Source organism: Oncorhynchus mykiss, chromosome 4 (assembly GCF_013265735.2).
Source record: "Oncorhynchus mykiss isolate Arlee chromosome 4, USDA_OmykA_1.1, whole genome shotgun sequence".
NCBI classification, from domain to species: domain Eukaryota; kingdom Metazoa; phylum Chordata; class Actinopteri; order Salmoniformes; family Salmonidae; genus Oncorhynchus; species Oncorhynchus mykiss.
The window spans coordinates 41,517,127-41,589,215 of NC_048568.1; the positions used below are offsets into that span (position 1 = coordinate 41,517,127).

The following is a 72,089-nucleotide window of genomic DNA, read 5'->3' on the forward strand; positions in this document are numbered from 1 at the left end:
GGCCTCCTCATCACCCTGCTGGGTTAACAAGACCTCCTCATCACCATGCTGGTCTAACAGGACCTCCTCATCAAACACACACAGCCAGCCACCCCTCTCCCCCTCACAACACACACAGCCAGCCACCCCTCTCCCCCTCACAACACACACAGCCAGCCACCCCTCTCCCACTCACAACACACACAGCCAGCCACCCCTCTCCCCCTTACAACACAAACAGCCAGCCACCCCTCTCCCCCTCACAACACACACAGCCAGCCACCCCTCTCCCCCTCTCAACACACACAGCCAGCCAGCCCTCTCCCTCTCACAACACACACAGCCAGCCAGCCCTCTCCCCCTCACAACACACACCCCTCTCCCCCTCACAACACACACAGCCAGCCACCCCTCGCCCAACAAACACCACACAACCGTCAGTAACTTCTTTAAAGATACACCTGTGGAGGGGTCAGACTACTTTAAAAGGCAGGGAGGGTCACCATGGACAGAGTAAGCCTGGTCAACGTCAACGTCATGTTTGAAGCTCGCGTACAAAACCTAAAGCAAAACGAAACATAAGAATAGAAATAGCATAAATAGAACAAATCTACCACTTTTTAAAACTTCCTTTAAAAAGGACAATGGACGAATCTACAGCACACAATTTCTTTGTGAATTTGGTTGGGTCGCCCTAAAAAAAGTTGAATACTGCAGCTAGTTTAGCCTAATCAAAACACCCGGCTCAAAACAGAAAGGGATGCTATGTTAGCTAGCTGACTATAGCTATCCAAAACTGGAACTCTGCCAAGTAACAAAATAAAGCTTTTGGTTTTATTCATTTATTGCAACCAGGGCCTGCATGTGTTAGTGCTAAATTGCTTTCTGTACACTGTAATGCTGTGATTGTAGCGGGTTTAGCAACACGTTAGTTCTAGTAGCTATGTTGACTATGACATTAGCTAATATCGTGACAAAGATGCAGGCTGTGTGTGGCGGTTAGCGGTTAGCGGTTAGCGGTTGTGGAATGAAGGTTTGGCTTGGAAAGTTTTTTTTTCCACCTGGTCACAGAATAGCGCTTAGATGCGAGAAGGAATGATAAAACGAGCAAAGATCATGCTGTGACACGCCCTTAGTATTTTGTGTTTTCTTTATTATTTTGGTCAGGCCAGGGTGTGACATTTGTTTTTTATGTGGTGTGTTTTGTCTTGGGGTTTTTGTAGGTATTGGGATTGTGGCTTAGTGGAGTTTTCTAGCATAGTCTATGGCTGTCTGGAGTGGCTCTCAATCAGAGGCAGGTGTTTATCGTTGTCTCTGATTGGGAACCATATTTAGGCAGCCATGTTCTTTGAGTGTTTCGTCGGTGATTGTTCCTGTCTCTGTTTTCACCAGATAGGCTGTATAGGTTCGCTCACGTTTATTGTTTTGTTAGTTTGTTCATGTGTAGAGTCTTTATTAAAGAACCATGAATAGAAACCACGCTGCGTTTTGGTCCGCCTCTCCTTCATCGGAAGAAAACCGTAACATTCTGTTTCTATGTGGCTGCTATGAACGGGAACAGTTTTTTTTGGGGGGGGGGGGGGGGGGGGGTGATCAGGTCTATTCATTCTGCCGATTCTGTTAAAATATTTCTTAAAACGGGAGCAAACGGAAACAAAAACCGAGGATAGACCTGCCTACATTTGTCCAATAGAAACTCTCATTAGCAACTGTTTGGTCTAATGATTACACACTTGGTCAGCTAGATGCAGGCAAGAGGTGATACTGTTGGTCTGATGATTACACCCTAGATCAGCTAGATGCAGGCAAGAGGTGATACTGTTGGTCTAATGATTACACCCTAGATCAGCTAGATGCAGGCAAGAGGTGATACTGTTGGTCTAATGATTACACACTTGGTCAGCTAGATGCAGGCAAGAGGTGATACTGTTGGACTAATGATTACACCCTAGATCAGCTAGATGCAGGCAAGAGGTGATACTGTTGGTCTAATGATTACACACTTGGTCAGCTAGATGCAGGCAAGAGGTGATACTGTTGGACTAATGATTACACACTAGATCAGCTAGATGCAGGCAAGAGGTGATACTGTTGGACTAATGATTACACCCTAGATCAGCTAGATGCAGGCAAGAGGTGATACTGTTGGTCTAATGATTACACACATGGTCAGCTAGATGCAGGCAAGAGGTGATACTGTTGGACTAATGATTACACCCTAGATCAGCTAGATGCAGGCAAGAGGTGATACTGTTGGTCTAATGATTACACCCTAGATCAGCTAGATGCAGGCAAGAGGTGATACTGTTGGACTAATGATTACACCCTAGATCAGCTAGATGCAGGCAAGAGGTGATACTGTTGGTCTAATGATTACACCCTAGATCAGCTAGATGCAGGCAAGAGGTGATACTGTTGGACTAATGATTACACCCTAGATCAGCTAGATGCAGGCAAGAGGTGATACTGTTGGTCTAATGATTACACACTTGGTCAGCTAGATGCAGGCAAGAGGTGATACTGTTGGTCTAATGATTACACACTTGGTCAGCTAGATGCAGGCAAGAGGTGATACTGTTGGTCTAATGATTACACACTTGGTCAGCTAGATGCAGGCAAGAGGTGATACTGTTGGTCTAATGATTACACACTTGGTCAGCTAGATGCAGGCAAGAGGTGATACTGTTGGTCGAATGATTACACCCTAGATCAGCTAGATGCAGGCAAGAGGTGATACTGTTGGTCTAACGATTACACCCTAGATCAGCTAGATGCAGGCAAGAGGTGATACTGTTGGTCTGATGATTACACCCTAGATCAGCTAGATGCAGGCAAGAGGTGATACTGTTGGTCTAATGATTACACCCTAGATCAGCTAGATGCAGGCAAGAGGTGATACTGTTGGTCTAATGATTACACCCTAGATCAGCTAGATGCAGGCAAGAGGTGATACTGTTGGTCTAATGATTACACCCTAGATCAGCTAGATGCAGGCAAGAGGTGATACTGTTGGACTAATGATTACACACTTGGTCAGCAAGATGCAGGCAAGAGGTGATACTGTTGGACTAATGATTACACACTTGGTCAGCAAGATGCAGGCAAGAGGTGATACTGTTGGACTAATGATTACACCCTAGATCAGCTAGATGCAGGCAAGAGGTGATACTGTTGGTCTAATGATTACACCCTAGATCAGCTAGATGCAGGCAAGAGGTGATACTGTTGGTCTAATGATTACACCCTAGATCAGCTAGATGCAGGCAAGAGGTGATACTGTTGGACTAATGATTACACACTTGGTCAGCAAGATGCAGGCAAGAGGTGATACTGTTGGTCTAATGATTACACCCTAGATCAGCTAGATGCAGGCAAGAGGTGATACTGTTGGACTAATGATTACACACTTGGTCAGCAAGATGCAGGCAAGAGGTGATACTGTTGGACTAATGATTACACCCTAGATCAGCTAGATGCAGGCAAGAGGTGATACTGTTGGTCTAATGATTACACCCTAGATCAGCTAGATGCAGGCAAGAGGTGATACTGTTGGTCTAATGATTACACCCTAGATCAGCTAGATGCAGGCAAGAGGTGATACTGTTGGACTAATGATTACACACTTGGTCAGCAAGATGCAGGCAAGAGGTGATACTGTTGGTCTAATGATTACACCCTAGATCAGCTAGATGCAGGCAAGAGGTGATACTGTTGGACTAATGATTACACACTTGGTCAGCAAGATGCAGGCAAGAGGTGATACTGTTGGACTAATGATTACACCCTAGATCAGCTAGATGCAGGCAAGAGGTGATACTGTTGGTCTAATGATTACACCCTAGATCAGCTAGATGCAGGCAAGAGGTGATACTGTTGGTCTAATGATTACACCCTAGATCAGCTAGATGCAGGCAAGAGGTGATACTGTTGGTCTAATGATTACACCCTAGATCAGCTAGATGCAGGCAAGAGGTGATACTGTTGGACTAATGATTACACACTTGGTCAGCAAGATGCAGGCAAGAGGTGATACTGTTGGACTAATGATTACACCCTAGATCAGCTAGATGCAGGCAAGAGGTGATACTGTTGGTCTAATGATTACACCCTAGATCAGCTAGATGCAGGCAAGAGGTGATACTGTTGGTCTAATGATTACACACTTGGTCAGCAAGATGCAGGCAAGAGTGTGCAAGGCGGTATTGAATGTGTCACTGTCTGTCACCTTGATTACAAAAACAAAAATAATGTATCTCGACCTGTGTGCACCTACGTTTTAAACTTTCATTCATAGGCTGTGTTGTAGAAACCTCAATGATGGGTTTTTAAGGAAGATTTAAGTATCATGTAGTAACCTAAACCTGTCACTGTTACATTGAACTGGGTGAATATGAATGACAGTAACCTAAACCTGTCACTGTTACATTGAACTGGGTGAATGTGAATGACAGTAACCTAAACCTGTCACTGTTACACTGAACTGGGTGAATGACAGTAACCTAAACCCATCACTGTTACATTGAACTGGGTGAATATGAATGACAGTAACCTAAACCTGTCACTGTTACATTGAACTGGGTGAATATAAATGACAGTAACCTAAACCTGTCACTGTTACATTGAACTGGGTGAATGTGAATGAGTCATCCAATATGATGTAATAGAAATAAGGCCGCGCTCATAAATTTTAAAACGGCACCGACCGCCACTGCCAGAAACCAAACATTGGAAAGGAGTGTCTAGGAGAGGGTCAAAGGTTGTCATACTAAAAAAAAGAAGCTCACGGAGGGACAGGACCAGGAAGGAAAATGCTCAGAAATATAAAGGAATAATGATGTGATGGCCAGTTCACACGGTTCTCTTGGTTAGAAACACTTTATCTGGCATACAGGCACAGTACACAGGATTCAGACAGGTTTCAGGCCATCATTTTCCTTCCTGTTGCATCATGGGACGCGGCGGGCCACGTGATCAAATCAAACTCGATCACAGAAAAGTAGCAGCTAGCAGGCTGACAGATTAACTGTTTATTCCTGTAAAAGTAGCAGCTAGCAGGCTGACAGATTAACTGTATATTCCTGTAAAAGTAGCAGCTAGCAGGCTGACAGATTAACTGTATATTCCTGTAAAAGTAGCAGCTAGCAGGCTGACAGATTAACTGTTTGTTCCTGTAAAAGTAGCAGCCAGCAGGCTGACAGATTAACTGTTTGTTCCTGTAAAAGTAGCAGCCAGCAGGCTGACAGATTAACTGTTTGTTCCTGTAAAAGTAGCAGCTAGCAGGCTGACAGATTAACGGTTTGTTCCTGTAAAAGTAGCAGCTAGCAGGCTGACAGATTAACTGTTTATTCATGTAAAAGTAGAAGCTAGCAGGCTGACAGATTAACTGTTTGTTCCTGTAAAAGTAGCAGCTAGCAGGCTGAAAGATTAACTGTTTGTTCCTGTAAAAGTAGCAGCTAGCAGGCTGACAGATTAACTGTTTGTTCCTGTAAAAGTAGCAGCTAGCAGGCTGACAGATTAACTGTTTGTTCCTGTAAAAGTAGCAGCTAGCAGCCTGACAGATTAACTGTTTGTTCCTGTAAAAGTAGCAGCTAGCAGCCTGACAGATTAACTGTTTATTCCTGTAAAAGTAGCAGCTAGCAGGCTGACAGATTAACTGTTTGTTCCTGTAAAAGTAGCAGCTAGCAGGCTGACAGATTAACTGTTTATTCCTGTAAAAGTAGCAGCTAGCAGGCTGACAGATTAACTGTTTGTTCCTGTAAAAGTAGCAGCTAGCAGGCTGACAGATTAACTGTTTGTTCCTGTAAAAGTAGCAGCTTTTAGGCTGACAGATTAAATGTATATATTCCTGTAAAAGTAGCAGCTAGCAGGCTGAAAGATTAATTGTTTATTCATGCGGCAGGCTGTACATTTGGCTGTGTGTGTGTGTTTATTTAAACTACGAAGCACGTTCCTCTAGTGCCTCAAAGGGTCTTCAGTCTGGGGCTTCAGAACCGCTGCACCGCTCGCTGCCAAGTCCCACAGACCTTCTCTTGCTCGCAGCTCTGATCGCACGGCCAGCTTTGAAACCTGAGAAATGTGGACTGAAGGTATAGGGTCGTGTCCAAACTTGAACCCTGTTCCCTAGATATGCACTTACGTAGGGAATAGGGCGTCATTTGGGACACGTGTCATAGGCCAGGCGCTCGCTTTCACAAGAAAAGCAGGTTGTTAAATCAAAGGCTTTTTCTGCTTCAACTTCTTTAAAAAAAAATACCTTTTTCTTGCCACTGTAAAGTGTGTATTTTGAAGAAGCTCAAATCTTCTTCAAAGTTCCAGTGTGTTCTCGACAAGGGGAGTATGAGCCCGGGGGGGGGGGGGGGGGGGGTTAGGGGGAAATGGCCCCCGTCTCCCAATCTGATTATTTTTTAAATCGATTACTTTTATTTAGAAAAACATCTCCCCGGATTTGTTGAGGGACTTTTATTTTGAAAAGGCCTCTGCTGCTGGAACGAGAGTCACTTCCCTGCCCCCACTGACAGACCTCATCCTTCTCCCTCTGGGTTGTTTCAAGCTGTGTGGCAGTGTGTGAGTAAGACAAGAAGTTGTGTGCAGCACCACCATCACTACTCACCACACCAGAGGAAAGTCATTGTTGTTGTCAACAACAAAGTACGTTTCATTAAAAAAAAGTGTATGAATTTGAATAAGCTCCGATATGCTAGAAAAAAACATGAGCAACTATAAGCTTTCTCCTGGCTAGTAACTAGTTAGCTTTACATTCACACTTGAGTCATTATTAGCTGTGTCAGGTTTTTTTTCTAACTAGCTAACGCTGGGTAATTCTGGCTGTGTGAAAATCTGATAGTGAATATTTTGAAGAATACTAGCTAGCTATAGAATTACTTGCACAATCACTGTCTGTCTTCATCATAGGGTCAGCAAGTTAGCAAGGCATGTTGCACAAGTCAAGTTTGGGGTGATATCCATGTCCCTGTTCAGTATGGGGTGATGCCCCCCGTTCAGTGTGGGGTGATGTCTATTCAGTGTGGGGTGTTATGTGTTCAGTGTGGTTAAGTGGAGGTCATAGGGGATAAAAGACAATAGAACACATTTTATATAACCTAATCCTAACCTAATCCTAAAACCTCAGTTTCCATCACACCTGTAAAGGGTACATACTGAACTAAATCGATCAATCTCTAGATGTGTGTGTGTAACAGCATCACAGTCTGTTTCCATAACGTGTACAGGATACAGGCTCCACAAATCGCTTAATGGAGAGACCGATCGACAGACCAGTCTCTAAATGGGTGGGAGTTAGCGCCCAACTAAAAGCCAAAACAGTAGCTTAGCCTCAGAACATTAAGTGGGTCGTCGTCGTCCCCCCCCTCCCTTTTACAAAGGGAGGCTCCCGTTTGTTTCTCACCATAAAAGAAAACCCCAGAAAACAACACGCGGTAAACCTTGCCACAACGCTGGAACAAATTAGGCCCCAACTGCAGTAGCTAATCAACGCGGCCACAATTTTACAGGAGAAAGAGAGACACTTAATAAAGCCACAATCTGTAGTTTGTGTTCCTAAACCAAACGGCTCTCAATCTCAACACACGAGACGACTGGATGGCTTTGGAAAGACCCCGATCTGGGATATTTTATTTGAGAGTGTGGGTACATTTCACCAGACCGGTTGAGACCAGGGTTTGAGAAATGTAACTACTCTCAAATTAAAAAATGTCAACAAAAAATATCCCAGATTGTGCCTTTAAAGCCACTGAGCTGTTTCGTGTGTTGAGAGATTTATTTTGTAATCATTTTTTTTAAGGGTGAAGGGCTGTTGGTACTACAGTATTACACTCACAGGCTGCTGGGAGACAGACACCGTGTAGTCGAGTGTGACGAAGCGCTGTCATACTGAAAAAAAACACACCACATGAACAGACCGTGCTGAGTCCTAAATGGTTTCCTCTACATAATGCTCTAGTTTAGACCAGGATCCAAGGGGTTAAAGTAGTGCATTATAAGTGACACTACTACAGGGTGCCACTCGAGGCACCGTGTAGCTTAGCAACAAACTTGTCACACTGGAAAGCAGACTACATGAACAACACTACAGATCAGGCCTGGGCAACTCCAGTCCTCTGGGGGGCCTGATTGTTGTCATACTTCTACCCCCACAGTCCCAGTTAACACACCTGACTCCCAACAATCGAACTAATCATGATCTTCAGTTTAGAATGCGATTAGTTTAAATCAGGTGTGTTTGCTAGGGATGATGGGGGAAGTGTGTGACACCAATCATGACCCCAGAGGACTGGAGTTACCCAGGACTGCTATAGATAGAAGGGGATTATGAAAGCTAAGGACAAGTGAAAGGGAGGGAGGATTTCCTTCAAGATGGCAATGGCTCTGCTCGGTCCAACAGAACAGAGTGGTAGGATATGCTACATCAAATTAAAATCTGGACCTTGAAGGGACGAGCCAGTTCCACTTCCTCTCTAGTCGGGGACGAGCCAGTTCCATTTCCTCTCTAGTCGGGGACAAGCCTCTTCCCCTCTAGTCGGGGACTGATTTAGACCTGGGATACCATGTTGGTGCAATTAATGATCAGGTAGAACAGAAAAGCAGCAATATTTTTTTACCTTTATTTAACTAGGCAAGTCAGTTAAGAACAAATTCTTATTTTCAATGACGGCCTCGGAACAGTGGGTTAACTTCCTGTTCAGGGGCAGAACGACAGATTTGTACCTTGTCAGCTCGGGGATTTGAACTCGTAACCTAAAGTTACTAGTCCAACGCTCTAACCACTAGGCTACCCTGCCGCCCCAGTGGTCCAGACCTCAGTAACAGCCGCGTCCCATGATGCAACAGGAAGGAAAATGATGGCCTGAAACCTGTCAGACCTCATCTCGTCTCTCATGTGTCACACCCCCCCCCTCTCTGTCATGTTTATGTCCAGCCCAGCACTAGGGCAGGCGTGTACAGTACAGCTCTCAGCCAGCACCATCAAATCCCTGCCCTGCCGCTGTTTGAACAGGCAACGCAAACAAAGCTCCCTCCGGGCTCCATGATATGCTGGTTCAGCCCAGCTCCTCTACCCTACCACAGAGCTCCTCTACCCTACCACAGAGCTCCTCTCCCTGAGTATATTCTCTCACGGTCTCCCCCTAACCTGGGGATAACTGCCTAACTGCTCATTTGATGTAACCAGCTGACATGGCTTTGTTCTTAAATACAAGGCACCTGCATCTAACAGCGCTGTTGATGGGGGGAAAAAAAACACACACACACACACACACACTGTGCTTTTACTGTCTCCAATAGACAAACAGGCCCCTGACCGGTCAATGTCATGACTAGAGATGGGGCGCGATCAGGGAGGGAGGGGCTGGATCAGGGAGGGAGGGGGCTGGATCAGGGAGGGAGGGGGCTGGATCAGGGAGGGAGGGGGCTGGATCAGGGAGGGAGGGGAGTGGGATGGATCCGGATCCGGGAGGGGAGTGGGATGGATCCGGGAGGGAGGGGCTGGATCCGGGAGGGGGGGCTGGATCAGGGAGGTGCTTGATCATGGAGGGAGGGGGCTGGATCAGGGAGGTGCTTGATCATGGTGGGAGGGGTGTGGGATGGGGCTGGATCAGGGAGGGAGGTGGGTGTGGGATGGGGCTGGATCAGGGAGGGAGGTGGGTGTGGGATGGGGCTGGATCAGGTAGGGAGGGGGGGTGGATCAGGGAGGGAGGGGGGTGGATGAGGGGTGTGGGAGATGGGGCGTGTGTGAATCAGTCCTGAGGCAGCTGGACTCAACCAAAATACACCACTGCACAGAAAGACAAAATCAGATGTGTTCTTAGCAACACCCGAATCCAAACCTACTGCATGTCTACCGTCACAGTACTGCGGAGGAAGATGTCTAGCAACCCTCCTTGCCTTACCTAATATAGAATGTTAGTGATGCGATTTCACCATCATCAGTCCCCGGAGATTTTATTTTTTACCATTAGATCACAGAATTACAATGTCGCCACCTAGTGTTCATGAGGTACATATGCGGTCTGTAAAGGGCCTGTCTGGCAGCAGGCTTGTTACTCCTGCAGGGTGTGATGATAAAGACGTATCTTACAGATTCAACATTGAAGGCTCTCAAATACTTTAGGAAACCAATCTTTATGACAACATAAAGGGTCAGACATGTCACATCTACTCAACAGGTAAATAAATACTGCATGTTTACTCAACAACAACTGTTATAAACAACTATAAATCAGTTATTTGTGTTACTTTTATAGTAACAGATGTTTTAAAAAATAAAAAAAGACTGAACACTACTATTCATTAAGTTAACAATAATGCACCTTAGAAAAATAATTATTTTATTATGTCGAGATATATATATAAATGTATATTTTTTACAAGCAATCAGCATTTGTAAAAACATTTCTCCAAGGAGAGATTCACTTTTTTTTATTAAAGACTAAGAACAGAAAAAACAAAAAGCTCAATGGATACATCTTGAAAAGTGTTCCACGTCTTTAGGATAGTTTTAGTAATACTTCAATGCAACGGAAACCTTGAAAAGAGAAAAATATATACTTTATGTCGCTAAAAAAACACACAGGTACCAGTCAGAAGGTTGGAAACACCTACTCATTCAAGGGTTTTTTCTTTATTTTTACTATTTTCTACATTGTAGAATAATAGAAAACATCAAAACTAAGAAATAACACATATGGAATCATGTAGTAACCAAAAAAAAATTAATTTTTTTAAAATCAAAATATATTTTAAATCTGAGATTCTTCAAAGTAGCCACCCTTTGCCTTGATGACAGCTTTGCACACTCTTGGCATTCTCTCAACCAGCTTTGAGGTAGTCACCTGGAATGCATTTCAATTAACAGGTGTGAATTTTTTAAAGTTAATATGTGGAATTTCTTTCCTTCTTAATGCATTTGAACCAATCAGTTATATTATGACAAGGAAGGGGTGGTATACAGAAGACAGCCCTATTTGGTAAAAGACCAAATCTATATTATGTCAAGAACAGCTCAAATAAGCAAAGAGAAACGACAGTCCATTCCTTTGAAGGCAAGTCAATACGGAATTATTTTACAATGTTGACAGTTTCAAGTGCAGTTGGAAAAACCATCAAGCACTATGATAAACTGGCTCTCATGAGGACCGCCACAGGAAAGGGAGACCCAGAGTTACCTCTGCTGCAAAGGATAAGTGTTCATTAGAGTTACTAGCCTCAGAAATTGCAGCCCAAATAAATGCTTTAGAGTTTAAGAGACATCTCACCATCAACTGTTCTGAGGACACTGCAGCAATTCGACCATGAAGGCCTGATTCATGCAAAGAAACCACAACTAAAGGACACCAATAAGACGAGGAGACTTGCTTGGGCCAAGAAACACGAGCAACGGCCATTAGACCGGTGAAAATCTGTCTTTTGGTCTGATTTTTGGTTCCAACCGCCATGTCTTTGTGAGACGCAGAGAAGGTGAACGGATGATCTCCGCATGTGTATTTCCCACTGTGAAGCATGGAGGAGGAGGTGTTATGGCGTGACGGTGCTTTGCTGGTGACACTGTCAGTGATATATTTAAAATTAAAAGGCACACTTAATCAGAATGGCTGCCACAGCATCCTGCAGCGATACATCATTACATCTGGTCTGAACTTTGTGGGACTATCATTTGTTTTTCAACAGGACAATGATCCAAAACACACCGCCACCATGTGTAAGCGCTATTTGAGAGTGATGGAGTGCTGCATCAGATGACCTGGCCTCCACAATCACCCGACAGCAACCCAATTGAAGTGGTTTGTATGAGTCGGACTGCAGAGTGAAGGAATTGCTGTAAACAAGTGCTCAGCATATGTGGGAACTCCTTCAAGACTGTTGAAAAAGCATTCCTCATGAAGCTGGTTGAGAGAATGCCAAGAGTGTGCAAAGCAGTCATCAAGGCAAAGCGTGGCTGCTTTGAAGAATCTCAAATATATTTTCATTTGTTTAACACTTTTTTGGTTACTACATGATTCCATAAGTGTTATTTCATAGTTTTGATGTTTTCACTATTATTCTACAATGTAGAAAATAGTAACAAATAAAGAAAACCCTGTTGAATGTCCAAACTTTTGACTGGCACTGCATTTCAACTTTGACATTATGACCAAAAATCCAAATGTAATCCATTTTAAATGCAGGCTGTAACGCAACAAAATGTGGACAAAGGGGTCTGAATACTTTAAGCCAAGCCACTGTGTGTGTGTGTGCGTACATACATACATACACACATTTCTCTATAAATAATAAAGAAATGGTATTTGTACAATTAGGCTGCATGGAAGACTTAGGCTGCGTTTCCACAGGCAGCCCAATTGATTTGTTTTTTCCTCACTAATTGGTCTTTTGACCAATCATGTCAGATCTTTTTCAGAGCTGATCTGATTGGTCAAAAGACCAATTAGTGAAAAAAAGATGGACTGCCTGTATTAAATGGAAGTGGTCATAAACTGGTGATTTACTGTGTGTGTGTGTGTGTGTGTGTGTGTGTGTAGCAGATCATCCGTCTCTAGAACCTGGTTTCGTCGAGGACTGCGGGGGCAGAGATGTTCCCATCCTCTGGGTCTGACGGGACCTGTCAATCAAAAAAAAATCCACCAATCACAGTCCAACTAAAGACTATTCTGATTAAGGTTGCAAAATTCTAATAACTTTCCCAGAATCCCCAGGTTTTCCAGAGATCTCAGCTGGAGGATTCTCTGCTTATTTATTCCCTTCTGATTCCTAGGCATCTTTACAACCAGGATTTCTGGAAATCTGGGAATTTGGAGAAGTTAACAAAATTGTAAAAAATCCTGATGCAAAACAGTATTAGTCTGAAATACAAGTAGACCAACTGTTTGAGTATCCATAGCAACAACAGATAACTAAAATAACAAAAAACATAACACGCTACATAAATACACACATATATACAGGTACTAGGCACAACACGAGGTTAAAAGGTTAAAAGGTTATCCCATACATCTTATTCAACATTCTGTAGGTGAAAAGAACTTGTGTCTAATCATGTAATCTGGAGCGTGGAGAGGTTTAGAGGGAAGTGAAAATGGAACAGCGGGATTGAGATGAGGGGTTGAGGGTTACGTTTTTAATTTCCCCCCAAAACTTCCTAGCACTTAGATCATCAAAAGTCCATTTTTAGCCAATGGGAGCAAAAATTTTAAAGATTATTTTTTTGCACTACAAAGCTTCCAGGAAGTTCTTGGTTAAAAGCGAAAGGTGTACAGGAGAGTGAATCCTAACTTAAAACTTGGTCATGCACTGATGTCGAATGGGAAAAGCGGAAAGTTAGGATTCACTCCTAAGAGAAGAATGACAGGGAAGCGTGTGGTGATTATTGGTTGGCTGTGCCCCTACCTTGGCCCGTCTGATGTTCGAGCTAAGAGTGTAGGGGTTATAGGGTATAGGAGTTAGTGATCAAGCCTGAAGAGAAGCAGAAGGGCAGTCTGGCTTGTTGATTAGAGCCGTGGCCCCGTAGTCCTGCTGCTGACCAGAGAGCTCTCCATCCGCCTGGAACAGAGTCTGTTTTTTAAAATTCACATCAGGGGTTAATGGAAGTACTATCATGTTATCATTGCTGTCGGGAAGAAAACTTTGCATCGCTCCCCAAAAAAATTTTACTTCTCAGGGGGAAAAAAAACAAAACAATAATGACAATAACAAGCATCCATGTACGCCGTTACTTGACACTTTAACGACACGTTAACGACACGATCATAATCATGACATAACAGCTGTCATAACCCCTGTCATAATCATGACATAACAGCTGTCATAACCCCTGTCATAATCATGACATAACAGCTGTCATAACCCCTGTCAGGACCCATATATTTATAGTTGTTCTGACATATATTGTGTTATTTTAAGGCTGCTTACATATTTGGTATTTTATTAGGATCCTCATTAGCTGTTGCAAAAGCAGCAGGGCTTCCAACACGACACATTATAATACAGAATGACATTGTTGATTTAAATCAAATCATTTGTTTCCTGCCAAGAAGTTTCCTTAGTCATGTTTTTGTTTATCATATTTGAAATACAACTGTAGAAAACACACTGAAGCATTATGACCATCTTGCGTCACTTTATTTGGACTAAATAAATAACCTTTATTTTACTAGGCAAGGCAGTTAAGAACAAATTCTTATTTTCAATGACGGCCTAGGAACAGTGGGTTAACTGCCTGTTCAGGGGCAGAACGACAGATGTGTACCTTGTCAGCTCGGGGATTTGAACTTGCAACCTTTTGGTTACTAGTCCAACGCTCTAACCACTAGGCTTACCCTGCCGCCCCTTGACACTGTCAAGAAGCATTATAACCATATAAGCCAGATTGGCCTATCACGTACATGTCCTTATATGAGTCAAAGAGAATGTCTTGTCCTGCTCCTGCATTCATCCCAGACATCAGCAACAGAGCATTGGGATAGATGCATGTCTGACATCAATGTGTGCTCAATAATGATCATTTAATATGGTCAATTTCAGAAAATGTTATGTAACATAAACATGCTGTTGAAGAGTAGACTATGGTGTAATGGAAGGTTCTGCCTTGTGTGGAAGGTTCTGCCTTGTGTGGAAGGTTCTGCCTTGTGTGGAAGGTTCTGCCTTGTGTGGAAGGTTCTGCCTTGTGTGGAAGGTTCTGCCTTGTGTGGAAGGTTCTGCCTTGTGTGGAAGGTTTTGTGGGTTTTGACACTTTTGTCGGTGTCATAACCAGCCATAAAATAAAGCAATATACATTCTGAAAGCATTCAGGCCCCTTCTCTTTTTCTACATTTTGTTACAGCCTTATTCTAAAATTGATAACTTTCTTTTTTTCCCCCTCATCAATCTACACACAATACCAATTAACGACAAAGCAAAAAACAGAAATAACTTAAATTACATAAGTATTCAGAATCTGTGCTGAGATTTGAAATTGAGCTCAGGTACATCCTGTTTCCATTGATCATCCTTGATGTTTCTACAACTTGTGGTCATTTCAATTGATGGAACATGATTTGGAAAGGCACACACCTGTCTATATAAGGTCTCACAGTTGACAGTGCATATCAGAGTAAAAATCAAGCCATGAGGTTTAAGGAATTGTCCGTAGAGCTCCGAGACAAGGTTGTGTCGAGGCACAGATCTGGGGAAGGGTACCAAAACATTTCTGCAGCATTGAAGGTCCCCAAGTACACAGTGGCCTCCATCATTCTTAAATGGAAGAAGTTTGGAACCGCCAAGACTCTTCCTAGAGCTGGTCACCAGGCCAAACTGAGGAATCAGGAGAGAAGGGCTTTGGTCAGGGAGGTGACCAAGAACCCAATGGTCACTGACAGAGCCCCAGAGTTCCTCTGTGGAGATGGGTCAACCATCTCTGCAGCGCTCCACCATTCAGGCCTTTATGATATAATGGCCAGACAGAAGCCACTCCTCAGTAAAAGTCACATGACAGCCCATTTGGAATTTGCCAAACGGCACTTAAAGGACTCTCAGACCATGAGAAATAAGATTCTCTGGTCTGATGAAACCAAGATTTGGTCTGAATGCCACACGTCACATCTGGAGGAAACCAGGCACCATTCCTACAGTGAAACATGGGTGGCAGCATCATGCATGGAGACTACTCAGGATCGATTGAAAAATGAACAGAGCAAAGTAGAGAGAGAGATCTTTGATGAAAACCTGCTCCAGAGCTCTCAGGACCTCAGACTGGGGCGACAGTTCACCTTCCAACAGGACAACAATGCCAAGCACACAGCTAAGACAAAGCAGGAGTGGCTTCGTGACAAGTCTCTGAATGTCCTTGAGTGGCCCAGCCAGAGCCCGAACTTGAACCCGATCAAACATCTCTGGAGAGACCTGAAAATAGCTGTGCAGCGACGCTCCTCATCCAACCTGACAGATCTTGAGAGGATCTGCAGAGAAGAATGGGAGAAACTCCCCAAATACAGGTGTGCCAAGCTTGTAGCGTCATACCCAAGAAGACTTGAGGCTGCAATCGCTGCTGTAAATGTGATATTTCCATTTTTGTAAAGAAAATTCTGCAAACCTGTTATTGCTTTGTCATTATGGGTAAATTGATTAAAAAAAATAACTATTTCATCAATTTTAGAATAACGATTTAAAGTAACAAAATGTGGAAAAAGTCAAGGGGCCTGAATACTTTTGGAATGAACTGTGTCACAATAGGTTTAAATATATGTCATGACAGTGTTACGACATGTTACGACAGTTGGGTCAGCTGTTATAACCGTGTTATAACGTTTTGTCAAGTGTTACCAAAACAAACATACATTTACAAAACTTCAGAAGTTATTTTGAATTGAGGGGAGTTACTGCTCTCAATAAATGGAAAATGGAGTTACTAAGTTGTCTGAGAGCGACCTGATCTGATCAGGTTGTCCTATTGAGGTCAAAACATCTATCAAAGTGGTCAAATTTGACGACTTCTGACTTACTGGAAAAAACGTGTCCGATAGAGATAGTAAGGGGTTATAAACAGACACACAGAGAGAACACATTAGACAGACAGACAGAGGAAACACATTAGACAGACAGACAGAGGAAACACATTAGACAGACAGACAGAGGAAACACATTAGACAGACAGACAGAGGAAACACATTAGACAGACAGACAGAGGAAACACATTAGACAGACAGACAGAGGAAACACATTAGACAGACAGACAGAGGAAACACATTAGACAGACAGACAGAGGAAACACATTAGACAGACAGACAGAGGAAACACATTAGACAGACAGACAGAGGAAACACATTAGACAGACAGACAGAGGAAACACATTAGACAGACAGACAGAGGAAACACATTAGACAGACAGACAGAGGAAACACATTAGACAGACAGAGGAAACACATTAGACAGACAGAGGAAACACATTAGACAGACAGAGGAAACACATTAGACAGACAGAGGAAACACATTAGACAGACAGAGGAAACATTACACACACAGAGAGAGAGAGAACACATTAGACAGACAGACACACACAGAGAGAGAGAGAGAGTATTAGACAGACAGACACACAGAGAGAGCATTAGACAGACAGACACACAGAGAGAACATTAGACAGGCAGACATACAGAGAGAACATTAGACAGACAGACACACAGAGAGAACATTAGACAGACAGACACACAGAGAACATTAAACAGACAGACACACAGAGAACATTAAACAGACAGACATGCAACTCAGCATGAGACAAGTAATTCTAGGAGCAACAGCAAAATACTGTAAGGTGACTTTCGGAGCAGACTGCACCAGACATGCATAGCTACACAGAAACGGATTTAACACACACACTTCCCCCCTCAGCCAGCCCCCCACACTTACAGCTGCCTTGGCTAACTGGTTGGCCTTCTGTCTCTGCAGGTCTGACTTGATGAAGCCTGGAGAGAGAAAAACATTTCTTAAAAAGCGGACATGCATGTTTAGGGTTTACGTAAGACTAGTGAGGTGTGTGCCAGCCATTTTGATGCCTGCAACACATGACCTTTCAGCAGATCCCTCTATACAATTCCATTATCAGGTTTTTTACGGTTCAGGTCAGTGGTGTCCAATTAAGACCCAGACAACCAGGTGAGGGTGGGAGTTCCTAACTAAATGAATTAAGACCTAGACAACCAGGTGAGTGTGGGAGTTCCTAACTAAATCAACTAAGACCCAGACAACCAGGTGAGGGTGGAAGTTCCTAACTAAATCAATTAAGACCTAGACAACCAGGTGAGGGTGAAAGTTCCTAACTAAATAAATTAAGACCTAGACAACCAGTTGAGGGTGGAAGTTCCTAACTAAATCAATTAAGACCTAGACAACCAGGTGAGGGTGGGAGTTCCTAACTAAATCAATTAAGACCTAGACAACCAGGTGAGGGTGGGAGTTCCTAACTAAATCAATTAAGACCTAGACAACCAGGTGAGGGTGAAAGTTCCAAACTAAATCAATTAAGACCTAGACAACCAGGTGAGGGTGAAAGTTCCTAACTAAATCAATTAAGACCTAGACAACCAGGTGAGGGTGGGAGTTCCTAACTAAATCAATTAAGACCTAGACAACCAGGTGAGGGTGAAAGTTCCTAACTAAATCAATTAAGACCTAGACAACCAGGTGAGTGTGGGAGTTCCTAACTAAATCAACTAAGACCCAGACAACCAGGTGAGGGTGGAAGTTCCTAACTAAATCAACTAAGACCCAGACAACCAGGTGAGGGTGGAAGTTCCTAACTAAATCAATTAAGACCTAGACAACCAGGTGAGGGTGAAAGTTCCTAACCAATCTGTGGAGTGAAAACCCACAGACTCCGCTCTCGAGGAGAGGAGTCTGATAAGTGGATCAGGTAAATACATTATTTGTTGTTTCACTGTGTTGCTTGTCAAATAGCATGAAAGAATGTTCCCTATAGCAAAGACAGTAAGGTACAGCTTCCACTAGAGGGCACTCAATACAAAAAAGAATTACACCATACTACGACGCGCACAATACATAAATCCTTCAATAAAAAAGCTGGAAGGACTAATTCATAAGAGGTTTATAACTTTGTTAATATTACAACATGACCTAGTTCATTATCTATACTATGGCTCAGATTGTAAATAATTGGTGGTCATGAGTTGCCGATGTTTAATTTAACTATAGTTTACCATAAATACTGCCCATGCAGTAACGCTCTGTTGCTGACCCTTAACCCTTCCCAGTCATACAATAAATCATTAACATAAATGAACTTGGGACTTTAGCCCTGGCCAACAACAACCAGTATGTACTTTCAAGAGGAGTTTAGGGCTCATTGATTTATTACTTCAATTGATTTATAGTTCTCCCCTAAATACTGCCCCTCTGGACTGATCTTTAACCCTTCACATCGTTAACATAATCTAGCGCAGTGTTTCTCAAACTGGGTCCTGGGGCCCCCACTGGGTACACGTTTTGGTTTTTGCCCTAGCACTACACATCAGATTCAAATAAAATCAAATTTGATCATTTGAAAATCAGCTGTGTAGTTTAAGGTTAAAACATTATTATTTTTTTAAATGTGCATCCCTTGGTGTCCAGAGGAACAAGTTTAGGGTCTATTGTCATGTTGGTGAACTTGGACTTCAGCCCTGATGTTCTCCAGTAGTCAGTATGGATGTATTTAAGGAATTACACAGCAGCTCTCTGGAGTTAACCCTTCAAGGGCCAATCAGTAGCCTCACTTTCCTCTCATGTGGGTGAATGTGGACTTGAACTACAGTAGCCAATGGCACCCTATTCCCTATGTAGTGCACTACTTTAGACCAGAGCCCTATGGCACCCTATTCCCTATGTAGTGCACTACTTTAGACCACAGCCCTACGGCACTCTATTCCCTATGTAGAGCACTACTTTAGACCAGAGCCCTATGGCACCCTATTCCCTACATAGTGCACTACTATAGACCAGAGCCCTATTCCCTATGTAGTGCACTACTTTAGACCACCACCATCATCAGAAAAAGGTCTTTACCTGTGAGGACCGATCCAATGAAGAGGAAGACGCAGAGGAAGATGTTTCCTGCCAGCGTCCCGTAGTTATCTATGATCTTCCCCTGGCAGATAGTGAACATGATACCAAACACCTGTGCGTGTATATATAGAGAGAGAGCGAGACAGAAAGTGAATTATCAATTATCTTTCCTTGACAGATAGTGAACATGATACCAAACACCTGTCGGGGGAAGTGGCCCTCTACACCAGTAGATCCCAAACTGTGGAGCGCACCAAATGTAACACTGACCTACTTAAACTGTTTAACAGTGTTGGGTATAGGCCATTTCCCTGACATCTGGAACCAGGGACTAATAATACCAATTTTACATAAAAAATTTAATTTAAAAAATACAAATTTGACCCGAACAATTATCGTGGCATTTGTGTCAACAGCAACCTGGGGGAAAATATTCAGCACCATCATGAACAGCAGATCACTGCATGTTCTGAGTGAACACAACATCCTGAGCAAAAGTCCAATTGTATACCAAATTATCAAAACATATTTACTTCTTACACACCATAATTGATAAACACGTAAAAATATATATATATATTCTCATGCTTTGTAAACTTCCAAAAAAGGTTATGATTAAATTTGACATTAACTCTTTTTACTGAAATTAAATGTAAAAAGTGGTGTGGGAGGAAAAACATATAATCAAATCAATGTACACTAATAAATGCAGTCAACATGATGAACATAAGATTTATTTTCCCAAGGGTGAGGAGTAAAACAGCGGGAACAAATTCAGCTCAAGTCTATTTAATATAAATGAAATGGCAAGAAGACGCTTGAGCAATCAACAGCGCCCGATCTGACTCTTAACGACACACCCGCTTCCTGTAGTCAGACGACCTGGTGCTGCTGTCCCACACAAAAGACGGTTACAACAACCATTAGATCATCTGCTAATAGTTCTGTCAGACCTGGACCCGGACGGTCAAATCTCAACGAGACAAACATTCTGACGTTCCAGAACAAGGTCCAGATATCAGGGAAACTGATATAGAACACACGTACGCATAACGGGACAAAACCTGTGGCGCCACCGGGAGCGTCAACCTAGCGGCGCCACCGGGAGCGTCAACCTAGCGGCGCCACCGGGAGCGTCAACCTAGCGGCGCCACCGGGAGCGTCAACCTAGCGGCGCCACCGGGAGCGTCAACCTAGCGGCGCCACCGGGAGCGTCAACCTAGCGGCGCCACCGGGAGCGTCAACCTAGCGGCGCCACCGGGAGCGTCAACCTAGCGGCGCCACCGGGAGCGTCAACCTAGCGGCGCCACCGGGAACGTCAACCTAGCGGCGCCACCGGGAGCGTCAACCTAGCGGCGCCACCGGGAGCGTCAACCTAGCGGCGCCACCGGGAGCGTCAACCTAGCGGCGCCACCGGGAGCGTCAACCTAGCGGCGCCACCGGGAGCGTCAACCTAGCGGCGCCACCGGGAGCGTCAACCTAGCGGCGCCACCGGGAACGTCAACCTAGCGGCGCCACCGGGAGCGTCAACCTAGCGGCGCCACCGGGAGCGTCAACCTAGCGGCGCCACCGGGAGCGTCAACCTAGCGGCGCCACCGGGAGCGTCAACCTAGCGGCGCCACAGGGAGCGTCAACCTAGCGTCGCCACAGGGAACGTCAACCTGCGGCGCCACAGGGAACGTCAACCTGCGGCGCCACAGGGAACGTCAACCTGCGGCGCCACCGGGAACGTCAACCTGCAGCGCCACAGGGAGCGTCAACCTAGCCGTGAATGAACTGAAAGACAAAGCAAGCAGGGCTTTCTATGCCATTAAACAAAATGTATTAAACTAGATGCACAAATTAGGATCTGGCTCATAATATTCTAAATCAATAATAGCACCAATAGCACTATATGGCAGTGAAGTGTGGGGTCCACTATACGGCAGTGAAGTGTGGGGTCCACTATACGGCAATGAAGTGTGGGGTCCACTATATGGCAGTGAAGTGTGGGGTCCACTATATGGCAGTGAAGTGTGGGGTCCACTATACGGCAGTGAAGTGTGGGGTCCACTATACGAAGCAAGAATGACAAACGGGACAAATGAAACCCTGCAAGAGCTTCCTCGGAGGACAGAAAACAAATCCAAACAAACGTATGCAGAGTAGAATGACAATTCCCTTAATATCCAAAAAAAGAGCCACCAAATTGTATAATCTTTAAACTACTGACCCCCACTCCTACCATTGAAACTAAGTCCTCAAATGTCAAGAGGCGACCATAGAGAAGAGTCATCTGGTTCTGAGGCTTAGTTTACTAACCGCTACCAATCCAACAAAGCCACAGGACAGCACTCAAATATCACCTATTGGAAAGACACCACAAAAAAAAAATTAAGTAACCTTCAATGCTATTAGTCTCTAAACAGACAGTACCTGGTGGCAGACTATCTGACCACCGTGACTGATAGAAAACAGAGAAACAATGACAAAATGTACAGACTCATTGAGCACAGCCTGGCCATAGAAACTGTTCGTCACAGACAGATCTGACAACCCAGAGGACAGCCTGGCCATAGAAACCATCCGTTACAGACAGATCTAACAACCCAGAGAGGACAACCTGGCCATAGAAACCATCAGAGAAAGATCTAACAACCCAGAGAGGACAACCTGGCCATAGAAACCATCAGAGAAAGATCTAACAACCCAGAGAGGACAACCTGGCCATAGAAACCATCAGAGAAAGATCTAACAACCCAGAGGACAGCCTGGCCATAGAAACCATCCGTTACAGACAGATCTAACAACCCAGAGAGGACAACCTGGCCATAGAAACCGTCACAGAAAGATCTAACAACCCAGAGGACAGCCTGGCCATAGAAACCGTCACAGAAAGATCTAACCACCCAGAGGACAGCCTGGCCATAGAAACCATCCGTTACAGACAGATCTAACAACCCAGAGAGGACAACCTGGCCATAGAAACCATCAGAGAAAGATCTAACAACCCAGAGAGGACAGCCTGGCCATAGAAACCGTCCATCACAGACAGATCTAACAACCCAGAGAGGACAACCTGGCCATAGAAACCATCCGTTACAGACAGATCTAACCCTCAGAGAGGTCCTGACAGAGATGTACTTTCTCCTACAATGACAGAACGATGCAGACTTACAGGCAATTTGCTTTGCTAAAATGTTCAACTACAAAAATGTTGAAACTAAAAACAGAAAAGGAAAAAAAAATATGTATTTGGAGAAAAACACCTTTGTGCAAAATATGTAGCTTCCCGCCACACCCGTAGGGACAGCCAGTGGAACAACCAACCAGGCCAATGCTACCCTGTCTATTTCATCATTGTCCTCATTCATGTCTTACTGTAGGGTCCTGTTAAATTGTTACTACTCACTTAGTATTATTTTTCTTACTATTATCATCCATCCGTCATCATTGATTTGATACATGTCTATAAGTAAACGCTTTGGCAATGTGGTAACACTATCCATGCCAATAAAGCCTTTCGAATTTGAATTGAAAGGAGGTACAGAGAGCGAGAGCGAGCGCGCACGAGACAGAGAGCGAGAGCGAGCGAGCGCGCACGAGACCGAGAGCGAGACAGAGAGCGAGAAAGCGACAGAGCGAGAGAAAGCGACAGCGCGAGGGACCGAAAGAGATAAGTTTCGGAATTCAGAGCAGCAGGAAAGATCGTGATTAAATTTGTTTAATAATATAATATTTGTCTAATATGTCTAAAGCTGTCTAAAGCTCGCCATCTTTATTTGGGAGATTCGTGGGTATCGTGTTGTATTGTTTGGTATTACTGCACTGTTGGAGCTATAAGGAAACATACGCATTTCCCTGCACCTCTGATAGCATCTGCAAAATATGTTTAAAAGTGATGTCAAAATTTGATGTCAAAGTGCTTTATAGGCAGATGCATATCAGATCCAGGGGATGAGCTTCTTTACTGACCGACTGATTCAGATCCAATAGCAGCCTCGGAGGCTGATGTCAGGATGCTGCCTTGTATGCCGTTTCATATAGAAAGGCTCCTTGCAGACAGCCTATAAAAAAGGCCTCACTCTTACATATCAGCCTCTGAGGCAGTTATTGAATCTGATCAAGCCTGTCAGGAATGGAGTTCACCCAACTCTGTAAATATCATCCATAAAACTTGAAGTGTCCCTTACACAGTTATACACAAGCTAACAACCAGCATAGATAACAAGATGACCCAGCTAGCTAGCTTGTCCATGTAAAGTGACACGATATGGTCATAATGCTTCATGACGGTGTCATAGCGTCACACACACACACACAGGGGCAAAAAACGTATTTAGCCACCAATTGTGCAAGTTCTCCCACTTAAAAAGATGAGATGCCTGTAATTTTCATCATAGGTACACTTCAACTATGACAGACACAATGAGAAACAAAAAAAAAATCAGCATCATGCATTGGGAATGTCTTTCAGCAGCAGGGACTGGGAGACTATTCAGGATTGAGGAAAAGAGGAACAGAGCAAAATACAGAGATCCTTGATGAAAACCTTCTCCAGAGCGCTCAGACTGGGGCGAAGGGTCACCTTCCAACAGGACCACGACCCTAAGCACACAGCCAAGACAACGCAAGAGTGGCTTCGGGACAAGTCTCAACGTCCTTGAGCTGCCCAGCCAGAGCCCGGGACTTGAACCTGATCAAACATCTCTGGAGAGACCTGAAAATAGCTGTGCAGCAACGCTCCTCATCCAACCTGACAGAGCTTGAGAGGATCTGCAGAGAACAAATGGGAGAAACTCCCCAAATCCAGGTGTGCCAAGCTTGTAGTGTCACACCCAAGAAGACTGGTGGCTGTAATCGCTGCCAAAGGTGCTTCAACAACATTCTGAGTAAAAGGGTGTGAACACGCTGGTATTTCAGTTTTTTTTAAATATAAATTAGCGAACATTTAAAAAAATGAAAACATGTGCTTTGTCATTATGGGGTATTGTTTGTAGATTGGTGAAGAAGAAAAAATGCAATTTAATTCATTTTAAAATAAGACTAAAGTAACAAAATAAGGAAAAAGTCGAGGTCTGAATATTTTCAGAATGCACTGTATTTCCATGGATACCAAACACTTTGATCTGCCCGCTGTCTGCAGCAGCTGTGTGTGTGTGTGTGTGTGTGTGTGTGTGTGTGTGTGTGTGTGTGTTCACCTGTGCAGAGCAGTTGAGCAGGCCTGAAGAGGTTCCTTCACACTCGGGGTAGGTCAGCTCCACTCCAAACTCAAAGCCCAGGGGCAGGTAGCCTGTCATGAAGAACCTACACACACACACACACACCTTATAATAAAGCGCTATATAGACAGATGTAAATATTATAACACTTATTAGAGCTTTATGTACAGTACCAGTCAAAAGTTTGGACACACCTACTCATTCAAGGGTTTTTCTTTATTTGTACTATTTTCTACATTGTAGAATAATAGTGAAGACATCAACGCCATGAAATGACACATATGGAATCATGTAACCAAAAAAAAAAAAAAAAAAAAAAACTGTTAAGCAAATCCAAATGTATTGAGTTTACTGGGTCTGAAGTTCAAATGTATGCAGATGACAGTGATATATGTGCATGCAAAGAGCAAACAACAAGCTGCACAAGAACTCACTACTGTAATGGTCCAGGTTACAAAGTGGCTCAGTGACTCGTGTTTGCATCTCAATGTGGGAAAAAACTGTTTGCATGTTCTTCACAAAGAGGGCAACAGATGCTACTGAGCCATATGTCTGTGTCAGGGGAGAAGCTGCAGGTGGTACCTGATTTTAAGTACCTTGGCATCATAATTGATTACAACCTCTTTTAAAAAGCATGTGAAAAAGGTAATTCAGAAAGCCAAATTCAACCTAGCTAATTTCCGATTTATACGAAATTGTTTGACTACAGAGGTAGCAAAACAGTACTTCAAAGCTTGATATTCCCCCACTTAACATACTGCTTGACTAGTTGGGCCCAAGCTGATACGTCTTACTTTTTTTTTTTTTTTTTTAAATTTTTACCCCTTTTTCTCCCCAATTTCGTGGTATCCAATTGTTGTAGTAGCTACTATCTTGTCTCATTGCTACAACTCCCGTACGGGCTCGGGAGAGACGAAGGCTGAATGTCATGCGTCCTCCGATACACAACCCAACCAGCCGCACTGCTTCTTAACACAGCGCTCATCCAACCCGGAAGCCCCAATGTGTCGGAGGCTACACCGTGCACCTGGCAACCTTGGCTAGCGCACACTGCGCCCGGCCCGCCACAGGAGTCGCTGGTGCGCGATGAGACAAGGACATCCCTACCGACCAATCCCTCCCTAACCCGGACGACGCTAGGCCAATTGTGCGTCGCCCCACGGACCTCCCGGTCGCGGCCGGTTACGACAGAGCCTGGGCGCGAACCCAGGGACTCTGATGGCACAGCTGGCGCTGCAGTACAGCGCCCTTAACCACTGCGCCACCCGGGAGGCCCGATGCGTCTGTTACTTGAAGCATTTATTTGGGCTGCAATCCGAGGTGCAGTTAACTCTGGGTCTTCCTTTCCTGTGGCGGTCCTCATGAGAGCTAGTTTCATCATAGCGCTTGATGATTTTTTAAACTGCACTGCAAAGTTCATGAAATTTTCCAGATTAAGACATGAAAGTCAGTCAAAGTAATGGACTGTCATTTAATTTAGCTTATTTGAGCTGTTCTTGCTTTAATATGGACTTGGTCATTCACCAAATAGGGCTATCTTCTGTATACCAACCCTACCTTGTCACATCACAACTGATTGGCTCAAACACATTGAGAAGGAAAGAGATTACACAAATTAACTTTTGACAAGGCACAACTGTTAATTGAAATGCATTCCAGGTGACTACCTCATGAAGCTGGTTGAGAGAATGCCAAGAGTGTGCAAAGCTGTCATCAAGGCAACGGGTGGCTACTTTAAAGAATCTCAAATATGATTTGTTTAACACTATTGGTTACTACGTGATTCCATAGTTTTGATGTCTTTACTATTACTCTACAATGTAGAAAATAAAGAAACGTTTGACTGATAATTTATGTATACACAGAGATCCTATTTTTTGGTATTTAGAATACATTTTTTCCTGACCAAGATGTCAGATGTTTCAGTCCTGTTGCTAGGATGCTAATGTCCACTCTTGTGTTCTATTTCATTCAGTGGTTGTCACACAGATTCAACAAGGAGACACGTCACAAAAAATGCAATAGAACAGGACATAATGACTGGGGAACACCTCAATCATTATCAGAATAGCCTGGGTTGACAGACAGCTTTAGGACTTAATACTTTCTACTCTGTCGCAAGTCACTGTACATTCATAGCTAAATAACATAATGACAAGTCTTGCCCCTCTCCTGCTTAATTTATAGAACAGGGGTTGCATCTTAGGTGTTGAGAGGGAGAGAGCAAGAGAGGGGGGAGGCCAGAGAGTGAGAAAGAGAGGGGGGTTAAGAGATTTTATATTTATTCAGGGGAACCCATTGAGACCAGGGGTTAAAGGGAGCCTAGTGGTTAGAGCGTTGGGCCATGTCTTTCAGCTAGTTCGAATCCCCGAGCTGACAAGGTAAAAATCTGTTGTTCTGCCCATGAACAAGGCAGTTAACCCACTGTTCCTAGGCCGTAGTTGTAAATAAGAATGTTCTTAACTGACTTGCCTAATAAAAAATAATTTTTATTTTAATTTTAATAATGGTACCCTGAGAACAATACATTTTTTTTATTGATCAATTTGAATTTGTAACTAAAAATGACAGAATCAACACTACAGCTTCAAACACCACAAATACAATTATTTGCATTCAATCCAAACAGTTGAAATTCTCATAAAATGAATTCACCATTGAAGTCCTAAACGCACCTGAGAATCAAGGAGTTTTGTCGGCTATTCCAAAAAATGTGTTGCACTAAAACTGAAGTTGGATTTACCTAGATGGGAAGACCCTCATGGAACCTCCAGAGTTAACCATCCCTGTGAACGGTTTTGGCGTCTCGTAAACAAAGAGTGAGTAATGAAGAAAATAAGAATTTGTTCTTAACTGACTTGCCTAGTTAAATAAAGGTCAAATAAATAAAAAATATATATAAAAAAATCTGCATGAATGTTACAGGTTTTTGCAGATAGACCAAAATTATTTATATAAATAGTAAAGAGGACAGGTCCCAAAATCAACCCCTTTGGGATACCTTTAGTAATAGACACACCATCAGAAAGCACACATTGTGTCCTGTCTGAGAGACAGTCAGACATCCATTTCTCAAATGTCTGAATGTCTGAAGGACTGCCCGTCAGAGGTAGAATCGGTTCATCTAGCCTTAGCCCAAGCTAAGTTTCCATGAACTCTTTCAGACAAGATGGAAAGATGGAAAGATGGATAGATGGATAGATGGATAGATGGATAGACACTTTACCCTTAATATTTTTTAATGGGGCATGCTTATCTACAACAGAGTTAAACAGAAAGGTAAAACATTTAAGGGCCTTATCCGAATCAGAGGGACACAACCTCCCAATTATACAACCACAGGTCACACGAAATGTTGTTCATTGAGAGTTCTGAAATTTCTCTTCGCAATAATTATTGGACACGATTTTGGTAGCTTAGTATCTCTAATGCAGGAAATGGGACAACGGTCACTGAACTCGTTAGCCAAGAGTCCATCGACTGTGTACTTATGGAGGAGGGGGGGTTTGTTAGAATGACATGCAAAAACTGTAGATTTCTCATGGTGTTTTAAGTTGGGGCAGCTTAGTTTAGTTAAATTTAGCTCAATACAAATATATATTTTAGTCTATCTGAGACCGACAGATGTCTTACCCCAGGGCTCCAGCAGTGAGGAAGACTACCCAGAGATGACCCAGACTGAGGGTGAAGGCGTAGACCAACATCCCTACGAAGGACATGAGGTAGACCGTCAGGGTTGTCTGTCTGAAAGACACAATCAATTAATCAAATCAGTCATGGTCTGGGAAACACAGAGCCATGACACACAATTCACAGAATACACGGATATCCTAGAGACAAATCAAATCCATGCTGACATTTTTTATTTCACCTTTATTTAACCAGGTAGGCTAGTTGAGAACAAGTTGTCATTTACAACTGTGACCTGACCAAGATAAAGCAAAGCAGTTCGACACAAACAACAGAGTTACACCTGGAATAAACAAGCATACAGTCAATAATACAGTAGGAAAAAAATAAAGTATAAATACAGTGTGTGCAAATGGCATGAGGTAAGGCAATAAATAGGCCATAGTAGCAAAGTAATTACAATTTAGCAAATTAACACTGGAGTGGTGGATGAGCAGATGTGATGTGCAGGTAGAAATACTGGTGTGCAAAAGAGCAGAAAGGTAAATAAAAACAATATGGGGATGAGGTAGGTAGATTGGGTGGGCTATTTACAGATGGGCTATGTACAGCTGCAGCGATCGGTTAGCTGCTCAGACATATCCTAGAGACAAATCCAATACACAGCGATGTGATCCAAATCAACACATGAGAGTTGTGGATTAATACCAGTTCAACTACGTAGTAATCCTGGCATGTCAGTTACAGAGTCGCGATGAACAACTGAATAAAATAGATCCCGTTAGCTCCATGCATTCTATTTCCATCTGCAACGTCCAGAGAGAGAGTTTCACTTCCCTGAATATACCCACGGCGGTGTGGACAGAACACGGGTCGCCTAATATACCCACGGCGGTGTGGACAGAACACGGGTCGTCTCATATACCCACGGCGGTGTGGACAGAACACGGCGGTGTGGACAGAACACGGGTTGTCTAATATACCCACGGCGGTGTGGACAGAACACGGCGGTGTGGACAGAACACTGCGGTGTGGACAGAACACGGGTCGTCTAATATACCCACGGTGGTGTGGACAGAACACGGGTTGTCTAATATACCCACGGTGGTGTGGACAGAACACGGCGGTGTGGACAGAACACGGGTCGTCAAATATACCCACGGCAGGCAGGCAGGCAGATAGATTTTAATTTTAAAGTCGCATTCTCAGCCGGCCACGGAGCTAAACGGGAATTACGGAGCCCTCGACACAGATCCCTGCAGTGTACAGAAAACTCATCAACTCTTACAGCCAGAATACAGGTGACACGGACATCTGTACTGTAGTAGAAACTATTACTGCACCTTGTGTTCTCATATCTCGTACGTCTGTAACTACGTACTCATCTCTCACGGTTCTTCCTCTTCTTCTGCAGGTATCCTTTACAGCACCAGTGTGGAATCCACCACTTCACTTACTATATCATCACTATACTGGGCAAAGGTCCTCACGCATCACTGTCTAAGAACGGGCAAAGACTTGTAACTATTGCTGGTTATTATGAAAATGACCAGCTTTGAGGAGACTTGAATAGTACACGTCACGTCCTTACATTGTACAGTGACGACACGCGTTTCATGGTAAACATTCTTCCTGAACTAGCGACCATGTGCGGAATGGGTTCACAGGAGTAGCAAGGGACTGGACGACAAAACTCAAAATCACATTTTATTTGTCACATGCAACAGGTGAGATGCTTACTTACACTCCCTTAACGAAACAAAGCAATCCCTTAACGAAACAAAGCAATCCAATCATACAATCCCTTAACGAAACAAAGCAATCCAATCATACACTCCCTTAACGAAACAAAGCAATCCAATCATACACTCCCTTAACAAAACAAAGCAATCCAATCATACACTCCCTTAACGAAACAAAGCAATCAAATCATACACTCCCTTAACGAAACAAAGCAATCCAATCATACACTCCCTTAACGAAACAAAGCAATCCAATCATACACTCCCTTAACGAAACAAAGCAATCCAATCATACAATCCCTTAACGAAACAAAGCAATCCAATCATACACTCCCTTAACGAAACAAAGCAATCCAATCATACACTCCCTTAACAAAACAAAGCAATCCAATCATACACTCCCTTAACGAAACAAAGCAATCCAATCATACACTCCCTTAACGAAACAAAGCAATCCAATCATACACTCCCTTAACGAAACAAAGCAATCCAATCATACACTCCCTTAACGAAACAAAGCAATCCAATCATACAATCCCTTAACAAAACAAAGCACGTTTAAGTGTTTAGTTTATTTAGTAAAAATGTTACTTAAGTAAAAAAATAAGACCTTGGACCCCTGAGGGGGTTCTCTGAACTCATGGCCAGTGACCCCATTGAATCAGAGGTTAGGGGTTTCGGAGAGAACAGGCTGCACCTGGACAAACAGTGCTGGGGCCCTGTCCAGTCCCAAGCACACAGCAGGAAACAGAGGAACAAACATCACCATGAAAGAACATGAAACTACACCAGCCAAGAAGAATACAAAAATCTAACAATACAAACCAACATCCTACACAGTCAATGAGCCAGTCTGACAATACAAACCAACATCCTACACAGTCCAGGAGCCAGTCTGACAATACAAACCAACATCCTACACAGTCCAGGAGCCAGTCTGACAATACAAACCAACATCCTACACAGTCCAGGAGCCAGTCTGACAATACAAACCAACATCCTACACAGTCAAGGAGACAAAAGTCTTCACACAGCCAGCCAACCAACATGAAAGGATAAAACACGAACAGTACAAGAACTAGAGACAAAAGCGTCTCACACAAGTCATTGGTGGAAAAAGATGCAGTGAGTTTTTTTTCCCAGTGGGCAACACTAGCTGTGATGACATCATAACCGGCTTCTTTCACTGGATTGGCTCAAAGCAACTCGACCAACTTCCTGTACCTTCATCCCACCTTCATCCCACCTTCATCCCACCTTCATCCCACCTTCATCCCACCTTCATCCCACCTTCATTCTGAATGATTTTGATGTGTTGTGACCCATGTACAATTATAATTTAAAATAACCTGGACTTGACTTACTTGTATGTTTTGGTTCTGTCCAACCAGATGCCACAGATCAGTGATCCCACCATGCCAGCGATAATGATGGTGAGACCTATCCTCCCTGCATTCAACTCTTCACCCTGCGGGTCAGGACAGACAGGACAGACCAGGGTTAGTGTGTGTGTGTGTGTTGGCTCTGGTCAAAAGTAGTGCACGATATAAGGAATAGGGTACCATAGAGCTCTGGTCTAAAGTAGTGCACTATATAGGGAATAGGGTGCCATTTGTGAAGCACAAACATTGTGCATGCTATTCTAACCAACTACTGGACTAGGTTGGAAACAGGTTTCCCCTGAGTTTCCATCAGTATTGAACAGAGGAATGTGAAGCTATCCAAGCTAGACAGGTCATATCAGGTGGCAGAGGGAGTGACAGTCTCTTTCTGTAGGAGATAACTGGTAATATATGTACATATTACCTCAACTAACCGGTCGGTGACCCCCGCACGTTGACCCTGTACCGGTACCCCTGTGTACAACCTCGCTATCGTTATTTTACTGCTGCTCTTTAATTATTTGTTACCTTTATTTCTTATTTGTAATTTTTATTTAAACTGCATTGTTGGTTGAGGACTTTGTAAGTAAACATTTCACTGTAAGGTCTACCACACCTGTTGTAGTCAGCAAATGTGACAAATAACATGTTATTTGATACTGAATTCTATACTGATGCTGATCAGGTCAATAGGTTTAGGGCAGTGGTCACCAACGGGTCCATCTCCAAGCCATTCCTAGTCGATCACCAAACATTTCTGTTAAAAACCCAACTGTAAAGCCTTGCTTTTATATTTTATTTTTTAAACATTTTGCACCGTTGGCAGTAGGTGCACTTGATTCAACAGGCCTAGTGCCGGGAAGGCAAAGTGTTCCCATTTTGAACCATGTGTCTGAAGGTAGAACTCCACCTACCCAGCAGGCCCAGAGAGCAAATCAAGCACACCTATAGGCCTACCACTGGCCGATCAGATCGTGTCTGCACAGTTTCCTCGAGCCAGACGCACATCAAATAAAAACTCACAGCAAAGTTGAAAACCATGACTAGAGAGAGACTCAACAAATATAGCAAAGAGCTGATGTTTTTATAAGTTCATGTTTAACCCCCAGCCACCTGGCGACAACCCCCGACAACCCCCAGCCACAACCCTCTTTAGGTTAGGGTGAATAACACAGGGCTTTGTTAAATAACTTCACCCTTCAGTAATGTAATCTCTCCTGACCTTTTACTATACTTCTAGAATGTTTGCATTGTTAACCAAATAACACGCCCATTGTTGTATTCTAGAATGTTTGTATTGTTAACCAAATAACACGCCCATTGTTGTATTCTAGAATGTTTGTATTGTTAACCAAATAACACGCCCATTGTTGTATTCTAGAATGTTTGTATTGTTAACCAAATAACACGCCCATTGTTGTATTCTAGAATGTTTGTATTGTTAACCAATTAACACGCCCATTGTTGTATTCTAGAATCTTTGCATTGTTAACCAAATAACACGCCCATTGTTGTATTCTAGAATCTTTGCATTGTTAACCAAATAACACGCCCATTGTTGTAGTGTTGTCAATGTGTTTCAGGGCCCACATACTGCAGTGTAGGACTTACAGGGTAGTGCTCGATGATCATGCGGTTCAGTAGCGTGCCCACAGCATAAAAGCAGCCCACGTTCAGTCCTGTTGGTGAGAGAAAAAGCAAGTGAGGACCAGTCAACAGGGACTTTCAGGGAGCTTTCTGACTTCACCCACAGCAGTTATACTATTACTGTGGACTTCACCCACAGCACTGCATTCTTACCTGGTTGTCGTCATCTTATTTCACCGTTTTCTCCTGGTACTTTCCAGATGTGACACTACTCTTGCAGCACCGTAAACTACAGTGCTTCCATTATATATGAGACCAATAAGTTGTTGTTTTTTAAATAAAAGAGAAACATAAAAACATTATTTTGCACGTTGACATGCGACCATAACATTTCCTTGTGGATCTGGGGACAGCCAATGACATCCTAGCTGGCACAGAGTCCTTTCCTATAGGACAACACATTAATGGTGCACCTGTGATGCAGTGTGGGAAATATGGGCACATTGCTGAGGTGCAGGTAGCCTAGCGTTGGGCCAGTAACCAAAAGGTTGTTGGTTCCAATCTCTGAGCCAACTTGGTGGAAACATCTGTTGATGTGCCCTTGAGCAAGGCACTTTACCCAAATTGCTCTGGATAAGTGTCTGCCAAATGACAAAAAAAAATGTAGTTTGCTAGGTAACTGTAGGTCAGGTGGAACAGGTAACACTGGCAGACAGTTCACAACTAGCCTGCCTACTTGAAACATAATACCCGAGACATGACAGTTATGTTTTCACGTTATCCTTCCTGGCTATGATGAATGCATAACCAGGATAGCCCTGGACAGCTCAGTTCAACACAGATCAGTAGTGATACAAGGGGTTAAGTACTGACCGTATGTGAGGATGAGGAGGAGGAAGGGTTTGTTTCGGAGCAGCCTGAGGATGGAGGCGGTGTAGGAGTACTGTTCTGGAGAGATACAGCGAGCTGTGGCCTGGGCCTGGGTGGGAGGGAGCTCCGGACGCTCCTGGAACACTGAAGAGAGAGAGAGACAGAAAGAGACATCAGTAACACAGTCAAAAGAAAGGGACATTTATGAATGAATCAGAGTGGGTTATACAGAGAAGATGCAGAGAGCATTGATTCAGAGTGCCTATACACTTGTGCCTATATACAGGTTGAAAATGGCAGACTGGGACACTGATAAGTGCCTAAATTGGAACGCAGCGGCTGTACAGCAACATGCCGTCAAAGCTCAGGATCTGTGCTTCTCAGGTTTAGCTAGTCATGTCGGCTACAGAACAGGCTTTCAAATTATGCCCGCCAAACCCAGATGAAGATTTATAAAAAAATGGACAGCTTTTGGATTTCATAAACATTAACTGTGTAAAAGTGGGGATGCAGGGTTGTGTTCCAAACAAAACAACTACAAGTGTGCTTGCTCTAGTTCCTCAACGGCACAGAGAGAAGAAACTTTTTTGTTTTTAAATTAAATCATTTTTAACAGCTTATATACTTGAAGGATATTCATAAAAGTGCATTGAAATTACTTAGGAACTGTGCACACTTTGAAGAGGTGTGTGGCCACTTGGGAAACACCCGTTAGACCTCTCACTCAAACCCTTGTCATTTACTGGTATGATGTTGCACCTCCTCCAAATGTCCCATGGATATTTCTTATCATGTACGAAGAGTATTTTCAGATTTTTTTTCAGTGAATGTAAGATCCAGGTAGAAAACAGTGTAATGTTTGTTTTCAGTCTCGTCAGGTGACTTTGTCATCACCTTTGTGTCCTTTATCATGTTTATGTATTTCCATCATTTTTCCTTCAAGAAACATTTCAGATTTAGCCTTATCCATACAGGCCAATTCCCATCAGAGTAAGGGATTCAGCGCAGCTTCATATAGCCTCTAAACAAGGGCTGTCCAATCCTCTTCTTGGAGATCTACCATCCTGTGGGTTCAGTCCAATCCTCTTCCTGGAGATCTTGAGGACAGTAGACCCACAGGACAGTAGATCTCCAGGAAAAGGGTTGGGCAGCCCTGGCCTAGAGGCTATTGTCTGAACATGCAAAACAGGTTTTCCCTCAGTGTTGTAATTGGTGCTTTCCACACTCCGATACAGTGTCGACCTGTCATTCAGGGCCTGTTTTGAGCCCCAGATGTTTAGCTAAAATAAAATAGTTGGCCTGTTTCACATGTCCTTTTGGCATTAATTCATGTCACATATCAGTGTGCAAACAATATGGAAGAAAACAAATCCTTGAGTTATTAAAGCCGCAAACATAGCCTCTGAGTACGGCAGCTCCAAAATGCAGGTGTTTCAGTCTAGCTCAGTGCTTTCTGTGGTGGTGGGGCAGCCAACGAAAGCACATAGCATAGGTGTTGGTAATCTTCTCTAGTTGCGCCGTGATTGGCTCAGTGTTCTGTCACTCATGGGGACACGACATCGCCGCAGTCATCATCAAATCAGGTCAACAATCTACTGTCAAATCTTTCTCAATCCTTGTCTCATTTCCAAGCTAAACAGGATAAAACACCCACCCACCTTGGACCAGAAAAAGTTGAAAACAAAAGGCCATTCTGTCAATCCAGCATGAATTTATCCAGACAATTCCAGACTTTGATGACCAAGTTTGCCCACAAGAAAGACCGCTGCACCACCTTCTGTTCACGTGAGCAACGCACAACAAATGGGGGAGTCCAAAAAAAAAATGTCTGGAATGCGGCCGCATAAATTATGTAATATGCCAGGGAGGTATGTACGGTGCATTCAGAAAGTATTCAGACCCCTTGACTTTTCCACATTTTGTTACAGCCTTTTTCTAAAAATGATTCAATTATTATTTCTAATTTATTCAGACCCTTTTGCTATGAGACTCAAAGTTGAGCTCAGGTGCATCCTGTTTCCATTGAGCAACTTGATTGGAGCCCACCTGTGGTAAATTCAATTGATTGGACTGGAGTTGGAAAGGCACACACCCGTCTATATAAGATCTTACAGTTGACACTTGATACGGAAATGCTTTTTAATAAATGATTAGAATATTACACTCTTGAAATCATAAAGTCTGAAACCATGTGATTGTATGAAATTGATTTGAATCATTGGATTATTCTAATGCATGTATGTAAGTGTTAGAATCATTTTGATTTTTATAATACTGTGTTTTAGTCAGTGGAATAATAATATAACCTGGAGTGTAGTTCTTAGACAGAATCAATGTTTTGGGAACAATGTGTCTAGTATTTTGATAACAGACTTTCTGTCTGAGCCAGATTAGGGGCCGACCTTGGCTGGGACACTGAGAACTTCCCAGTCCCAGGTCTCTCCTTATTTTAGGGGAGGGCAGGAAGACACTATTCTCAAGGACGCCCCTAGTCTCTATTGGCGGGCGGATTTGGTGATTTGTGTGGAAGTATGCGTGTCACTAGAAATTGAAGATCTTTGTACTGTGCACGTCAGAACGTTCCGTGAATAAACATTTAACTTTGGTAGACTGGGCCTCTGTCTGTTCTCATTTCTATCAGTATCTTACAAATCCTGATATAACAGAGTAATATAATTGAATTGGTTAATGAACAGGAGAACAGAACTCTTAACACTATGTCAGAGCAAAAACTGAGGTTGAAGGAATTGTCTGTAGAACTCCGAGACAGGATCTGGGGAAGGGTCCCAAAAAAATGTCTGCCGCATTGAATGTCCAAGAACATTCTTGAAAGGAAAAAGTTTGGAATCACCAAGACTCTTCTTAGAGCTGGCCGTCCGACCAAACTGAGCAATCAGGGGAGCAGGGCCTTGGGTTCTTGGTCACCTCCCTGACCAATGGTCACTCTGACAGAGCTCCAGAGTTACTGTGGAGGACAACCATCTCTGCAGCACTCCACCAATCAGGCTTTCATGGTAGAGTGGCCAAACGGAAGTCACTCCTCAGTAAAAGGCACATGACAGCCCGCTTAGAGTTTTCCCAAAAGGCTCCTAAAGGACTGTCAGACCATGAGAAACAAGATTCTCTGGTCTGATGAAACCAAGATTGAACTCTTTGCCCCGAATGCCAAGCATCACATCTGGAGGAAACCTGGCACCATCCCTACAGTGAAGCATGGTGGTGGAAGCATCATGGTGGTGGCAGCATCATGCTGTGGGGATGTTTTTCAGCGGCAGGGACTGGGTGACTAGTCAGGATCGAGGAAGATGAACAGAGCAAAACAGAGAGATCCTTGATGAAAACCTGCTCCAGAGCACTCAGGACTTCAGACTGGGGCGAACGTTCACCTTCCAACAGGACAACGAACCTAAGCACACAGCCAAGACAACGCTAGACTGGCTTCGGGACAAGTCTCCGATTGTTCTTGAGTGGCCCAGCCAGAGCACAGACTTGAACCCGATCGAACATCTCTGGAGACACCTGAAAATAGCTGTGCAGTGATGCTCCCTATCCAACCTGACAGAGTTTGAGGAGCTGCAGAGAAGAAAAAGGATAGAAACTCCAAGTACAGGTGTGCCAAACATATAGCTTCATACCCAAGAAGAATTGAAGCAGTAATCGCTGCCAAAGGTGCTTCAACAAAGAGCTGAGTAAAAGGGTCTGAATACTAATGTAAATGCGATATTTCATTTTGTATAAACTTGCAAACATTTAAAAAAAAAACTTTTGCTTTGTCATTATGGGGTGTAGATAAGAAAAAAAACAATGACATCAATTTTAGAATAAAGCTGAAAATTAAAAATGTGGAAACTGGCATGAATCTAAAAAAAATATGTTGTTTGCCCTACCAAGATAGACAGTTGAAGTGGGAAGTTTACATACTTAGGTTAGTCATTAAAATCTGTTTTTCAACCACTCCACAAATTCCTTGCTAACAAACTATAGTTTTGGCAAGTCGGTTAGAACATCAACTCTGTGCGTGACAAGTAATTAATCCAACAATTGTTTACAGAGATTATTTCACAGTGAATAAGTATCACAATTCCAGTGGGTCAGAAGTGTCATGACGTTGGCCTGTGGGTGAGGGATGCATTTCGACTATACCAGCAAGAATATAGCATGAGCTTAAAAGTATGGCAACTTGGTATGAACTTTGAACTCTTATTCACTCCAGAAGTGATACCTCCTGGCCGTTGAGTTAGCAGCAATCGCTGAACGTGGGCTGGGAGAGGATGGACAGAGTATCCATTCTACCACGTTCCAGTTCACCACTAGACATTCTTCAGAGGACCAGAGATCCATAAAGGACAAAACGGCCTTCCATCGACGACCAATCTACCGAAGCGCAGCTCAGAGTAAACATTTATTGCATTCTCCTTTTTCAAATGGCCGGTTATTTAGACTGCATAAGATACTCTATTTACAATAGTATAGCTTCTCTTTGTTACTCAGTCTTCCTGCTCTTTCACTCAAACCCAACCCCCTCTCTTTCTGTAACCAGCCGTCGTAGCCGTTCCGTCCACCGGGGACGTTTTCTTTATGACATCATTTGTAATCAATGTATGATCCATTCTGTGTGATTGCAGGTATTTAGTAAATAAACAAACCAAATGTTGTATTGCTGATTCAACTTGTTAGCCAGGGTTCGTGAAGATATCCAAGATTTTACAACTTTCAGATGAGACTAAACAAGGTGACGATTAAATATTGACTGCTATTGATGTAAAAGAAACTCTTAAAGACCTGGTTATTCAGAAGACATTCAGAAGATTAGCTTAATCAGTTTAGAAGCTTCTTATAGGCTAATTGACATAATTTGAGTCAATTGGAGGTGTACCTGTTGATGTAATTCAAGGCATACCTTCAAACTCAGTGCCTCTTTGCTTGCCATCGAGGGAAAATCAAAAGAAATCAGTCAAGACCTCAAAAAAAATGTAGACCTCCACAAGTCTGGAAATTGCTCCCAAGGATGAACCAAATGCCTGAAGGTACCACGTTCATCTGTACAAACAATAATAAGCAAGTATAAACACCATGGGACCACGCTGCCGTCATACCGCTCAGGAAGAGACGCGTTCTGTCTCCTAGAGATTAACGTACTTTGGTACGAAAAGTGCAATTCAATCCCAGAACAACAGCAGAGGACCTTGTGAAGATGCTGGAGGAAACAGATACAAAAGTATCTATATCCACAGTAAAACGAGTCCTATATCGACATAACCTGAAAGGTCGCTCAGCAAGGAAGAAGCCACTGCTCTAAAACCGCCATTAAAAAAAAGCCAGGGGACAAAGATCGTACTTTTTGGAGAAATGTCCTCTGGTCTGATGAAACAAAAACATTACTATTTAGCCATAATGACCATTGCTTTGTTTGGAGGAAAAAGGGGGAGGCTTGCAAGCAAAACAACACTATCCCAACCGTGAAGCACGGTGGTGGCAGCATCATGTTGTGGGGGTGCTTTGCTGCAGTAGGGACTGGTGCACTTCACAAAATAGATGGCACCATGGGGAAGGAAAATTATGTGGATATATTGAAGCAACATCAAGACATCAGTCAGGAAGTTAAAGCTTGGTCACAGATGGGTCTTCCAAAAATGGACAATGACCACAAGCATACTTCCAAAGCTGTGGCAAAATGGCTTAAAGACAAAGTCAAGGTATTGGAGTGGCCATCACAAAGCCCTGACCTCAATCCTATAGAAAATGTGTGGGCAGAAGTGAAAAAGCATGTGCGAGCAAGGAGGCCTACAAACCTGACTCAGTTACACCAGCTCTGTCAGGAGGAATGGGCCAGAATTCACCCAACTTATTGTGGGAAGCTTGTGGAAGGCTACCCAAAACATTTGACCCAAGTTAAACAATTTAAAGGCAATGCTACCAAATACTATTTGAGTGTATGTAAACTTCGGACCCACTGGGAATGTGATGAAAGAAATAAAAGCTGAAATAAAATCACTACTATTATTCTGACATTTCACATTCTTAAAATAAAGTGGCAATCCTAACTGACCTAAGACAGGGAATTTTTACTAGGATAAAAATGTCAGCAATTGTGAAAAACAGAGTTTAAATGTATTTGGCTAAGGTGTCTGTAAACTTCCGACTTCAACTGTACATGCTAAAATCACCACTTCTTCCATAGGAGATACATATAAGTATTTACTACTACCACCACTTACTTTTTCCAAATTATTGCCTGAATTTAAAACGTGTCACTGGCCCACATACAATACCCCAAAATGTCAAAGTGGAAACATGAGGCCAATGGTGACTTTAAAACAGTTCGGGACCAAATCGACAGAGTGAAAAGGAGGAAGTCTGTACTGAATACAAATATTCCAAAACATGCATCCTGTTTGCAACAAGGCACTAAAGTCATCATGCAAAACAATTAACTTTTGTCCTGAATACAAAGCATTATGTTTGGGGCAAATCCATTACAAACACTTTACTGAGTACCACTCTCCATATTGTCAAGCATAATGGTGGCTGCATCATGTTATGGGTATGCTTGTAATTGTTAAGGACTGGTGAGTTTTCCAGGTCAAAAACATTTACAGAATGGAGCGAAACACAGGCAAAATCCTAGAGGAAAACCTGGTGGTCTGCTTTCCACCAGACACTAGGAGATGAAGTCACCTTCGAGCCGGATCACATCCCGCCGTGATTGGGAGTCCCATAGGGCGGCGCACAATTGGCCCAGCGTTTAGCCGGGGTAGACCGTCATTGTAATTAAAAATATCTTAACTGACTTGCCAAGTTAAACAAAAAGGTTCCATTGATTTAAAAAAATAAAATAAAAACATTTAAAAAAATATATTTATATAAAAAAATCAATCATGGCTTTCAAGGGCTAAAAGACACAGAGCAACTGTAACAAATACTGAAAGCCTCTGTCTAGAATGGCCCCCTATTACCCATGGGCCCAGGGCAAAAGAAGTGCACTATACAGTGAATAATGAGCCATGTCGGACTCGGCCCCTAGTCGCCGACCCAAAAGGAATGTCAACTGTGGAATCCTGACTGTGACATGACGTGCCTCAAGACGACTTTCTCTTGACAGAGCAGGCTTTCAGAGAGGAGTCTGGGGGTGAAGAAATGCTGCAGATGTCTTTGTGGTTCTTGTCTCAGAGCCAGCCCTCCCTGGGGAGTCTCAACCAGCCGGGGTTATCAGTGAACTAGCCCCTTCCTCCCTGGGGCGTCTCGTCCCCAGTACGAGTCTACTCCAACTAAGTACTCTAACCTAGACTGTACTCACTGAACTGGAACCCACAGCGACACAGACCCAAGACAACAAACTCTTAATTAAACATATTGGCTGCTGAGACCTGTCTGTGTACACCATCTGTGGAACAGGCCTGGAGATAGCAGCAGAGACAGCGGTCTACAGGATAATCAGAATGTTGAAAGTCTTGGCTTCGTCTCTCTAGGAATGGGTGAAGAACACAAGTCAATAACACCCTCAGCTTACCTCAGACCCAAGACATTAAAGGCCCTGTGAAAGACTAGTGTCCAGTGTTCTTGTACATCAAACAGAAACAGGAGATCGGGGCTGTTTTAACTTGGACAAGGCTACTTACTTCCTGACAAGACATTGAAACTAAAGGCTTGTTGGAGAGGAATCAAACCATCTTAGAAATGGGCTCCCGCAAGCGGTCTAAGGCACTGCATCTCACTGCTTGAGGCGTCACTACAGACACCCTGGTTCGAATTCAGGTTGTATCACATCCGGCTGTTATTGGAAGACCCATAGGGTGGAGCACAATTGGCCCAGCGTCATCCGCGTTTGGCCGTTATTATAAATGAATATTTGTTCTTAACTGACCTTCCTTGTTAAATTAAAATTGAGACTTACCCAAAAATACAGAGCTGTAATCACTGTCAAAAAGGTGATTCTAACATGTATTGACTCAGGGGTGTAAATACTTATGTAAATTAGATATTTCTATATTTAACTTTTCCTTACATTTGTTTGTGTTTTTAAAAGCACTTTGTCATGATTATTAAATTAATAATAATAATAATAATAATAATAATAATAATAATAATAATGACTAAGTACTCAGCCAGTAAGCATACACAGTACAGTATGATTCAACGTATTTAAAACCCTGGCAAAGCCTGGAAAGCATCCGCAACACATTATTACTCTTCCAGATAAACATAACGGGCCTTCAGCCATTTAGAGAGAGACTCTTATAGACCTAGAGGCTATTGTCTGAACAAGCAAATATTGGAAGGTGTTTAAAATGGGTTTTGCCTCAGTCTTGTAATTGGTTCTTTCAAAACTTACAGGACATAGGTCAAACAAGTACAGCTCACCATTCCTGTCAACAGGCTTTTAGGCTTCAGCTAGCTGACAATTATTTTATATATATATTTTTTTTTAAATATATAGTTTTTCAAGGATTAAAATGAGACCAAAAACAAAAAATGTCAGACCCAAAGGAATGTCAACTGTGGATTGTGACACGACTTGCTTAAAGCGGACGTTCTCCCGGGAGAGCCAGCTTTCAGACTGGAGTCAGTGGGCAGAGAGCTGCGAAAGATATCTTTGTGTGCAGATGTCTCTGTTCTTATCTCTAAGCTACAGTCTTCCCTGGGGTGTCTCAACCACCAGCAGGAGTGTACTCTTTGCTAAGTACGGTTTTAAAACTGTCCTCACTGAACAGGCACCCCGAGGTACACTCAGACTCAAGACACTGAAGGCCCTGCGATAGACTAGCGTCCAGGGAGTGTACTTGTACACGCTACAGGAGATCGGCTCCTGCCTTATGTACCATTCCGGCTTGTACAAGGCTACTTACTTACAAAACACTGAAACTCGTTGTGTGTAATGAAGCTGTTCTAGATATACACAGTACCTTAGTACTCAGCTACTGTAGTACGCATGTAAAAGCACTGTGAAAGTCAAATGTACTGAAAACCATGGCAAGGCAAATGCCACATTCAGGCTAATATTCACATCTTAAAACTCATTGCTGTACTCTTCCAGATTCACACACACATCCATATAAAAACACCCGAAACATGCCCGTCAACGATTTCTGTCCTCCTTCATCCATTGAGAGACATGAACCTAGACAACCGTCTCTGTCGCACAACATTCTCCAGCTAGAGAACCGTCTCTGTCGCACAACATTCTCCAGCTAGAGAACCGTCTCTGTCGCACAACATTCTCCAGCTAGAGAACCGTCTCTGTCGCACAACATTCTCCAGCTAGACAACCGTCTCTGTCGCACAACATTCTCCAGCTAGAGAACCGTCTCTGTCGCACAACATTCTCCAGCTAGACAACCGTCTCTGTCGCACAACATTCTCCAGCTAGAGAACCGTCTCTGTCGCACAACATTCTCCAGCTAGAGAACCGTCTCTGTCGCACAACATTCTCCAGCTAGACAACCGTCTCTGTCGCACAACATTCTCCAGCTAGACAACCGTCTCTGTCGCACAACATTCTCCAGCTAGACAACCGTCTCTGTCGCACAACATTCGCCAGCTAGACAACCGTCTCTGTCGCACAACATTCGCCAGCTAGACAACCGTCTGTCGCACAACATTCTCCAGCTAGACAACCGTCTGTCGCACAACATTCTCCAGCTAGACAACCGTCTGTCGCACAACATTCTCCAGCTAGACAACCGTCTCTGCTGTTAGACAACATTCCACACCTGGCACACACACACTTTTTGCAGGCCCCCAGATGGCCCAGACTGACAGACAGAGGCAGACAGGGCACAGACAGACAGGGCATCTAGCAACCAGACAGACAGGCTCTAGTGACCAGTTAATATTCACTAGGTAGCACAAAACAAGAACCCCAAAAAAGGCAGAAGAGCCAGACAGCATTAACCCTCTACCCAATAGATCTTCTCTGTGCAGACGACCTGCAGGCTACATCTTCCTTTATCATCACATTCTTTATATAGCACTTCACCAACAAGACAGTATCCGAGTCCCAATCAGCACCCTATTCTCTAGTGCACTACATTGGACCAGGGTCCACAGGCCCATAGTGAACTAGGTACGGAATAGGGTGTAATTTGGGACAAAAGGCAGTAGCAGCTATTGAGTGAAATCAGGTCATATGAAAATAAACCTCTGAATGAGTTGGCTTAATTGCACAACGTTAGCTGAACAGCTCATGGTGCAACATGTATGTAGGTTACAGTGGTAATGGTTTGTGATGGGGGGGGGGGGGAAGCTATATTATATAGATATGTTGACACCAAGTATCGACTAGTAAAAAAAATATTTTAGATTCATCCAATGTTTTGCTAGGTAGCGTTAGCTAGTGCTAGTCAGCTGTAGGCTACAGTGGTAATGGTTTGTGATGGGGGGGGGGGGGGGGGGGAAGCTATATTATATAGATATGTTGACACCAAGTGTCGACTAGTAAAAAAAATATTTTAGATTCATCCAATGTTTTGCTAGGTAGCGTTAGCTAGTGCTAGTCAGCTGTAGGCTAGTGGTAATGGTTTGTGATGGGGGGGGGGGGGGGGCTATATTATATAGATATGTTGACACCAAGTATCGACTAGTAAAAAAAATATTTTAGATTCATCCAATGTTTTGCTAGGTAGCGTTAGCTAGTGCTAGTCAGCTGTAGATTACAGTGGTACCTGCGCCAAAACTCTGGTATTTGTCTATCCTATAGCTTGTTCTCCATCTTCTTTTGAAATAGAGACATGTTTTCAGTGCTTTTTACACCCATTACGGATCAAAACCAATGTTCCATTGCTCTCGTCTCTGCAGCAGACATGCCGTGAGCAATTTGGAACATCAAATCGCAGTAGCAGATCACGATACATATAGAATCGTGAGAGTCGCAGTAATATTGTGAGGTCCCCTGGCAATTCCCAGTTCTAGTTAGTGGTTTAGTAGTGTCACAGTGCTGCACTACTGTAGGTTACAGGGTCGCTGTTAGTTCAAGTAGCTGGATATCCAACGTCTGCATCTAGGAGAGCAGATCTCCCCCACATCAGATTAAAGTGGAATTTCCACCACTTTTCATATTCATCTCCAGAACCAGATCAGAGTCAACATGTTCACATAAAGTTCCTGATCTTGCCCTTAAAATGCAGATACAGATCTATTGATAATCTACAGTGCATTATTGGAATAGGGCCTACAGGAAGTGAGTGTAAACCCATGCCTGTCACTATATGTAAAACTGTAGGCTACATAGTGCATTATTATAAGAAGTGTATAATAATTACCCATGACGACCAGTAGGAAGAGCAAGGTAGCAACTCCTGCTGTGATGTAGAACATGATACTGATGTGATAGGCCAGCTGATCCATGTCCTCAACGTTAGGCACCAGGATGGGAGGGACTAGGAACCCAATGGCTATACCCAGCTGGAAGAGAAGACAGACAGTAGTACAGCTTTAAAAAAACAGCTAAATACAAACATGTATTGTGGAGATGAATGTTGGAGACAGACAAAATGTGGCAGACAGACAGCTCTTCATTCACTCTATAGTTACAGTAGCACTACACCCGTGTAAAATGAACCTGGCTCAAACTAGATACTTCACAGTGTATGTTGGTCCATCCCTTGTCCAGAAGTGTCGTCTAGTTTTTGAAAACCACAGTCATGTAACCAGAGACTCTATATGACCACGACATACTGTACACGTTGAGCGATTAGGCCTGGCTTCGCAGTCCACGTTCCAATTCATCCCAAAGGTGTTCGATGGAGTTGAGGTCAGGGCTCTGTCCAGGCCAGTCAAGTTCTTCTACACCGATCGACAAACCATTTCTGTAGGGACCTCGGTTTGTGCACAGGGCTGCTGTGTTATGCTGAAACAGTAAAGGGCCTTGGAAGCGCAGAATAATCTAGAATGTCATTGTATGCTGTAGCATTAAGATTTCCCTTCACTGGAACTAAGGGGCCTAGTCCAAACCATGAAACAGCCCAAGACCATTGGAGAATGGTCTCCTCCACCAAACTTTACAGTTGGCACTATGCATTCAAGCAGGTAGTGTTCTCCTGGCATCCGCCAAACCCGGATTCGTCCAGCGAACTGACAGACGGTAAAGCGTGAGTCATCACTCCAGAGAATGCATTTCCACTGCGCCAGAGTCCAATGGCGGAGAGCTTTACACCACCCCAGCCAACGCCTGGCATTACGCATGGTGATCTGTGCAGCTGCTCGGTCAAGCTCCCGACGAACAGTTAATGGGCTGATTTTGCTTCCAGAGGCAGTTTGGAACTCAGTAGTAAGTGTTGCAACCGAGGACAGACCATTTTTACGCGCTTCTGCACTCGGTGGTCCCATTCTGTGAGCTTGTGTGGTCAACCACTTCACGGCTGAACCGTTGTTGCTCCTAGACGTTTCCACTTTACAATAACAGCACTTACAGTTGACCAGGGGCAGCTCTAGCAGGGTAGAAAGTTGGTGAACTGACATGTTGGAAAGGTGGCATCCTATGACGGTGCCACGTTGAAAGTCACTGAGCTCTTCAGTAAGGCCATTCTACTGCCAATGTTTGTCTATGGAGAATGCGTGGCTGTGTGTTCGATTTTATACCCGTCAGCAACGGGTGGGCTGAAATAGCTGAATCCACTAATTTGAAGGGGTTACGTTCACATCCTGACTGATGGCAGCCCATTCTTGCATAATCAATGCATGTTTGTCAGAATTTGTGGGTTTTTGTTTGTCCACCTGCCTCTTGAGGATTGACCACAAGTTCTCAATGGGATTAAGGTCTGGGGAGTTCTGGCAATGGACACAAAACATTGATGTTTTGTTCCACGAGCCATTTAGTTGTCACTTTTGCCTTATGGCAAGCTGCTCCATCATGTTGGAAAAAGGAATTGTTTGTCACCAAACTGTTCCTGGATGGTTGGGAGAAGTTGCTCTCAGGATGTGTTGGTACCATTCTTCAGTCATGGCTGTGTTCTTAGGCAAAATTGTGAGCGAGCCCACTCCCTTGGCAAAGAAGCAACCCCACACATGAATGGTCTCAGGATGCTTTACTGTTGGCATGGCACAGGACTGATGGTAGCGCTCACCTTGTCTTCTCCGGACAAGCTATTTTCCGGATTCATCAGAGAAAATGACTTTACCTCAGTCCTCAGCAGTCCGATTCCTGTACCTTCTGCAGAATATCAGTCCCCTGATGTTTTTCCTGGAAAGAAGTGGCTTCTTTGCTGCCCCTCGACACCAGGCCATCCTCCAAAAGTCTTTGCCTCACTGTGCGTGCAGATGCACTCACACCTGCCTGCTGCCATTCCTGAGCAAGCTCTGGACTGGTGGTGCCCCGATCCCGCAACTGAATCAACTTTAGGACACGGTCCTGGCACGTGGACTTTCTTGGGCGCCCTGAAGCCTTCTTCATAACATTTGAACCGCTCTGCTTGAAGTTATTGATGATCTGATAAATGGTTGATTAGGTGCAATCTTAGTGGCAGCAATATCCTTGCCTGTGAAGCTCTTTTTGTGCCAAGCAATGATGACGGCACGTGTTTCCTTGCAGGTAACCATGGTTGACAGAGGATGAACAATTATTCCAAGCACCACCCTCCTTTTGAAGCTTCCAGTCTGTTATTCGAACTCAATCTCCAGCCTTGTCCTTGTCAACACTCACACCTGTGTTAACGAGAGAATCACTGACATGTCAGCTGGTCCTTTTGTGGCAGGGCTGAAATGCAGTGGAAATGTTTTTGAGCGATTCAGTTCATTTGCATGGCGAAAGAGGGACTTTGCAATTAATTGCAATTCATCTGCTCACTCTTCATAACATTCTGGAGTATATGCAAATTGCCATCATACAAACTGAGGCAGCAGACTTTGTGAAATTTTATATATTGTGTCACTCAACTTTTGGCCACGACTGTAGTAGCTAGACCGTAAGCCCATAAGTCAATAGCGCTAACTATATACGGTACGTAGGCAGGTAAAACACGCCAAAATTAACACAGCACGGTATTTACTAAACGTATCAACATAAAATATTGTAGTCAGGCAACAAATGAGATGTGAAAAGGCAACATTTCATTCTGTCGTCGGAGTGCATTTTCTCTTTGAGCTTCAGCTCAACATCGATTTCAAGAAACGCTGCGTAAATTTTTTTTTTACGTGGATACGCATCATATTTCTTTGCATACTTTCCTTTGAAGCTTCCATTGATGCTCAAAATATGTACAAACAGAGAGTACGTATGAAGCGCCCTCCGTGTGGAAGCGCCCTCCGTTTGGGAGCGCCCTCCGTGCTCCGTTTGGGAGCGCCATCCGTGCTCCGTTTGGAATACTTTGATTTGGACTCATGATCCAATTTGCGTGCTTGAAGCGTTTCATTAAGCAACACTGTTAATCTACCCCAGTTGTTTACCAAGCATGTGATTTGAATTGATTTGACCTGATAGTCATTTAAAAAGCCGACATCGGACGCATTCCCAGCCAACGGCGTAAAGACAGTTGGAAATACTCTATTATAATGTGGTGGAATAGGATCAAAATGATACATCTTTATGCTTTGGGACAGTGACCCCGTTTAGGGGGATCAAATATCCACTCTCACTAGTGGACTTGGAGCTTCCTAGACGATTGAGCTCAATGGCGATATGATACAACGATGACAAGACTTTTCTCACAGAGACCTGTAGTGTAGAGTGCAGTACCCTTGGTCCAAAGAGTAAAAACACATTATATTCAGAAAGCGGATGATGTCACAGAGTTCTTGCCACTGTGACCTATTCAACCCAACTCTAAGCCTATAGCTAGGTATTTAAAAAAACGAAAAGACTCTAGACCACTTGCAGTAGGCTGATAAAGTGGACACATTAGGTTTACATGGATGAGAAGGATTAAGAGTAGGATTATTTTTCCATTTGTTCATTGGCAGCTAAACACCGATCATCATGTCACAAAATGAAGACCCTTGATATTTACCGGAAGGGAGAATTTTTTATTTTTAAATCAGGCTCATCACCGTGCACATTCACCACCATGTAGCCGCCAAGTCACAGTGGGAGGACCATACAGCATAAAAAGCACCTCTGTGTTGATCAATCATTTGGATGTGTTGTCAGGGCTCTAATTGAGGGGGATGACAGGGGCATAGGAGAAAAATATTTAGCAGTGCGACAAGGAGTTTTATTTTGGGAGCATTGTGCGACTATGAAAATAAAATTGTTGTAATGATAAAGGGCTCAACGCTGTACCGTTGTTTCAAAGTGCCCACTACTACAGTGAAAACAGCTAGCTTCAAGCTCAAAAGATCCCATATTACCGGCACAAGACTTTATAACTTCCAATTGAGGATCGTCGAGAACGCTTTTTCCATCCATAAACCATGTTGTGGGCAGTCCAGTAGTCCAGTAGTCTACATTACAGTATCTCTGGGCTCGGCAGCAGTCCAGTAGTCTACATTACAGTATCTCTGGGCTCGGCAGCAGTCCAGTAGTCTACATTACAGTATCTCTGGGCTCGGCAGCAGTCCAGTAGTCTACATTACAGTATCTCTGGGCTCGGCAGCAGTCCAGTAGTCTACATTACAGTATCTCTGGGCTCGGCAGCAGTCCAGTAGTCTACATTACAGTATCTCTGGGCTCGGCAGTAGTCCAGTAGTCTACATTACAGCATCTCTGGGCTCGGCAGTAGTCCAGATTACAGTAGCTCTGGGCTCGGCAGCAGTCCAGTAGTCTACATTACAGTATCTCTGGGCTCGGCAGTAGTCCAGTAGTCTACATTACAGTATCTCTGGGCTCGGCAGTAGTCCAGATTACAGTAGCTCTGGGCTCGGCAGCAGTCCAGTAGTCTACATTACAGTATCTCTGGGCTCGGCAGTAGTCCAGTAGTCTACATTACAGTATCTCTGGGCTCGGCAGTAGTCCAGATTACAGTAGCTCTGGGCTCGGCAGCAGTCCAGTAGTCTACATTACAGTATCTCTGGGCTCGGCAGTAGTCCAGTAGTCTACATTACAGTATCTCTGGGCTCGGCAGTAGTCCAGATTACAGTAGCTCTGGGCTCGGCAGCAGTCCAGTAGTCTACATTACAGTATCTCTGGGCTCGGCAGTAGTCCAGTAGTCTACATTACAGTATCTCTGGGCTCGGCAGTAGTCCAGTAGTCTACATTACAGTATCTCTGGGCTCGGCAGTAGTCCAGATTACAGTAGCTCTGGGCTCGGCAGCAGTCCAGTAGTCTACATTACAGTATCTCTGGGCTCGGCAGTAGTCCAGTAGTCTACATTACAGTATCTCTGGGCTCGGCAGTAGGCCAGTAGTCTACATTACAGTATCTCTGGGCTCGGCAGTAGTCCAGTAGTCCAGATTACAGTATCTCTGGGCTCGGCAGTAGTCCAGTAGTCTACATTACAGGATCTGTTTCTCATCCCTTTCCACTCCTCCTCCGGTCTCTCCCGCTCTCTCTCATCCCTTTTCTAAAACTACTCGCACATAGACGTAGTTAACCTTTTTTTTTTTTTTTTACACTTTGTCAGGGCATGTTACTTCCTTGGTAACTTCACCAGTATATCCAAACATTTTGGGGGCACAGAAAGAAAGGAAGATAGCTTCTTAAGGAGATCAAAGATCATAGATTAGCGATGTGCAGTTTGAGTTATGATTCCTTTTTCTGGGGGGGGACGTGTTCATTTGAGTTGTTACTTTGACCTATAAGTGCTGGCTGCAATAGAGAAGCACGGTATGAGTCATAATACCCATAACACCTAGCGGTCAAAACAGGGAAATGGCTCCAATCGTTTTTACACCTGTGTTTTGTGTCGGCTCCCCCCTGGCGTGATGTTTTGAGAATCGTGTAAATCTCTCATGGACAAGTTGACTTTATCTATTTATGGCTTTACTTATTGATTTCGAAAACGCTAATTAGCATCGGGTGGACCTTGTGTTGGGGGACAATAAAAAGGCAAAAATGTGCAGTTGTATCACACAACACAATGCCACAGACGTCGGGAAGGGGCGTGCAAATTGACATGCTGACTGACTGCAGGAATGTCCACCAGAGCTGTTGCCAGATAATTGAACGTTACTTTCTTTATCAATGTTGTTTCAGTGAATTTGGCAGTACCTCCACCCAGCCTCACAACCGCAGACCGCGTATGCCAGCCCAGGACACTCCGCATCTGGCTTCTTCACCTGCGGGGCCGTCTGAGACCAGCCACCCAGACAGCTGACTACATTTCGGTCTGTAATAAACCCCTTTTGTGGGGGGGAAAGAAAAAAAAACTAATTCTGAATGTCTGGGTATGCCCTCCCAGGCCCACTCATGGCTGTTGCCCCTGCCCAATCTATAGATACCACATGACTAGGGCCAGACAAATATATTTAAATTGCCGGATTTCTTTATATTAAACGGTATCTCAGTCAAATCTTTTCAAATTGTTTATATTTTTGTTCAGTATATTTACAACATTACATTTTCATTTCTTTAGGGCACAGAATGTGTTTCAAAAGTAGATAGGATGTAACCCCCCCCCCCAAAAAAAAAAAATATATATATATATATATTAGGAAAGCAAAGGCTAGCTTTTTCAAACATATTTGCATCCTGTAGCACAAACTCAAAAAAGTTCCAGAACACTGTAAAGTCCATGGAGAATAAGAGCACCTCCTCCCAGCTGCCTACTGCACTGAGGCTAGGAAACACTCACCACTGATAAATCCACCAGAGAATTTCAACAAGCATTTTTTCTACAACCGGCCATGCATTCCACCTGGCCACCCCTACCCCGGTCAACAGCCCTGCACACCCCCACAGCAACTTGCCCAAGCCTCCCCCATTTCTCCTTCACCCAAATCCAGATAGCTGATGTTCTGAAAGAGCTGCAAAATCTGGACCCCTACAAAAATCAACCACAGAATCCCTATATAACTCCATGTTAGAATGAAGTTAGAGGATAAAAAGGGTCCCCATTTCAACCTAAGACCTTGGTCTTTCTCCTGATATTGAAAATAGTATTGTAAGATACTGGTGCTGAGAAATACACAGTGTGACAACCAACCCCGGTCTCCAGTATCAAATCTAACCGAGTGCTCATTGTATACATTTGATTTTTTTTGCTAGATAGTCACCCGTTAAAAATCTCCTGGGGTTAAAAATCTCCTGGGGTTAAAAATCTCCTGGGGTTAAAAATCTCCTGGGGTTAAGGAATGTTTCTCGGCTAAACTAAGACGACTCAGAGTAGTTTCACATTAACAAATCACAGAGGCCAAATTTGTTATTCACACCCATTTGGTTAATACATTTCCATACTGGCTGAACAACAGCCTTCATAGGATGTGTAAACTTCTCTATACCTAACTACTGAGTTGCAGGCCCACAAATTAACTTTGAGGCTGGTAATTAAAGAATGAGCCAGTTTTCCCCTCATTTGACATTCTCATTGTTATCTCATAACAGCCTTCATAGGATGTGTAAACTTCTCTTAAAAAAAATGTGTTTTGTTTTTTTTAAATAGGGAAAACTTGATCTGAGGTTACTGGTTGCGGTGAATTACTTCATGATAACTTTGCTTTCTCTAAAAGGTTATTTTCTTTTTACACCTCCTTATTTGGAAAAGGCACCGGCACATCGGAGACACCTCGTTGCAGGGTAACAATGAGGTAACAATGAGGTAACAATGAGGTAACAATGAGATAACGTGAAATAAGAGCGAGAAAACAGGCTCATTCTTTAATTACCAGTCTCAAAGTTAATTTATGGGCCTGCAAATGAGAGTTCAACTAACTAGGAATAAGAAAAGATAGAAAAATAAAAACAATATTTGTGAAAATAACAAAATCTGATGCGAGAAGATACAAAGACTCCATAAAACACCAGCTAGAGGTCAGAGGTTAAATTACACCGTCCGTTTCAAATCAACATGTGATGAATTAAGACAACTCTGTTAATGTGCAACAACTCAGTAGTTAGGCAAATGGACTGGAACACCAGCTATACCTAACATATTTCCATATTAGCTGTATAACTTAGCCTACACGGATGTGTACACTTCCTTAGAAGAGACACACAACTGTGAATAAGTACTATGCCCTCATCTGGGTTAATCAGATTGTGCAGTATAAATACACACAAAAGTTTAGTCACCTACTCATTCAAGGGTTTTTCCTTACAATTATAGTGAAGACATCAAAACTATGAAATAACACATAAGGAATCATGTCATAACCAAGTGTTGAATCAAAATATATTTTATATTTGAGATTCTTCAAAGTAACCACTCTTTGCCTTGATGACAGCTTTGCACACACTTGGCATTCTCTCAACCAGCTTCATGAGGAATGCTTTTCCAACAGCCTTGAAGGAGTTCCCACGAATGCTGAGCACTTGTTGGCTGCTTTTCCTTCACTCTGCAGTCCAACTCATCCCAAACCATCTCAATTGGGTTGAGTTCAGGTGGTTGTGGAGGGAGTGGCTTCTGTCTGGCCACTACCATAAAGGCCTGATTGGTGGAGTGCTGCAGAGAGTTGCCCTTCTGGATATTTCTTCCATCTCTACAGAGGAACTCTGGAACTCTAAGAGTGACCATCAGGTTCTTGGTCACATCCCTGACCAAGGCCCTTCTCCCCAGATTGCTCAGTTTGGCTGGGCAGCCAGCTCTAGGAAGTCTTGGTGGTTCCAAACTTCTTCCATTTAAGAATTATGGATTGGATTCCACGGTGTTCTTGGGGATCTTCAATGCTGCAGACAGTTTTTGGTACCCTTCCCCAGATCTGTGCCTCGACACAATCCTGTCTTGGAGCTCTACGGACAGTTCCTTCGACCTCATGGCTTGATCTTTGCTCTGACATGTACTGTCAACTGTGGGACCTTACATGGACAGGTGTGTGCCTTTCCAAATCATGTCCAATCAATTTAATTTACCACAGGTGGACTCCAACCAAGTTGTAGAAACATCTCAAGGATGATCAATTTTTTAGAAATGTTATTTTTTTTATTTTTTTTGTAACTATTTTCGCTTGGTCATTATGGGGTATTGTGATGTCATTATGGGGTATTGTGATGTCATTATGGGGTATTGTGATGTCATTATGGGGTATTGTGCATAGACAGATTTTTTTTTAACGAATCCCCAGCAATTTTAGAATAAGGGTGTAACGTAACACGTAACGGAAAAAGTCAAGGCCCAGCCCATATGGGGGCCTGAAATATGAAATGTCAACTTCCCTGTAACATAACAATGTCAGGTTATACGTTGTTTTTTTAAAAACATGTAAATAGGTAGAAGTGTTACGCGGAGATGTCGACTTCCCTGTAACATTATTGTCTCTAGGCCCATGTTTTATTTTGGAGAAATGTCTCATCTTCCTCACACAGCTGGTGATTCTCGTTATAACGAGATATATATATTTTTTTACCTTTATTTAAACTAGGCAAGTCAGTTAAGAACAAATTCTTATTTTCAATGACGTCCTAGGAACTGCCTGTTCAGGGGCAGAACGACAGACATTGTCAGCTCGGGGATATGAACTTGCAACCTTTCGGTTACTAGTCCAACGCTCTAACCACTAGGCTACCCTGCCACCCCACATGAGATTCCCTTATTCAGCACCTATGGATCTTAAACACAGCACGGAATGAAGAAGCAAGCATGGCGTCCAAACTTAGAATCTCAACAACACAGGAACCTTACATGGCAAATGGTCATATGTCTCGAGGAGTAAATGGAAATATTATTTTTCCCCACTTCAACCATCAATAGAGAAGGTTTCCATTGAAATTGTTGTGGTGCCCTGAGGGCTTATGTCCTGTGATTATGCTATGGTATAGATAACCCTATACATTGAGCTCTCAAGCCAGGTCAGTTGGTCAGTGGGACAAATAAACCTGTACCTGTGACGTTCACCTTTGAGGCTCAGAGATAATTCATGGTGGCTTGAATTTGTGACTCACACTGTACACTGTTCTCTCGGAGTCTCGTCAATGGGACAAATGAATATGCATGTGATGACATTGACCTTACACCTTTTGAGGGCAGAGGATGAGAGATTACCAACTGGCCAATATAGGCCAGCGGTGGCTTGAGTATTGCGCAATTGCGCAATTCCCAACTGGGCCAAATGGACACATTGGTGGAGTAATCTTTAACATTCCGATAAGTGACTAATAATTTTTTTAGGTGCAAAATGACCGAGTACATAAACAAATAGCTACATCTGCAATTACTTTTGAATGTATCTGACCTTAGACTACATAACATACCTGGTTTCCGAAGACCCCGATGGAGCAAGCGGTGGACACCTCCTCCGATCCAAACCACACCGAGGCGATCTTCGACGGCATCCCAAGGATAAACACCTGCGCAAGGGAGCAACAGAACTGTCCGAGCATGGTGACTGCGAACAGGTTGGGTCTCACACTGGTCACTTTGATCCAAGTCCCCGCGCAATTCATGGCTGTAGCCACCAGCGCAATGACACGGAGCCCCTTCTTATCCAGTAGCCAGGTGACCGGGAATATGAAGGGGATGTAAGTCAACATGTATATCATAGACATCCAATCTATAGTGAAAGACTCTACACCGTAGAACCTCATGAAAATGTTGTTGATAATTCCGTACTGGATCCATTGGAACGAGTTGCAGAGAGAATACGAGCTGAATAGCAACACGATGAACCATCTCCGCTTGTATAGTTTGATGGTTTGGTTTGTATCGTCCCCGTTCTGGTTGAGTCGTATCTTGTGCTCCATGGGCACGTCCTCGCTGTCAACGGCAGACTTCATAATTGTAATTTTTTCCAGATCTAACACATTTTGATTGTCTTTGATTTCGCCATAAACCAAGGAGGGTTTTTCATTTTCGCCGCTCATGTTGAAGTTCACTAATTAAAACGGGCCGGTGAATACAATACAGACACGTATGCTTCTCTCTTACATTTTAGTGAGAGTTCGGACCAGCTTGAATATGCGACAGCTCCCAGATCTTTTGACAGTACTCTAGTTTTGGGACACAAGCCAAACCAGCTACACCACCACTCGAAGTTCACCAATCAGAAACTACAACCGACACCACTCTCTATTTGATGCCACGTTAGCAAATAAAGTAGTTTAAAGTAAAGGCATTCCCCGAAATGAAAATGTGACGTTTCGGTTCGCTAAACAACCATTCAATAATTCGCTTTGCAAAGGGTAAACTAGACAAGTCACTCATAGACTACATTACAAGTAGCATAGGCGCACTTTTTTCCTGTTCCCGTTGTGCTGAAGTTGACAAAACAGTAGCCTACTTTCACAAGGAGTTCAAACTCAACAAATATAGCCAAACGTTTGTTTTTTAAATAATGTATGGAGATGTCATTCTGTTCAGCGTCGAGCGAAGTATCAATGGGCCACTTCGTTTTGCATGGCCAGCTGTCTCGGGTGGGTGGAGATTTCCTTTAAGGACCAATAATGGGATGGTCTAAAACAGGCGTGACAAAGTCATTCCATGGATGGCCTATGAGCTGCAAGGTTTTGTTTTTCCCTTTCAATTTCAGCCCAAGACCACCAGGTGTGAGGAATTCCTTACAAATGACTGACCTTAATTCATCACTCAAGTACAAGGGAAGAACGCAAACCCACCGACACTCGGCCCTCCGTGGAATGAGTTTGACACCTTTTGTTTTAAAACATTTAAACTCCGCTGAGACGGGCCACAGGGCCATGCAAAACGAACTTTCCCAATGTAAACGCCCGTCTACGTCACCACGTAGGGCCAACCAACCCACTACCCAATGAACCCTCACTCGCCGTCTGTGTTGAAATTGGGCACGACCGAGGAGGAGGAGCTACATTTTGCAACCGAACATCCGACTTTGGTTGCCGACTAAAATTATTCTACTATCAATGCCAAAATGCTATTTCTGCTGTTGGTGATATAGGCTATACAACACACTTCCACAAAGCACCATCCACTGACCCAAGATAAAATAGAATACAATACAATAGAGTAGATTACAATATAATATAATATGGAGCTAGAATAGAATAGAATAGAATAGAATGGAATATAATACCATGTAATAGAATAACATTGAAAATGGCACTGGAATTGGAATAGATCATGTTATGTTACATGTTCATAAAATGTAAAGCGACCATTGGTCTGAAAACATGAGGCTTCCACCCAATGTTCCCTCTAAACTTGCATGCGTTAGCAGACGTGCTGTAGCCCCGAGACTGCCGCACAGCTCCCATGAGACTGCCACACGGCTCCCACGAGACTGCCGTACAGCTTCCACGAGACTGCCGCAAAACTCCCACGGGACTGCCAGACAGCTCCTACGAGACTGCCGCAAAGCTCCCATGAGACTGCCGTACAGCTCCCATGAGACTGCCATACAGCTCCCATGAGACTGCCATACAGCTCCCACGAGACTGCCGTACAGCTCCCACGAGACTGCCATACAGTTCCCATGAGACGCCGCAAAGCTCCCACGAGACTGCCATACAGCTCCCACGAGACTGCCGTACAGCTCCCACGAGACTGCCATACAGCTCACACAAGACTGCCATACAGCTCCCATGAGACTGCCGTAGAGCTCCCACGAGACTGCCGTACAGCTCCCATGAGACTGCCATACAGCTCCCATGAGACTGCCGTACAGCTTCCACGAGACTGCCGCAAAGCTCCCACAAGACTGCCGTACAGCTCCCATGAGACTGCCGTACAGCTTCCACGAGACTGCCGCAAAGCTCCCACGAGACTGCCATACAGCTCCCACGAGACTGCCACAAAGCTCCCACGAGACTGCCATACAGCTCCCATGAGACTGCCGCACAGCTCCCACGAGACTGTCATACAGCTCCCACGAGACTGCCGGACAGCTCCCACGAGACTGCCTTAAAGCTCCCATGAGACTGCCATACAGCTCACACGAGACTGCCGTACAGCTCCCCCTGGCTATCTGTAAATTATGTCTGAGTATTGGAGCGTGCCCCTGGCTATCTGTAAATTATGTCTGAGTGTTGGAGTGTTCCCCTGGCTATCTGTAAATTATGTCTGAGTGTTGGAGCGTGCCCCTGGCTATCTGTAAATTATGTCTGAGTGTTGGAGCGTGCCCCTGGCTATCTGTAAATTATGTCTGAGTGTTGGAGCGTGCCCCTGGCTATCTGTAAATGATGTCTGAGTGTTGGAGCGTTCCCCTGGCTATCTGTAAATGATGTCTGAGTGTTGGAGCGTGCCCCTGGCTATCTGTAAAAAAATTTAAAAACTAGAAAATGGTGTCGTATGGTTTGATAATGAATTTGAAATGATTTATACTTTTACTTTTGATACTTAAGTATATTTTAGCAATTACATGTACTTTTGGCACATAATAAGTAGGATTTTAAACCAAATACTTTTGGATTTTTACTCAAGTAGTATTTTACTGGGTGACTTTCCCTTTCTCTTGAGTCATTTTTATTACAGTATCTTTACTTTTACTCAAGTATGACAATCGGGGTACTTTTTCCACCACTGGGCATAGCCAATCAGAGCTGCAGTAGGCCTATATGCAAATAAACTATTGCCATTTATGGATCTGTGTCGTATACATTGAACTGGATTGTGTTTTACAGCTGTGGTCATAAGTAGATTTGTTTTATTTATTTTTTATTTAACCTTTATTTAACTAAGGCAAGTCAGTTAAGAACAAATTCTTATTTTACAATGACGGCCCACCCCGGTCAGAACCCTCCCCTAACCCGGACGACACTGGGCCAATTCTGCACCGCCCTACGGGACTCCCGATCACAGCCGTTTGTGACACAGCCCGGGATCGAACCAGGGTCTGTAGTGATGCCTCTACCACTGTGCCACTCGGGAGCCTTATGATGCATTTGTTTTGAGATCGAAGTGAGAGCTGCATACAGCTACATGTGCACATTGTGTTCATAATCTTTGCTAGCTGTTGAGTTATTTGCCCAGTAATATGTCATTTGTAGTCAGCAATAGGAGAGGGATTGCTTCCTACAAGAGCACATTACGTGCACATTACGTGTACATTACGTGTACATTATGTGCACATTACGTGCACATTACGTGCACATTTCTAGACATCTTTGAAAAGTAAGTCAGGTAAAGAGATTTTTATTTTGTCTTAAAGGGGCAGTGTTGTATTCTGAGACAGGCTTGAATAAGCTCAGTAGCCAATAGACAGAGGGGTAGTATAATTTGTCTGATTCGCTGTAATAATGGTATGGGAATAATAATGTATTTTATTTTGTAAAGTGGTTTCTTGCATCAAACAACACAACGTTTTCAGTCACCTCCTTGTCTGAAGGACAAGTGGATAAACAGGTTAAAGGTCAAGCTCTGCATGTTTTTTTCCCCCTCAAAGGTCTCATGGGATGTAGGCCTACATTGAACACCACACATTGTCTGCTACTGTAGTCTGAATGATAGAACAGCTATTTCCATGTTAAAATGTTATGGGATGCATTTTCTCCATTGTTTTTGATGGTAGGTCACTCCGGTAGGCCTCTCTGGTAGGCCTCTCTGGTAGGCCTCTCTGGTAGGCCTACATTATGATCAAGCAGACACAGTAGCCTACTTGGCCACTGTTAAAACTGTAACTTAAAGCAGGTACAGCCTCAGTGTTCACAGTAAAACTGTAACTTAAAGCAGGTACAGCCTCAGTGTTCACAGTAAAACTGTAACTTAAAGCATGAACAGCCTCAGTGTTCACAGTAAAACTGTAACTTAAAGCAGGAACAGCCTCGGTGTTCACAGTAAAACACACTGGAAGTAGCACAGAATTTTCACAATGTTCATGTTTGCCCTCAGCAGACCTGATGTTTGCTCAGGTTCGGAAAAAACATTTCTGAGTTTCTATATTTATTTGTTAAATGTACTGTAAGACATTTAAAATAAAATAAAATTCAATACAACATTCAAAGAAATTAATTAAAAAAATACAAGCACTATACTACTGATGGTAAACTAAACTTGTATTTATTTTATTTATTTATTTTATTTCACCTTTATTATGTCCTGTCTCAGTACCAGTCTATAAGATAATCACTTATATCAGAGCATACAATGCATACTGTTCCTTAACAAGGCTTACCCTTAATTACTTATAGGTACACGACTCCACCTTGTGACCATTAAATAAGAGTCTTTTTTTTTTTTCTCCAAAAAACGAATTCAAGATGATTCGAACGGTAGACTCTTGAGTCAACAAAGTTATTTTCAAACTGTTTCACTTTAGGCAGAATGTACACGTATTCAAATCAGACTAGAAAAGCAGCTGTTTTGTGAGAAAAATAGTAAAATAATGTACACATCATTGAGTAATCCAAGCTATTTCCAACGCTCCAATCAGTCATGTGCAATAGTGGTAGTCGTGAACATGAGAAATGCACACAAAAAAAAAACTAAAGGCTGGGATGATACCAGTATTGCGATATTTATTTCTATGGCAAAGAAGGAAAACACGAACCAGATCAGATTCTTTGGTCCTTTAAAAACCTGCTGTATGGAACATATGTTGTGATATAGCCTGGTACTAAACCTGCTGTATGGAACATATGTTGTCATATAGCCTGGTACTAAACCTGCTGTATGGAACATATGTTGTGATATAGCCTGGTACTAAACCTGCTGTATGGAACATATGTTGTGATATAGCCTGGTACTAAACCTGCTGTATGGAACATATGTTGTGATATAGCCTGGTACTAAACCTGCTGTATGGAACATATGTTGTGATATAGCCTGGTACTAAACCTGCTGTATGGAACATATGTTGTGATATAGCCTGGTACTAAACCTGCTGTATGGAACATATGTTGTGATATAGCCTGGTCCTAAACCTGCTTTATGGAACATAGGTTGTGATATAGCCTGGAAAATAACTACATGTGACTCTGGATGATAACATAGTGATGTTCGTTTCCAACATTAAGACTGTTTTTCTAAAGAAGTTAAATCTGCTTTGTGTTTTGTTCCCTTGCCACAATACTAACAAGTATCTTCGTGATACTAGTATCGTCCCAGTCCTGGCGGCAAAGCGTTGTAATAGTATATAATATAAATTACTTGAAACGTAAACACGGAATCCTTTCATTGTTGTATAAATGTCAATAGTACAATAAAAAAAATCATTCAATCATGCTGGTTTTATGTCCTGTAGATGTTGACTATTGGCATAGTCAAGGTCTTGATTCTATGGTCGAGTCATACATTTGAAATTACCATCTAGGTGCCTTTACACAATTCTGATCTTTTGTCATTAATTATTTTTTTGACCAATCAGACATTTTGACAATAATTGGGCAAAAGATCAGAATTTGGCTGCCTGTGTAAAAGAAGCCTTTGTCATCTTTTAATATCAGAAAATTGTTGATCTGATGCAAAGACATCATTCATGAGTGCCGTCTGTTCCCGTTGAAACAAAAAAAAAACATTCATTAACTTCATCTTGTTCAAGTGTAGCCTCTTGACCTGGTTTAGCGAGGCTAGTTCAAGTGGCTCTCTTCACCCACTATATCCAGGTCAGTAAACCTCTCCCGCTTCTCTTCAGCACCCCCTGGTGGTCGGTGGTGATCAGTGCTGGAAGTGCGACACAGCGATGCTGTGCTGGTGGTGGAAGACATTGCTCCCGTGATGGTGGGGGGAGACGGAGTGATGATGGGGGGAGTAGATGAGGTCAGGGGTCATCTGGGGGGGCAGGCCAGTGCAGAGAGGCTCATGGGTAGTCAGGACAGAGGAGAGATACTTGGCTTCTTCTTTGAGTTTCTTCACCTCCTTCCTCAGAGCCGCGTTCTCCTTCTCCAGGTTCTCACTTTCCTGAAGCAAAAGGAACCAATCAGTCAATGAAATGTACTAAAGGCCCTTTTACATCACTAGGTATTACAAAGTGCTTTACAGTAACCCAGCCTGCTTTACAGTAACCCAGCCTGCTTTACAGTAACTCAGCCTGCTTTACAGTAACCCAGCCTGATTTACAGTAACCCAGCCTGCTTTACAGTAACTCAGCCTGCTTTACAGTAACTCAGCCTGCTTTACAGTAACTTAGCCTGATTTACAGTAACCCAGCCTGCTTTACAGTAACTTAGCCTGCTTTACAGTAACCCAGCCTGCTTTACAGTAACCCAGCCTGCTTTACAGTAACTCAGCCTGATTTACAGTAACCCAGCCTGCTTTACAGTAACTCAGCCTGCTTTACAGTAACTTAGCCTGCTTTACAGTAACCCAGCCTGCTTTACAGTAACTTAGCCTGCTTTACAGTAACCCAGCCTGCTTTACAGTAACCCAGCCTGCTTTACAGTAACTCAGCCTGCTTTACAGTAACTCAGCCTGCTTTACAGTAACTTAGCCTGCTTTACAGTAACCCAGCCTGCTTTACAGTAACTCAGCCTGCTTTATAGTAACTCAGCCTGCTTTACAGTAACTCAGCCTGATTTACAGTAACCCAGCCTGCTTTACAGTAACTCAGCCTGCTTTACAGTAACTCAGCCTGCTTTACAGTAACCCAGCCTGCTTTACAGTAACCCAGCCTGCTTTACAGTAACTTAGCCTGCTTTACAGTAACCCAGCCTGCTTTACAGTAACTCAGCCTGATTTACAGTAACCCAGCCTAGACCCCAAAGAGCAAGCTGCAGCAGGAACTAGACTCAGGCCCATTTCTTCTTTGGAATCAGTCAAACTTGAATCAATAAATGAATGAAGCTAATGACCTCATAATCAAATGGCCGCAACTGAAATTTCAGTATGAATTCTTCTCAGTACAGTGAAAGTACACAATGCAACTGTTTTGCGGCTCTGCTATGCTGAATACCAATGACCTGTATGGTTCGACCATGGGTTACCCGGGTTACAACTCAGGCCAACAAGTCATCATCCGTCTCTCTAACTTCAGCTTTGGTGGGAAGAATAATACAAAAGAAAAATCCACCACCCCCCCCCCCCCCCCCCCCCCCCGGCTGCTGTCGTTCATTTGTTCGTTCAAATAATCTTCACATCTTTTTTTTTTTTTTTTTGTGCAGAAAGGCGTTGTTCTTCTGAACTCCATCATCAGATCTGGTTAGATTTCAGAGTCAATGACCTTTGTGAAAACCCAGTATGTGGGTGGTGCTGTGGTGGTGGTTGTTAGATCCAGTCTAAGTCATTATTCTATGTAAAACACCTGATCTAGTTCTGAGAGACGGCTTATTCACCAGCACAGGCTTCCTCACAGAGCGTATTAGGGAGGATGGACCAATGATGGCTCAGCTCAGGCTTCCTCGCAGAGCATATTAGGGAGGATGGACCAATGATGGCTCAGCTCAGGCTTCCTCGCAGAGCATATTAGGGAGGATGGACCAATGATGGCTCAGCACAGGCTTCCTCACAGAGCGTATTAGGGAGGATGGACCAATGATGGCTCAGCTCAGGCTTCCTCGCAGAGCATATTAGGGAGGATGGACCAAAGATGGCTCAGCTCAGGCTTCCTCGCAGAGCGTATTAGAGAGGATGGACCAATGATGGCTCAGCACAGGCTTCCTCACAGAGCGTGTTAGGGAGGATGGACCAATGATGGCTCAGCTCAGGCTTCCTCGCAGAGCGTATTAGAGAAGATGGACCAATGATGGCTCAGCACAGGCTTCCTCACAGAGCGTGTTAGGGAGGATGGACCAATGATGGCTCAGCACAGGCTTCCTCACAGAGCGTGTTAGGGAGGATGGACCAATGATGGCTCAGCACAGGCTTCCTCACAGAGCGTATTAGGGAGGATGGACCAATGATGGCTCAGCACAGGCTTCCTCACAGAGCGTATTAGGGAGGATGGACCAATGATGGCTCAGCACAGGCTTCCTTACAGAGCGTATTAGGGAGGATGGACCAATGATGGCTCAGCACAGGCCTCCTTGCAGAGCGTGTTAGGCTAAGCATATTTTGTGGTTTTATGGGTTTTGTCAACTCGTTTGACAAACAGGAAGTTGAATTTTCCCTCACTGTGACATGTTTCCTGTTTCCTGAGTAGTAGTCTCTCTCACTCTCTCCTGTGTAAATGAGGTTTAGTAGTAAACCGTGGGCAGGAGGGGAGAGAACGGCTGTCATTTCTGGTAAAGGACCCGTGTCAGTGGGTTGTTGGCCTTAAGTGACGTGAGCACTGGGGTTTACCCAGGCCTGTCTCTGACAGGAAGGCCACACTGCGCAACACTCTCTATCTTCCCTCCTCTAACCCAGGCCTGTCTCTGACAGGAAGGCCACACTGCGCAACACTCTCTATCTTCCCTCCTCTAACCCTGGCCTTTTCTGTCTAACTTGTTTTGTTTCCCGACATCTCTGGGAGTAAAAGGCCATCATCATCCCACGAACACGCAGAGCTCATGTCTGACAGCCTGATCATCTGACCCTGTGCAGGCCCACACTGTAATGGAACATCTACACATGTACCCGAGGAACCTCAGAGGAAAAAGACAACAGAGAAAAAAAATACAATGTTGAATTGTTGTAGATTAATAAAATTGTCTTTCTAAAACAACTGGAGAAAAAAAAAAACGATGTCCTACCGGCATTCTATTAAATACAGATATTTTCTCCAGAGTTTGAGATGTCTTCTAGTAGCTCTAAATACATAGATTTTCATTTTGACACCATAGACCTTATGAAGAAAGCATCCTCAGCAGAACTGCATGGTGTCCCCATTAATAAACTCTACTCTCTTCAGCAACACTAACCGCTAAGACTAAAATGTATTTGTAGCTTCTACCAACGGAAATAGGTGTTCTTTACTAGACTCTGCCAAGCGATAGAAGTGAAAGTCAATGACTAAAAGCTAGCCAGTCAATGAACAGAGCGGGACGTTGAAATGAAAGTGATTGTGTGCTTTTCACTTTGACTATTACCTGAAATATCTCCAGTCACGTGTTGTATTACTGCTGCTACTGTGCATCCCAAATAACACAGTATTCCTCTTTGAAGTGCACTACTTTTTGACCAGACCCCTGGTATAAAGTAGTGCACTACGTAGGGAATAGGGTGCCATTTATTACCAACGGATATTAACATTCAGTGTAATGATCATTAGTGCTGGTCAGTGGGTTTCTGACGCCCACGTGTGTTAATGAATACTCAGTATCGCAGCAATCCCACACAGGCAGAGATATGGCCACGTTTGTATCCCAAATGCACCCTATTCTCTATTTAGTGCACCAGGGCTCATATAGGTATCACAATCAGAAGTAGGTCACTATATAGGGAATATGGTGCCATTTGGGATGAACCCTAAGTGATGAGCCCACCAGAAGCCATGATGACACACCACATGGTCCATCAGCGCTTTGTCAATATCATCTCACACTGACCAACACAGACCAACACAGATTAACATCAACCAACACTGACCAACACTGACCAACACCAACCAACACCGACCAACACAGATTAACATCAACCAACACTGACCAACACTGACCAACACAGATTAACATCAACCAACACTGACCAACACCAACCAACACCGACCAACACCGACCAACACCAACCAACACAGACCAACACCAACCAACACCAACCAACACCGACCAACACTGACCAACACCGACCAACACCGACCAACACTGACCAACACAGACCAACACAGACCAACACAGACCAACACAGACCAGCATCGACCAACACCGACCAACACAGACCAACACTGACCAACACAGACCAACACAGACCAACACAGACCAACACCGACCAACACAGACCAACACAGACCAGCACAGACCAACATCGACCAACACAGACCAACACCGACCAACACCGACCAACATCGACCAACACAGACCAACACCGACCAACACAGACCAACACAGACCAACACAGACCAACACCGACCAACACCGACCAACACTGACCAACACTGACCAACACAGACCAACACTGACCAACACAGACCAACACAGACCAACACAGACCAACACAGACCAACACCGACCAACACAGACCAACACAGACCAACACCGACCAACACAGACCAACACAGACCAACACAGACCAACACCGACCAACACTGACCAACACTGACCAACACAGACCAACACCGACCAAGACCGACCAACACAGACCAACACTGACCAACACAGACCAACACCAACCAACACAGATTTCCAACAACACAGCTTTTTCTTTATAACCTTATCATAGTGGATCACTGGGGAAAGGACTTGAAGGACTTGAAAATAAAGCTTTGCTGAGTTCCCCCGGCCTAATAAATCAATAATCAGTAAATCAATAATCAGTCTGGGTGTCTGATTACTACATAACCAGTCTGTTCCTGACTTGTGGTAGCCTGAGTGCCAGTCTGTTTGTGCTATCATGCCCGTAGTAGCCTGAGTGCCAGTCTGTTTGTGCTATCATGCCTGTAGGAGCCTGAGTGCCAGTCTGTTTGTGCTATCATGCCTGTAGTAGCCTGAGTGCCAGTCTGTTTGGGCTATCACGCCCAGTCCTTGCTTGGCTTGACAATGAGCAATGGAGTTGGCAACAGATCTGGGACCAGGCTATAGAAGGAGACAACAGATCTGGGACCAGACTATAGAAGGAGACAACAGATCTGGGGCCAGGCTATAGAAGGAGACAACAGATCTGGGACCAGGCTATAGAAGGAGACAACAGATCTGGGACCAGGCTAGACTTTTAGAGGTTATAAATCGTCTTTTGGGGTGACCTGCCAAAGTTTGCAACTTCACCATGCCGGATTTGGGAACACTGCATGTGTGGAGTCTGTATTTATTTCATTCAGGCCACAACCGACTCACTGCTAGTTTGACAAGTCCAGTCGTACTGGATATGGTGCCACACATTTGGCCTGGTGTATTGCATTGTGGGTAGTCATCCTAACTCATAGCCAGACATGGTGCACGCCTCAGTGTATTGCATTATGGGTAGTCATCCTAACTCATAGCCAGACATGGTGCACGCCTCAGTGTATTGCATTGTGGGTAGTCATCCTAACTCATAGCCAGACATGGTGCACGCCTCAGTGTATTGCATTGTGGGTAGTCGTCCTCACCAGGTGTAGACTGTCTGCCTTCTGGGTCTGTCTCATCCTGCTCTTCTGGGCAGCGATACGGTTCTTCTCTCTTCTCATTACTTTCTTTATGTTGTCTGAGGAGCCCTGGGGAGAGACACGGGGCAGTCATCTTCCTGACAGGATGCTAACTGTTGTTCACACTAACTAACTAACTAACTAACTAACTAACTGACTGACTGACTAACTGACTGACTGACTGACTAACTAACTGACTGACTAACTAACTAACTAAATAACTAACTGACTGACTAACTGACTCACTCACTCACTCACTCACTCACTCACTCACTCACTAACTCACTAACTAACTAACTAACTAACTAACTAACTAACTAACTAACTGACTAACTAACTAACTAACTAACTAACTTACACAAATGGGTGGAATATTAGGTTTCATTCTAGTATACAGTAGATATTGTAGATTGGACATGTATTACTATGTTTAGACAGTTCTAGGATGAGACATCTCTTCGGTGCATGACTTGACTGACGCAGCATTTCTACATAGCTGAGTTATTCTGATACCATGACAACTGAAGTATTCAGGACATGAAACCAGGCGTGATCTGAGACCACCCCGACCCGACCCAACCCAACCCAACGATGCAATATTGCAATGTTAAGTCTATCAGCTCTTCCTTTCATCGAACGGCCTTGATTCCCAGAACACACCTGAATTTACAAACGACTGTCGTCAAGGAAACTCCTCATTGTTGTCATGCACGAATCTACATTTCAGCATGATTCTACGTTTGTACATGATTCTAAATTTCTGCTTAATTCTACATTTCAACCTAAAGCAATATACTACGGAAGAAAGACGTCCTAAATGCCCAGTGGTAAACGATCATCCAGACCCGCCGAAGCATGTCATTCAACGAGCCATTGAGAGATGACAGTTGAAAGTGACCAGAGTAAAGACAAGACGAGTGATAACCGCATGCAGAGCATAACGATAGAGTACGATTGGGATGATTACTACTCCTCGACAATACGTTACTGACTATACGTGACTATAATGCCCCACGTCCCAATGATAACACTTCATAACTAAATAAAGGCTAGAAAGAGAGAGAGAAGGTAATAAATAGTAAAAAGAGATGTCCTTACCCGCCTGCTGCCCGCTGGCGAAGGAGACTTGGTGTAACTGGAGTCATCGCTGTCAGAGCCGTGAGCCATAGCCAACCACGTTGCCCCAAACCCTGTGCCTCTCACCACTTCTGCTTTTTATGTGTGTGTGTGTCGCTGTGTGTGTGTTCAGCAGAGTGTGCTAAGCTGTCGCTGTGTGTCTGTGTGTGTTCAGACAGAGTGTGCTAAGCTGTCGCTCTGTGTGTGTGTTCAGACAGTGTGCTAAGCTGAACCTGGTTGGTCGCTTAATGAGAAAGAACTTCTCTCTCTCACTCTCTCTATTCTCACGCTCTCTCTCTACCGCTCTCTATATATACCTCTCTCTCTCTCTCTCTCTCTCTCTCTCGCTCTACCTCTCTCTCTATATATATACCTCTCTCTCTATATATACACCTCTCTCTCTCTCTCTCTCTCTATACCTCTCTCTCTCTACCTCTCTCTATATATATACCTCTCTCTCTCTCTCTTCCTTCCTACCTTCCTTCCTTCCTCTCTCTCTCTCTGTCTCTCTCTCTCTCTCTATACCTCTCTATCTCCCGCCTGCCCTCCTTCCTTCCTCTCTATCTCTCTCTCTCTCACACACACACACACACACACACACACACACACTGTGTCTGCCTAATTATCAGCCAGCGTCTGTTGTGGTTTCTGGTAAAAAAATATATATATATATATAAAAAAAACTGGGTTATTGACGCCAGACTGGAAGTCACATGACCCTTGGAAAGTTTGCACCTATAGGGGCATATCTACTACCAAGCAAACCCCCACAGGAAGTCCATTCTTCTGTTTACAAAGGGGAATACATCATATTATCAGTAAATGGACTGATATTAGCCTGTCTGGAATATTAGAAGGTAGAACGCTAGAATGAGACACTTACCAGTGGAGGCTGCTGAGGGGAGGACGGCTCATAATAATGGCTGGAACCAAGCGAATGGAATGGCATCAAACACACGGAAACCATGGAAACCATGTGTTTGATACCATTCCGCTGATTCCACTCCAGCCATTACCACGAGCCCGTCCTCCCCAATTATTGGTGCCACCGACCACCTGTGACATTTAAACACAGTGTCATAGATCGGGATGGTGATTTATGAAATGACAATAACAGCAATTCAATTGACCAGGAATTTGAAGAAATCGAATTGTTCCATGTTAGATACAAATATTTATCCCTGGTCCCAGATCTGTGTTGTGCTCTTGTACACTCCAGCGTGGAGCACAAAACTGATCTGGGACCAGGATAAATATTTGTAAATATAAATCAATATAAGCACAGATCTGACAGCAGCCTAACACATACTGGCTTTAAGAAGAAGAAGGATGGACAGTCTGATTACCTGCTAACAGAGCATCGACGACAGTGTAGTTTAGACACACACTTACCATGCATGACTGGGTCGTCACACATTTTTGCACATAGCTTTGGGGTTTCCTCCAGCCTACTCGACTCCTAGCTCAGCAGCCACTTCACCAGCTGTAGGGGGATAGTCACAAGGTGGTGAACCTTGGAGTTTCCACAGGCCTACACGACTCCTATCTCAGCAGCCACTTCACCAGCTGTAGGGGAATAGTCACAAGGGGGGTGAGACCTAGCATGCATTCCAAACGACACCCTATTTTCCATTTATAGTGCCACTACGTTTGACCAGGGCCCCTATGGACTCTATGAACCTCGGTCAAAAGTAGTGCACTATAAAAGGAATAGGGTGCCAGTTTTGGAGATGAGACCCAGCCAACCATCCAGGTATGTACGAGGAGAACTAGTGGGGCTCCCCACATCCCTTCCCCCCCCCCCAAAAAAAACTCCTCTCTGCTTTACTGTAATGGGCGATGTGTAAGGTAACCAACTGGAAGCCATGTAGATTCTTAAGTCAGGAAATTTTGGGGGGCAAATTTCAGATATTTTTTTATTTCAACATGTACCGTTTCTATGATCAGAGTACAGACTACATTGGTAAATACTGGAATGTGTGTGTGTGTGTGTGTGTGTGTGTGTGTGTGTGTGTGTGTGTGTGTGTGTGTGTGTGTGTGTGTGTGTGTGTGTGTGTGTGTGTGTGTGTGTGTTTTTGAGCTTGCTGTTACTGTGTATTTCATCAGAACGCTACAATACTGTATGTTCTACTGTCCTTTAGTCTGGTACACATGGCAACATGTAACCTGCTCTTCATAATGTGTCCACCATTTTGAAGTTATAGCATGCTGTTGTTTTAGGTTGTTGTTGATTTTTCACATGGTGGCATTTGATGGCTTGAAAAGAGAGAAGTGACCAGGGCCGATAGGGACCAGGGCCGATAGTGACCAGGGCCGATAGTGACCAGGGCCGATAGTGACCAGGGCCGAGAGGGACCAGGGCCGATAGTGACCAGGGCCGAGAGGGACCAGGGCCGATAGTGACCAGGGCCGAGAGGGACCAGGGCCGATAGTGACCAGGGCCGATAGGGACCAGGGCCAATAGTGACAGTGGTACTGCACTATATGGAATGGGTCAGGCCCCTGGTTGGTGTTGTATTGAAACGGAACGTTTTTAAAGGGGAATGGAAACCCGGGCAGTGCTATTCGGGATCCTTGGGACGTCAATACCTGAAACCCTACCCTTACCCTAACCATAACTTACCCTAACCATAACTTACCCTAACCATAACTTACCCTAACCATAACTTACCCTAACCATAACTTAACCCTAACCATAACTTACCCTAACCATAACTTACCCTAATCATAACTTAACCCTAACCATAACTTACCCTAACCATAACTTAACCCTAACCATAACTTACCCTAACCATAACTTACCCTAACCATAACTTAACCCTAACCATAACTTACCCTAACCATAACTTAACCCTAACCATAACTTAACCCTAACCATAACTTACCCTAACCATACCTTACCCTAACCATAACATACCCTAACCATAACTTACCCTAACCATAACTTAACCCTAACCATAATTTAACCCTAGCCATAACTTACCCTAACCATAACTTAACCCTAACCATAATTTACCCTAACCATAACTTAACCCTAACCATAACTTAACCCTAACCATAACTTAACCCTAAACATAACTTACCCTAACTTAACCCTAAACATAACTTACCCTAACCATAACTTAACCTAACCATAACTTAACCCTAACCATAACTTAACACTAACCATAACTTACCCTAACCATAACTTACCCTAACCATAACCTACCCTAACCATAACTTACCCTAACCATAATTTAACCCTAACCATAACTTACCCTAACCATAACTTACCCTAACCATAACTTACCCTAACCATAATTTAACCCTAACCATAACTTACCCTAACCATAACTTACCCTAACCATAACTTAACCCTAACCCTAGTATGGACCATGAACACCAGCTAATCGCCATATTGGCATTGTTTCATCTCTGATGCCTTTTTTTTAAACCAAACAACTGCCATTTACACAACTTCCTAATGAAGATAGAGTATAACTCATTTTTGGATAGTAAGACAGAACTCTGCAGGCTATCTCTGCAGTAGATTGCAACTCCGCCCAATTGGCAGTTCTATCTAGCCAGAAAATGTTAGGGATGGAAATTTCAGGGTTTTTGGTGGTCTTCCTAAGCCAGGATTCCGACATGGCTAGGACATCCGGATTGGTGGAGTGTGCTAAAGCAGTGAATAAAACAAACTTAGGGAGGAGGCTTCTAATGTTAACATGCATGAAACCAAGGCTTTTACAGTTGCAGAAGACAACAAATGAGAGAGCCTGGGGGATGGGAGTGGAGGTAGACACTGCAGGGCCTGGATTAACCTCTACATCACCAGAGGAACAGAGGAGGAGTAGGATAAGGGTACGGCACAATGCTATACGAACTGGTTGTCTAGAGCGTTCGGAACAGAGAGTAAAAGGAGCAGGTTTCTGGGCACGGTAGAATATATTCAAGGCATAATGTACAGACAAAGGTATGGTAGGATGTGAATACAGTGGAGGTAAACCTACGCATCGAGTGACGATGAGAGAGATATTGTCTCTAGACACATAATTTAAAGCAGG

General features: G+C 43.7%; 2 protein-coding genes across 8 annotated transcripts; both read right to left on the reverse strand.

Annotated features, from left to right (window-relative positions):
- Window positions 1–12,124: 12,124 nt before the first annotated feature.
- On the reverse strand, window positions 12,125–56,289 carry LOC110522637 (feline leukemia virus subgroup C receptor-related protein 2). Of its 7 annotated transcripts, none has more exons than XR_005051543.1 (11): window positions 55,142–56,288; window positions 45,189–45,330; window positions 33,934–34,074; window positions 33,085–33,152; window positions 31,456–31,559; window positions 28,353–28,463; window positions 24,699–24,804; window positions 19,519–19,630; window positions 17,368–17,423; window positions 13,378–13,542; window positions 12,125–12,592 (listed from the first exon to the last, which is right to left on the reverse strand). XR_005051543.1 is itself a non-coding variant. In XM_021601106.2 (10 exons), the coding sequence occupies exons 1-10, from the start codon at window positions 55,748–55,750 to the stop codon at window positions 12,527–12,529; spliced, it is 1,515 nt and encodes a 504-aa protein (XP_021456781.2). In that variant the 5' UTR covers window positions 55,751–56,289; the 3' UTR covers window positions 12,125–12,526. The 7 variants fall into 7 exon arrangements, 5 of the variants coding, with proteins under 5 accessions (XP_021456781.2, XP_036832245.1, XP_036832242.1 ...); XR_005051544.1 differs by having other exon boundaries at window positions 12,126–12,592; window positions 13,378–13,530; window positions 55,142–56,286; XM_021601106.2 differs by lacking the exon at window positions 13,378–13,542 and having other exon boundaries at window positions 55,142–56,289.
- Window positions 56,290–60,039: 3,750 nt separating this feature from the next.
- Window positions 60,040–68,371, reverse strand: LOC110522638 (basic leucine zipper transcription factor, ATF-like). The gene is made up of 3 exons (XM_021601107.2): window positions 68,026–68,371; window positions 66,892–66,996; window positions 60,040–61,694 (listed from the first exon to the last, which is right to left on the reverse strand). The coding sequence occupies exons 1-3, from the start codon at window positions 68,092–68,094 to the stop codon at window positions 61,452–61,454; spliced, it is 417 nt and encodes a 138-aa protein (XP_021456782.1). The 5' UTR covers window positions 68,095–68,371; the 3' UTR covers window positions 60,040–61,451.
- Window positions 68,372–72,089: the final 3,718 nt, after the last annotated feature.

Excerpts from the sequence above, each read along its gene's own strand:
- LOC110522638 (XM_021601107.2), bottom strand. The coding sequence starts at position 68,094 with ATGGCTCACGGCTCTGACAGCGATGACTCCAGTTACACCAAGTCTCCT. Across the intron at positions 66,997-68,025 it reads CGCCAGCGGGCAGCAGGCGG|GGCTCCTCAGACAACATAAA; the intron begins GTAAGGACATCT and ends GTCTCTCCCCAG. Across the intron at positions 61,695-66,891 it reads AGGCAGACAGTCTACACCTG|GAAAGTGAGAACCTGGAGAA; the intron begins GTGAGGACGACT and ends CTTTTGCTTCAG.
- LOC110522637 (XM_036976347.1), bottom strand. The coding sequence starts at position 55,750 with ATGAGCGGCGAAAATGAAAAACCCTCCTTGGTTTATGGCGAAATCAAA. Across the intron at positions 28,464-31,455 it reads GACAGAACCAAAACATACAA|ACAGACAACCCTGACGGTCT; the intron begins GTAAGTCAAGTC and ends TGTGTCTTTCAG. Across the intron at positions 13,543-17,367 it reads ACCAGTTAGCCAAGGCAGCT|ACTCTGTTCCAGGCGGATGG; the intron begins GTAAGTGTGGGG and ends TTTAAAAAACAG.